Below are 72,089 nucleotides of genomic sequence, written 5' to 3' on the forward strand. Positions count from 1 at the left end.
GTGTAAGGAGCCCAGGCCAGGCCTTCCCAGTGCATGGTCAAAGCTCCCAAGTCATCGATCCGTAGTCTGGCTTTGAAGAAGTCTCACTGGGCTGAGTGCAGAGGGATAGGATGGGGGTGAGATGATGTAGAATTGAGGGTGGTGGGGGTTGTGCAGAATTTCTTTTCTTAAATGAAAAGCCCAAATAAAATAAATAAATGAAAACATAAATCACAGTGTCTTCTCCAGGCTCCTGGCTGGAGGAAAACAAATTAGAAAGGGCTTGAATGAAAGGAGTATTGAAGAAACTTGACTTGAATTAAGTGGTTATATATTTTAAAAGCACTTTGTTGGGTCCTGTAAAAATAGCAAATAAAAAGGTAGTAATATCCCCTGGTTCTGCGAGGCAAATGCCAGTAATAAAGTAAGCTTGGGGGAAAAATTTTAAGAGTATAAACTTCAGTGTAAGGGAAAGGAAAGTATTTGGTTTAGAAACACTTTCATTTCTCCCTTAATAATTAATGATGAGGTGCTACGTTTTCAAATAGGTATCATGTGTCTTTCTAACACCATCTACTTTCCTCTTAAAATGGCCCCAAATGAAATTTAAGGATGTAACTTGAAAATATTTTCTTTTGCCATCTAACCCAAAGGAGCTACTTTAGCACTATCAAATAGTTTTAATTTGGGATCCATTTTATAATCCCTTTAGTCATAGTTTGAGAAAAAATTTAATAATAAAAATTACAGACAGCATCCACCCCAGGAGCCAAAAACTGGTTTACAAGTCCTTTTTGACCTGCTGTGTTATTAATTTAAAAATAAATATTAGCTGGAGAGCTTAGTTATCTTTAAAATATAGAGAAGGTTGGGCAGTGAGTCTTAAAAAAAAAAAAAGGGTATAGGAGAAAATAACATTGGAAAAGTTACCAGGAAAAAACTAAATGAACTTTCTCCTTGTTAAGAATGTTTAGGTCCTTTTGTTTGTGGATGGCAGGTGGGTTGTACAATTCCAATGTAATTTCAGAAAGCCATCTTCTGAATGTAATAAACATGTCTGCAATAATAGGATTCAGAAAATAGCAAAATGCATTCCAGACGCCCTTTGATTGTGCATACAGAACAGAGAATTTAGCTATAATTGGCTATAACACAGTTATGGACAGCAAATGACACACTGTGGAGTTGGGTGATGTGGTGGCTCTGATTAGGGATGGTACGTTTCAGGTGAACACCAGAAATAAAACAGCGACATACACAGAGTGACACGGCAGGCACCTCCCTCCCTTCCTCCCTCCCTCCCTTCTCTCCTTGCTTGCTTCCTTCCTTCTTCTCTTTCTCCCTTCCTCCTCTTTTCCCCTTTCCTCCTTTCTGTTTAATTGAAGCATCATAAATTCGACTAGAAAACTTATTCTATTATTATTCAACGAATCAATTGTCAGCCAATACTCCAATCGCTTCAGAGGCTTACACTTGCATGAAAAGGGGAAGTCGGAGGCCTTGGAGAATTGACTTTTGGAGAACCAGATGTAATTTGAATCAAGAATTATAATAGGAAATAAACCATTACAATAAACAAGGAAACATGTACACAATTACTTTCACGGTGTAATTTTATTCACTCTAGTTGAGAAAATAAAGAGATAATACTGACCGTAGCACCTAGGTATTTAATGCAAACTGTAAAATCTATTATATTAAACAAAGTCAAAAGCAATGTGAAAGATCTTGAATCTATTCAAGGCATGCACCTCATTACAGACTTAGCAAATTAAAACACAAATAGGATTAGAAAAGAATAATGTAACAATCTCCCTCTAGGTCCCTAGAGCATTAAGTCATAAATTGGGTTTGCATTAAATTGTGCCTGCAGTATTGAATTCAGGGAAAGAGCTGTGGGCTGGAGATAAACCATGCTGGGCTACTCACCAACTTTGGCAAAGCTATGTGTTTTCTAAGACGTGTTGTAAATTTGTTAGAATATAACAGGTCCACAAAAATGGGGGGGCGCACTTCATATCTTAATTTTAAAAATGTTCAGTGTCATGCAATATGTGGCCTGCAGAGATTTAAATGCAGACAAAATCCACGTGTGAAATGAAGCTGGATCAAGTGTGACGCCACTTCACTTAATGTATTGCTTAATACCGGGCATGTTTAAAGCAAAATGATAGAAACTTCTTCAGATGGGGTCTTTAAATGAATTTTGTTTTGCTTTATTTTTTTTGAGTTTTGTTTGTTCGTTTGATTGATTCTGAAAAGGAAGGAAGAAAAGGAGAAAGCAAACCATCTTCCTTAGAGAATGCATGTGGATTTTTAGAATATCCAGAGGAATGTTCCCTTACATTCCACAGAAGATCAGCCCTTAACAATTCTTGGATCTTAACAATCCATGGAAAAATACACATATGTGATGTTACTTAATATAAATGAATTTAAAAAATGAATTAGGCTTTGAGAAACACTCCAAAATGAAGCATTCCTTCTATTACAGTTCACTGTTGTGGGTTTGTTTCCTGATCCTTGGTATAATAGAAGCTAAATCAGGTGAAGAAGAAATCGCTGGGATCCTTCCTCCTCCTCCATTTGATAAGCCTCAGTCCTTAACATTCATTTCTTGAATTTCTTGGCCTCTTTGCAAATGGGCTGTCTGAAAGCAGAAAGCTAACTGTTTCTTCAAGGCCATTTTCAAGAGAACACTATTTTCTCTTCCTTTCCCTTGACTTCCTAAGGCTGTTTTGTGAATTAAAGAAAATAATGCAGAAAACATAGGAGATACTAGGAGCTCCCAAATGCTAGTCTCCCTGCTCTGGCTTCATTACCAAGGGTGGGGTTTGAAAGTAACTTTGCAAGGAGTCCCAGCTCCCATTTACCCAGAGGAAGCCTGGGCTGCTGTGCTCAGAGGTGGGGGACCTTGGGCTCTGCCACTGAAGTGTGTGAGCCCTAAGGGAGTCCTGGCTGCTCTTCCCTGCTGCTTCTGTCCCTCCCTGGCCTCTAGGCTCCCCCTCTCAGCCCCTGCAGCTGTCTGGCCTCCTGGGGATGGGTTTCTACATCACACTTAGCAGCAGACAGTCTGTTTAAACCTGCACTCTCTATTTTCAAAAGCTTATTTGAAAGTCTAAATGGCTCCCATTTTGGCTTTAGTGAGACAAATATGGGCTAAAACACGCGGTGGCCCTTAAGTGTGATGGATACGCAGGACTGGTTGAAGTTTCCCATAACCAAAGTCTGGCTTCTCCTCATGGCAATTTTTCTGCCATGTTATTTATGTGGTGGTTTTACTTCTAATTATGGCTCATCATGGCAGTTAGTGCTGAGCAGTAAGAGAGCAAACTGCATTGTACTGCCATTTAACTCCAGCCCATAAAACGGGTGATAAAGCTGAGGGATTGGAAACAAAACAGACCAAAAAAAAAAAAATAGTGTAACTTTCTGTGACAAGCTCACACCCCTTTCTGTCATTCGGAGGCTGGGAACTTTCACTGAGGAAGTGCACAGAGGCAGGTGACTTCTGGCCTGGCTGCCTCAAATTTCCGCTCAGGCTTCACCTTTAGGTCATCCTTTAGAATAGACAAAACAACCCCAGACCTCGGGTATAATTAACACATGCCAGGTTTAATCAGAACTGGTGTACTTTGTTGTTTGGAAACTAATGAAAGCAAATAGATGTTACTTAACACCGTAAATAATGAAAGGTCTTTTGTTGGTTTCAATTTTGATTACTATTTTTTGATGCTAAGAAGAATGCTGCTCGGTGTGTGCGTAAACAAAGAAGATAAATGGCTGGGATAAGAATGAGTTGTCCATAACCTGATTAAAGCGTTAGAGCTGGCTCCTAGGAGAACCACACAGGGCTTAATGATTGGGTTGTTGTTCTTAATATGTCTAATGTTCACTCTTAAAGAAATCAAGAAAAATGTTAAGCGGTTCCTGCTATTTCACTGTGGCAGCGGGCTGTTGGAACTTCTGACAGGAAAAGAACATTCTCTGTGGCTGGAACACAATGTCCAGCCATGTAAGCTAATTTGCCCAAATGACATTAGGAGGCCTTCTAAAACTGAAATCTGCCCCAGTGTGCTCCTGCTGCTGGCCGAGCCAGGAGGGACAAGGATAGGCTTGTTTGGTTGAAATTGCAATATGGTAAACAGCTGCTAAACCCCACTATTTTTTTTTCTTTAGTTGATCCTTTTCTTCATTGACATTCACTTTTGGATTTCAGTAAAATGTCTGCTAGGGTTTGGAAGATATAAACATTGAGAACTCTAGCCTGTTAGGATAAAGGGGAGACAACTCAGACTCTCTGTGGAGCTCTGTAGGAGGTCATTGTAGCTGAAGGTAATGATTCGCCCCTCTCTGAGTGTGAGTTCTGTGGCTATGTGAATGAGCGTGGGTGTGCATGTTCATGCAGTGGTTACTCTAAGGTGGTGCTGCTAATTCAGATTAGTTTAACAAACCCTGAGGAGGTCTGACTGGGCAGTGGGCATTGCCTTCAGTGTAAGATCATCGAAAAAGCTTGCAGATGTCCTAATCTATTTTAGGGTTACCCCAAGGATATTTAGCTCTTAGTGCTATTGTTGGGGTATCCAGTTGGGGTTCAGGTCCTTAGTGTTCCAAGCAAAAAATTGAATAAGACACACAGAAATAACAGGCAAAGTACAGATTTGTTGAAGGTGAAGATGGAAGTAGCACTAAGTAAGGTAGGGTAGAGTGGGCAGAGAGAGGGAGAAAGGCTCAAGGCCTGATGTCTGGAGATTTGTGTCTTGTATCTCGACCTGTAAGGTGGTCTCTTCCTCATATGGACCTGATTTGCTCCCATTGGTTACCCTATGGTACCTGATTAGAATGCGCTCCAACTTTCCCTCATTGGTTACTTTAGAATATTTAATTGGAATACTGTCCACTTTACCTGCACTGGTCATTTTAGAATACTGAACCTGTGGTGGGAGTTGTCATGGTGATGGGTCTTGGAATATGGAACATGGTGACCCACCTCCCTATGTTGTATCCTGCCCCTACCATCTTGGCATCCCTGCACTCCTACCTAACATTAGGATCTTTGTTGCCTTTGAACTCTAAACTGAAAAATTGCATTCTAAAATGGATAGGAATTGGGTCATTCTTCTTATTTTTAAACTTGAAAACACAAATGATTTTGAATACTCTTGTTGCAATTCAACAAATAGATATCGAGAGCCAGTGCCTAGTGGCCCATTTAGCAGATGAGAGAGGTTGAATCACTTCTCCAGGACCACTAGTGGGGAGGTTAGTCTGGAGCTTGCCCCCAACTTAAAACAAAATCCATCAGATTCTCAAATCCATGCACTCGCTATCCATCCCATGTATCTCAATCAGTAGTTAAATCTCCAAGTTCCAATAAATATTAAATGTCTAAGACTGGGCTCTCTTCTTGATGGAAACCATGAATGCTAATATATTCAAACGGGCTTCAAACGGGCAATTGATATGTGCCCAAGCTAGGAGAAGCAGCAATGGGCAGGGGCTTGGTCAACTCACTCCCTGCACCATGGCGGGTGGAGTAAGGTTTCAAAATGCTTCTCTGTTCCCTGGTGTGTCTATCTCCTCTTTCTCTCATGGGTCAGCCTTTGACTTCAGTCCCTTCCCAAACCCAACAGACTGAGGGTAGATTCCCAGACACAGGGAAGACATTGGAGTGGAAAGGGAGGAGGAAGGAGAGAAAGAGAGACAGAGAAAGAAAGAGAGAGAGGGAGAGGGAGAAGTCACTGATCCTCTTCCTGTCCTTCCAGGCCTTTTCCTTCTCCTGGTGACCCATTCAGAGTCCTGTTGTCACACACTGGTTCACACCCCCCACCCCCACCTCACCCCCCAGGGTAGGGAGAGGAAATGAGGAAATGAAAAGACATGAAACAAAACCACAGCTGTGCTGTTTATTAGGCCTTTGGTTGAAAATAATAATAATAATGATAAAAATGGAGAAAGAGGTTGGAACTAAGCTGTTTTCTCTTAGAAAATGCTGGCAGTAAATTTAGTGGCAGGTTTTTGGCATGTGAATATATTAGCTAAAATAATTTAATATAATGAGCTGCGCCGCACAGTGGAGTTAAAGAGAGCCCGAGTAACTGGCACACTTGGGTTGACCTTGAGCAAGCCACTTTACCTCTGTGGAACCGTTTCCTCTACTGCACCAGGTGCACATTGAGCCAGATGATTCCTAAGATTATGCAGGACAGCAGCAAGGAGCCGGGTAGTGCATCTGTGCTGGAGGCAGTTTAGCTCAGTCATCCAGATCACACAGGACCTGTGTGACCCTGGTCATGCTATTCAACTTCTCCGAGGCTTGGTTTCCACCTGTATAATACAGGGCCTTCCTCAAAGGGTCATAGGTGGTTCCATTGGCAAAGACACAGACAACTTCTGGAGTAGGCACCTTTCGAAAACAAGGAAGACTGGTGAGTGGGATGCTTTGAATGGAAGTGAGGAAGGAAAGCTAGTCTCTGAAGAAGTACAGACTAGAGAACCTTGGCCTTGGGGCAAACCAGAAGGACTCTATGTGACCCTTTCAAGTGAATTTATATGAAGTGACTATAGATATCAGTATAGAAAACAGGACATCTCAATGCCAAGGTTCATGGGGACATTACTTTGGGGAAAGAAAAAGAAATGGTGGAAAACACTTGTCTTCTTGCCAATTGCTTTTCATTTTTCAATGTTTTATAACAAAGATGGGAAAGTGTACAACTTTGACAGTTTTATTTATTTCTACCTTTTATACCTGAAACAATGCAATGGATATCACATTATTTCTACCTGGGTTTCCATGCAGCTAGACAACATGTCCCATGTATTCTGTGTGCGTCTATCTTTATCTCTTTCTCTACCCCCTGCCATCACACCATTCCTCTCCCTTTCTTCCTTCTTATCCCAGTTCTCCAGTCTCACTGTTGGGTCCAGGTAAACACCTAAGAAGGACCCAGTTGAACTAAGAGGCTGAACCTGTGACTAGGAACCACATGCTGAGAAGCACTGATCCCCTGTGGAAGGGCACACTGTGGAGCCCCAGGAAGGAGGAAGGAAAGCTTCCGTTCCTTGGTTCACTCTCCCAGGTCTCAGAGTCCCAGAAGGCTGCCCTAGCTGCACCCCCAAGCAGGAATTTGACTTGTCCTTGTCAGTGTCAGGCAGAAGCCCTTGCACCTCAGCCAGGGAAATGAGATCCTCTCCATGGATGTTCCTCAGATGTCACTTACCCAGCTTAGCTATGAGTGGACCAAGCCCCCAAGCATGCAAAGGGAGCTGGCTTTGCATAATAATGGCCAAATATTGTTTTAGAATTTGCTTCTATAGGATTTTTTTTGTAATTGAAATGTATTTCCAAATGAAAAACTGAATCTATTTCCCAAATAAACACAATGAAAAACAGAATGATAGCAGAAGAAAGTAGAATTGAAATTATCAAATGAAAACCGAGGAATTAGATAAATCCAGACATCTGAGATGAGATCATTGGAACAACAGATCTGAGATAAGGCAAAAGGGGAAATCTGGAACACCTATGAACTATGAACATCATAATTCTTATTTTCTGACAAAACCAAGCATGCACACCTTCTGTGCTGACCACACTGCTTCCTGGGACAAACTCAAGGTGGAAATCACAACCTGGGTTGTTCTTGTTTAAGTCCATGTTGGTTGGCCAGTTGAACAAAGCCTTCAAATAGAGTCTTGCAAAAAGATAAAGAATGTGACATGGAATATTGATTTTTTTTCTTAAAAAAAGACAGAATCAAAATTATAGAGGCAAACCCAAGATTGGGTCACTGCCTTTTAAATTGGACTTAATACCTTTGAAAAAATATCTTGTTTAAAATAAATTTTCTTACATCAAAAGTATTATATACTCATTGTAAGAAATTTATAAAATATGGATCAAAAGACAGAATTCTATAATACTCACTCATTTAACTACTATTAACATTTTAGTATTGTAAGGGTAAAAGAAATTGAAATTAAAGTGTAAAAGACCGGGCATTGTATAAAGTTTCTAGGCTGCAAGGCCTGAGTTAAAATGTAAAGGATTAGGTATTGTTAACCTGAAATTCCTGTAGCTGTTAAGACAATGCTTGGAACCGCCCAGTAAATATTCCCCCTGACTGCTTGGTTGTTTAATAATTCAGGGCTCTGTGTGATCTTGCACGTAGGCATTGCAGGGTCTAAAACCAATCAGTTTGAATGTGTACCCCGCTTAGGAGTGACCAATCACTGCCGCCTGACCTGTTCCCGCCAATGAATGAACTAATCATGTCTCAGAATTATTGTTTGATTTTCCCGCGGTGTATGATGATTTGTTAAAGGAGACTGTGATGTATGTAAAATCCCCGCCCTCCCCCCAAAAAAGTGTACTTAAGCAGTGCTCAGCCCCTGCTCGGGGCTCTGGGCTGCTTTCCCTTCTTGAGTGGGCACGGAGCCCCAGCATGCTGGTTCAATAAATCCTCTTCTGCCAATTGCATGAGTAGTCACTTGGTGGTCTCTTTCTCCGACGCTTCGCCAGACCCTTACAGTATCATCTTCCCAGTTATTTTGTCTATGCATAAACATGCAAGTCTGTTTTACAAAGATAAAAATTTGTACTATATATGATTTTTAACACATTATATTTGATTATATGCCATGAATATTTCCCACTCAATTAAATATCTCTACAAAATCACTTCGAATGCTGTGTAGGATCCAGCTTGACACGACTATGGCCATCTTGGTGGTAACTGCCATTTTGCCCTCCAGGTGACCTCATTGCATATCTTGAACCCTATGGGACAAACAGAATTAACATAGTTGAGCATGTTGTGCAACTTAGCGAAACCTGTCTCAAAATAAAAAATATAAAAGGGTAAATTGCTCCTGAGTTCAATCCCCCGTATGAAACACACACACACACACACTCCTATGGATATAAAGTCCAGAGACTTTATATCCAAATATGCTTTTAAATTTAAATACCTTTTATTATCAAGGACTATATATTTGGGTTTCTCAACATTTTGTCTTTTTAACTACTCTGTGATGAACATCTTAGGTTATCTGTTCTCCAGGTATCCTCTAGGACTAGCTGTGTTTCAGAGAAGTATCCAGTCCATTCGAGACCAGTGTGTCCCAGAAGTCCATGAAGTATTTACCCAATTAATTGTAGGCCCAATCTGTTACTTTTTATAATTTTCCAGGCAGGAAGAAGGCAGTAATACTGGGATTCTACAGTTTGGGTTATAAGAGTTTTTTCTGGGCGGCTTAATGAAGGGAATAGAATCCTTTCTTTCTATCCTCCAGGTTCTTTCTGCAGCTCTGGGCTGCAATGGGATGCAGAGAAGACAGAGTGTGCAGGCCACCATGGAGGGAGATGGTGAGGGATTTGTTTGAGCTGCAGATTAGAGTGCTAGTATTCCTTTCAGGGAGCAAGTGGTAGGGAGCAGGTGCTTTTCTATCTGAGGGTCAGCCTGGTGTCAGGAGCACAGTGGCCCTGCAAGGACATGGAACATACTTGAATACTCTTGCTCATATTGAATATGTTGCTCCCAAAGTGTGTTTGGCACTTGGAAGTAGTTCTCTTCCCCCATGGTTTTTTGAAAGATTTGTGTTTTTTGATCTAACCAAGGCTGCAATTCCCTCCTAACGGCCACACAAATACATGATCTCCCTTCCATTGAGTTCTCTCCATCACAGAGCATGGCATCCATGGTGATCCTCAGACAGATAAGAATTGATTAGAGAGAGAAGATGGGAGGGGAGGGGAGGGGAGGGGGGATAGTAGAGGATAGGAAAGGCAGCAGAATACAACAGACACTAGTATGGCAGTATGTAAAAACGTGGATGTATAACCAATGTGATTCTGCAATCTGTATATGGGGTAAAATGGGAGTTCATAACCCACTTGAATCAAATGTATGAAATATGATATGTCAAGAGCTATGTAATGTTTTGAACAACTAATAATAAAAAAAAGAAATAAGAAATCTAAGGAAATAAAATCTAATTGTGAACTAAAAGAATTGATAATATTCAACTAAAAATGCATCTACACATGTCTTTATTATGTTTATGTACATCCAACAAATTCACTCTTTAGTATACACAGGTAGAATTAATATTTAATCATTAAGTACCTGAATTTATTGCAATCCTATTCTAGCCCTATTCTTTTTCCCTAAGTGCTTTTTTATATTTTAGATTGTACGTCAACCCTAAAGGACATACTTTTGGAAAATACTTCATTGAAGACGTTGTCAGAGCAACTTTTATTATTCATTAGTGTGTTTTAAAGTGGACCTCAATAGAAATGCTTTTTGTTAAAGTAAAAATACATCTGTTTCTATGATCTAATTGTACAATTGGTTAGAATTTCTATCTATCAGTTCAAAGGGAAACTTGGTTTCAGTGAATTTGTTTTTAATAAAAATGTGTTATCTATGATAAATATATTTCGCTTTGTTCAAATGGATTTGATTGGGAAAACTTATTGAGCACAAGTACTGGTAGAGCTTAATTTCATTGCTTTGAGAAAACGTATTGAATGCTGGTTTGAATTAAATTCTATTTGTTTTAATAAAAGTGTATTGGCCTGAGTGTACATATATTTGTTTTAGTGGCAGTGCATTGGATCCAATAAAACTATATTGGCTTCACTGCTTATGTCTCCTGTTCAGTGAAAATGGATTGAATGGGAAAACGAAATAGGCAGGAAGCAGCCAGCCCCAAGGTCTCTGTTTGGTGTGAGTATCCAAATAAACTGGTAGAGAGAGGACTTTCCATAGACTTTATATCCAAATATGCTTTTAAATTTAAATACCTTTTACTATCAAGGACTCAGATGTGAGACTGAATTGCCACCATAAAGAAGGCAATTTTCTGTGGCAGTCCTATCCATGGGCAAGTTATGGAGCTGCCCTGAGCACCAGAGGAAGAAATTCTATGCCAGCCAGAGTAGGCTTGTCAACATCCCTTAAGCTTTATATGGGCCTCATTGGTTACAATGAGATACTGTCCACCAAGCATTCCTAAATCCCTTCAATGAACAGAAAAGGGATCATGAGTATTCCCAGAGAGTGATGCTGGCCCATCAGCATTGAAATGGGTCTGACTTTGAACTGATTAAACAGGGGGAAGAATTGAAGTAAGTGCTACCCTGAGACACATCAGAGTTACTAGGCTTCCCAAAGATTACAGATCGTCAGAGAGGAATCAGCTTCCCGGAGGGTGCTGATGTTGGTCTGCCATTTAGAAAATGGTAGCCTGTGTGAAGTCCCACAACCAGGTTGTATAGCTGGATGAGGCTCCCAGGTGCCCAGCCCACAGAAACTCCTTTGCATAGGGCCCTGGCCCCAAAGCCAGAGTTAAAATAATTTGGATTAATAACAAGTTTGGCTGTTATTCTTATGTAACTGACTCTCTATTAAGAGAGTGTGTTTTCTGAATTGGTTTTCTCCCCAGAAGACAAACTTGATCTGACTCTTCTACCTAGTTTCATTTAGCCTTGATGAGAAATAAATGCAAACACTACTTGCATTAACACCTTTGCTCCAACTAAGTGTGCTAACAAGCTCTAGACATCAACCTTCCCACTAATAACTGTTAATTCCTAAGTACCATCATTACTAAGGTTTACATCTTTAGTGTATATTTGCTTATTTTTTGAATGCCTGAATTCTTACAAGATTCTACAAGGTTAAGAGAAGACAATTTATTCATGGATTTCTTTTTACCCTGTGGAAATATTCCTAGCTATATATTGGAAGTCAAGAAGAAAATGGAGTTGGTTGGTAATAAAGAAATTTTCTGTGCCGTCCTTGGAGATGTGGGACTGTGACTCTGAGGGACAGCGAGTGGTTTACTTGGTCAGAAGGTAGTATTGATCCACCAGATAGTATAAATATGATGTGGGGTGAGATAATTTCAGGAAATCCCAGAAGATGAGTGGGCAAAACGAGACAAAGAAGAAAGGCGCTAATAAAGTGTTTGTTGTTAAACACGTGACAGTTGTGGTATGCTAGAGCTTGATCTTTCTGTAGAAATCTAGGAGCCAATGTAGAGCCTGCATCTTAGAATTATTCCACCCAAGGGGCAAGGGAGCTGAAGTGCATGCATGCCAGTGCATATTTATATATCAATTCCCATCCTGATTGGTTGAGAGCTGCTCCTGGGAACAGTAATTCTCTGGTGCATGAGTCCTGACAGGTGAGCAGGTGCAATGCACTTTATCTGCCAGAAAAACAAACAACAACAACAACAACAAAACCTCTCAACAAACAAAAACAAAAACCTTAAGGCAAAGAATGAAGTTGGAAAGGGTAAGGCTGAAGGTAAGGACAGGGCACCAACAAGGTCTGCTCCCCAAGAAGCCCATGTTACAGAGAAGTAGCTTTTCCAGAGGCACACACCTAATGCATGGCACAGACAGAATGCAATCCAGACTCTGCATCCCTTGAAAGTCAATGGCTTAGCCCCCTAGCACTGCCCTGGCCATGCTGTCCAGCTGAGGAGGCTGGCATGCCTCCCCAGATTTCAAAACCATATTTCAAATGGGCGCAGGGGTGCACAGCTGTAATCACTGTAGCTCCAGTGGCTAGGGAGACTGAGGCAGGAGGATTGGAAGTTCAAAGTCAGCCTCAGCATCTGAGCAAGCGGAATGTGTCACCCAATCAGAGAAATCCTGTTTCTAAATTAAAAACAACAACAACAAAAAAATGTATGTATATATGGGCTAGGGATGTGGCTCAGTGGTTAAGCACTCCTGGGATCAATCCCTGGCACTAAAACAAACGAACAAAAAAACCAACACAAACCCCAACAAAACAACACACCATATGTTGTGGGGGTTTTCCATGAGTCAGAGCCAGGGACTGGGTATCATGGGTAGGAGATGGGACTGGAGGGCTGTACTACCTGAGCGGCTGTCTCTAGGAATGGCCACACGGTACGGTTGATCTCAGGCCAAACTGAATCTAAGTAATCTCGGTGTGTGTTTAGTAGATACTAAACTCAACTGGCTCTCTGGTAGATCTTTGATTAATAGTGAAATGCAAATGACCACATGATCATGGGCACCTGGGTCGCTTTCCGCCAGCCAGGGGCTCCCAGCTGTATCCCACCTCCGCCAGCCCCTCGCTGTTCAGCAGTTTGCTCTCTGTCATGTTCCTCCTTTTGCAAGCCTCGCTTCCATTTCAGCCACGCTGGCTAGAGCTAGCTGCTTTGTAAAGTAAGTTATGATGACTTTGTGCTATAAAATAAAACAGCAATCCTCACAGCTGTTTTGATTCCATTTAATGAAATGGTGGTGACATCTGAATGTCATAGTAGCAGAGAGGCGGACGGGTTTGTTGCGGCTGCTGAGAAGAGAAAGATCAGTATTATTCCCCGGGCTAATATCTCATATGACAATTCTGCGGTTATCACTGTTCTGTGTCAGTTGATGGCTGCTGCCAGGCTCCCTCTTACCAGGGAGAGACTTCAGGCGTATCAGCGGAACTCTAGGTATTTTTGTTTGTTTGTTATAAATGCAATAGGGACAGCCAGGGTGGGGAGAGTGTCTGGTATGGAGAAGATGGAGTGAAATATTTCCATAGAAAGAAGCACAAAACTAACAATTGCTGCCATTCAAAAACTCAAACAGTGTACTATCTCCAGAAAGCCACCAGTGAATGTGTCACCCCATCAGAAAGTGCTGGAAAAAAAAATCATTGGTTTCTCCTTTCTTCATCACACATAAAACAGAAAGAGCGATGCCGGGAAGGTATCAGACAGCAATGTGGAGGCAAGTCAAGAAGCCAGTCTGGTCTTCAATCAATTATGCAAGAGTATTATCAAATCAATGAATTCACAGTGTGAATGCTTGCGGCAGATGGACGAACACTTGTCGGCTATCTGGAGCCACAAGAGAGTCAGATTTATTTTCAAAGCTTGTTTGTCTCATTTCTCCTGCCTGGTGCTGGAAGGCAGAGCATGCAGCTGTGATTTTTCAAATGCAAGAGATCTCCAACTATTTTATAGCATGTTAGATTGAGCTCTGCGAGCTAAACTCTCTAGGACTTCTGTCTTTTTTCTCCTCAGAATGAGGACAAAGTGGTATGGGTTTAGCAAGGGGTCTCTCTCTCTCCTTTCTTTTTCTGTGCCTGCCTTTGTCAGCAATGGAGGAATTAAGTTGAATCATTCCATGACTAGCCTCTCAAGATGTTCCTTGTTTTATGATGGTGGGAATTTGCTCCACCATAACCTCAGGACTGGGGCTTAAAGGAAGGGAAAAAGAAGCTTCTCTCTGAGGTATAGCTTGTGTTAGGTTGATCAGTTAGTCAGCTGTTATTGTAACAAAATACCTGATAAAATCAGCTTATAAAGAGAGAAGGTTTGTTTTGACTCATAGTTTCAGAGGTTCCTGTCTGTGATTGACTGGGCCCACTGTTTTGGGCCTGTGATGAGGCAGTACATCATGGTGGGAAGTGCATGGTGGGAGAAGTCCATTCATCTCGTGGCTGGGAATGAAAGAAGAGGAAGGGCTGAGGTCATAATGTCCTCTTCAAGGGCACAACAATGACTGGAAGATCTCCCAGTAGACCCTGTCTCTTAAACAGTGCAGAGCTGGGGACCAGGCCTTCAATGCATGAGCCTGTGGGGGACATTTGAGATCCAAACCACAGCCGATGAGTTATTTAGTTCATGGTGGTGTTACCAGTGGTCACCAGGCAGTGCTATCACTCCTTCCTGTCACTCAAAATTCTGTAATTCTTAGCTGGCAGAGAACTTGAGATGAGCTGTCTGTTACCTAAGAGGATCTAGTGACACCCAGTTCAAAAGCATTTTCCAGGTTCCTTCTTGTGGGAGGGAACCATTGTTCTCATTTTGTGTTTTGAGCCAAGTGGAAGTTGGTTCATGGTTTTAAATTCCAACAAGAAGTCAAAGAACCTGAGAGCTTCCTGACCTGGTGCACGAATAAGAAGCCTTGTTAGACAAATTCTAAGTAATTCTGGAAAGTATGAGTTACAGCTCTCCAGGAATGGTGGAGTGTCAGGCTGTGGGTCTCAATGTGTTTCTCATTCTTTCATTCATTCATCTATTCAATCAGTTGGTCAGCAAACCTTGATTAGGCCTGAGATTCTCAGTGCTACCCTATCACTGATAATTAAATCAGATTTTCTGGGTCATTTTATCATGCAGTCAAGATTAAATCTTCATGCCATGAGGATCCATATCTTCGTGGCCCAGGTTGATGAAAAAGAATAAGTGCCATGATAGAAGTAAGTTCAGGCTTCTGAGAGAGGCATGAGAAGCAGCCCCCCAACCCAAATAGAGCAAGGATAGCGAGGAGTCCACAATGACTGGCTGGAGAATCGGACACTGAGCAGATTTCAAAGAAGTAACAGTGATTCTGAGTTATCTAGTTAAAGAATGGAGAGTCTACAAGACACCTACTGTAGCCTATGCCACAAGGCGGGGCAGAGGGAGACTCGGATGGGGCGAGAGGTGCATTAGGCCTAACAGAGAAAGAGTAGGTGGGCCAGCCTGGGGCGTTCAGACCTTGTTTTATAGGAAAACCTTTTGAAGGGAATTTTACTCTGATCAGATTTCAGTTTCATGAAAGGCATTCTGGCAGCTGAATAGAATAACAGGAGGATGCTACGAACAGTTACAGAATGAACAAACCAAACTCATTAAAATTGGCTATTTTTTCCCAATTAAGGTTGTGATGTAGCTCTTGGGGAAAATAGATGGTGAAATTTTCTTGAAAGAAAAATTGCCAGAAAATTCCTCTTGGGTTGTTTTAGACAAGCAGGTTTTAGAAATCAAAGAATTGGATTTGAAGTTGAAAATTAAAAGTTTGCTCCAAATGTATGTTTATGTCTGTGTGCGCACTCATGCGCACATGCATTTGATTCTCAAAAGAAATTGCTTCTTATTTGCGGTATTTTTAGAGTGACGGTGTTGGATGAGCCCTGACATCCCCCTTCCAGCTGAAAAGACAGTAGTATTTGTAGGGTTAATAAGAGCCCAGTTTCTGAGGTTAGAGAAATCTGAATTTAAATCCTAGCTCTTCCCTCAATTAGTTGCACAACTTTGATAAATTTATTTCATCTCTCTATACCTCAAATTCTCCATCTTTAAATAGGATGGCCATAGTACCTCCCTGCCCCGTTACACAACTAAACACAAATAAACACAGGTGTGTGCACGTGAACAACTGAACACAGTTGGCACATGGGAAGCATTCAACAATGGCAGAAGGAACCAAAGGACAAGAGACCAAGAACAAATGACTCAGAAAGGAAATTTGATGATCCACTAAGTGACCCCTATTTCTATTCTGTTCATTCTAGCACGATCTGGCAACTTTTATTTATTTTTTAATGGAACTCCTCGTCATTGCCTGGGTCAGAGTCTTTTCAACCAGTCGTTGTAACCTCTGTGCAGAAGAACTGTATGAATCTTGTGATTTCTACTGCAAGTTGCGGAACCAAAACCTTTCTTGCAAAATGACCCGCCTCTGCTCTGGTGCCTCTCTCTCTCTCTGTTTTGAAGGCAGGGAGAATTTGGCTCCTTCGCTTATGAAATCTACAGTAACCCATCAGCTGCTGAGCTGAAGGATGCGTTCAGCGCTCCCCTTTCCCCTTTAATGTGCCATTAAATCAAATACTCTATTAGCAGAATTAGTTCATTCAGTGTCTGCACTGAAACATCCCGTGAATTGTGTGATGTCTCTCGCAAATGGCCCTGCACTCTGGGGTCTACTTCAGCAGTTTATATCCTGCGGAGGAGGGCCAAGCTGCCCAAGGATCCGACTGCCTTCCTCTAAGTGAAATATTATGGCTTCCACAAAGGATAATTATTTGGATCATTTTGCCATGTGCAAACCTGGTGAATTTCAAACACTGTCAATCAGGCTCTGGCCCAAAGCCTGCTGTCCTCACACCTGCAGCCCAGGACCTGCCTTGGCGGTGGCCTTCCAGCCCTCTTAGCTCCTCTGCACTACGTAGGTCTACTCCAGAGGCTGGTGCCAAAATCCAGGCTTTTGCTGAGAGTTCAAATATGGAGATATTTCCCTCCTCTCAAATAATATAGGTCAGGGCTGTAGGTTGAAACTCAGTAACAATATTTATATTCTCACTTACTTATATTTGTCACCACTTACATGGGAAAGCAGACAACGATAACTGCTGTGCCTCTGTCACAGCAATCTCACGGTCTGAGAATTAGCAAGGACCTCAAGTACGCCATATTAGGTTCAGTTGGGGTGTATTGAGCATCAGAATGAGTTTTTGTCTGCTGGGTGATGGCTGCTGCTGTGGACACTTTGGCTGCATCCTTCATGCCCAGGTGCATTTAGCCAAGATGAATTTAATTTATTATGTCTTCTTATCCTACAGTAGAAATCCAAAGTGTTAGGAGAATATTTGCTCTTATACCAGGTAAACCTTAAACTGATGCACTGGTAAACATTTAACCTTTTCCAAGGGAAAAGCATGGATTATAGTGTTTTCCGATTTCCCCTGTATAAATACTGCCACTGTGTTTGATTTCAAGCTACCAACATTACATTATTGAATGCAGAGTTGGGAGAAAAAAGTTTGTAACACTTCCATTACATAGTATTTCCTTGAATGTAAATTCAACAGTAGTATTTAATAGTAAAATAAAATAAAATTATTAGAATGGGATGAGTTTTGAATAATCAGTAGTTCTTTTGAAAATATAAAGCATTTAATTATAAATGTGTATACCTTAGCTTTAGATGATGACTGTGTTTACAACTGGTTTGTGAAAGCCAGCTCTTGCACAGTGGGTTTAAGAGTATAAACTATTTCTTATTTCCAAGCCGAGTCCAATACATGCTGGCAGTGGGTACTCAGCAGTGGGTCGCCACATGTGGATTCAGGGACTCAGGAGCCCTCATCTTGAATCTACATCACCCTTTAGGAACCTCAGAGCCCTTCATTTCTGGTCAGGCAGGATCTCACATCAGTGGTTTTGATGAGTTGAACTTGGACTTTTGTTCATGGCCACAGGAGGGAATTCTGTCACCTGGTCACGTTTAACTGAAAAGGAGGCTGGGAAATATCATCTACCAGTGTGCCAAGAGGGAAAGTAAATGGGATTGGTGGGCACGTAGTCTGCTTCCTTCATAGCACATCTCATGATTGACTTCTTCACGGGCTGATGTTGGGAAACAGGTAAAACAGGGAGAAGCGTAGCTGGCTCAGTTTTTCTTTTTAAACATTCTTCAAGAGTTTAAAGGGCATAGATAGTGAAATTAATTGTTATGAAATGAAGCAATTAATAAGTAGAATTATGCCCATGTTAAGAACCAGGTTAAATATTACTTACCATTACTGAGATATAAATATGATGCCTCCTGGGACAGGTGCTATGGCAGTTGCATGAGTTGATTTTTCTAAGCTCAGTGATCCATCCATACATCCATCCATGTATCTATTCATCCATAAACTTATTCACACCTTGTGTTCACTCCTAGGGATTAAGAAGTGCTTAGGAAGTGGTCATAGTCCCATGAAGAAGAGGGAACCAGACAAGTCAAGGTCAAGGTATGTGCTCTAGCCAAGAAGAGAGCGACTACACATCTGAGAGAGACACCATTTGGGGTTCTAGATAAGTGTATGGATAGAATTTTCTAGGTTTAGAAGGGGAAAGCCATTTCAGTCAAGGAGGACAATTTGTGCCTAATCCAGGGAGTGATACAGCATGGTTTATTCCAGAAATGAGAAAAAAACTCAGTATGGCAAGCAATAGGGCTGAATAGATGGACTTAAATCAAATTGGAAAGGACTTCATATGGAGCTGAAATTTACCTGTAGGGTCTTACTTCTCAGAATGGGGGCATGTACCTCCTGGGGAACCCTGTAGCATGTCAGGAGGCATGTAAATACAAATGAAAATCTTCTCTAATCCCTCCCTGATGGTACCAACTTGAAATGATTTTGAGAAGTCCTAAAGAAGGTTCTTCCATCTGTGTGGACCAACGTCTAGTTCTGAACCAACCCTCTGGTCAGCTCAACTGGATGCTCTGACTGGCCCGTGCTGAGTCCTGTGCTCACCCTTGAGCCTGGGAGGTAGACACCCAAAGATCAAGGACTAAAAGCAAGGAAGGAGCATTTCCCTAGAGAAAAATCCAGGTATGGGACTGAAAAAAATGGGGAATGGCGGCCACATTTCCCCATCAGCAGTCACTATAGGTAGGACAGGAGTCCCCAGGGCTGCCATTTATAGCAGAATGAGCAACGTATAACAGAGGAAAAATCATTGTCTTTCAGTTTTCGATGCCTGAATTGATGAAAGGACCAACATAATAAAAAGAGAGATATTTTTACTAGATAAATCCAACTGGGAAGCTGGGGCTCAGAGGTAACTCCATCTTCAGCCTGAAATATGAATCAAGGCCCCATCCTGTTTCCCCTCAGGTTCCTGACCTGGGTGGCTTCTAGACAAAGCCAGTGGTTTCATTGTGGTTGCTGTAATTGTGCCAAGTCATGACCCCACAGGGCTGAGCCAGGAAGGCTCTGTCCCAAAGCAGATAAGCCAGGCTGGTAACACGAGTATCTCATACCTCATGTCCTGTCTGGCAAATGGTTTCAGTGAAACCACAGAGCCCAGAGCTGACCCTGCTGTGCTGCTCCTGTAAAGGGACCCGCAGACCCTGAAGTTTCAGGAGAGGGCCTAATGTGACTTATGAGGCCCCTCTGTGGCAGATATGGTAGGAAGAGCCGGATCTGGAGATCAGCCAGTCTGGAATTCCAGTTCTATACTCCACACCCATGGGTCAGGGGAAAATGGCTTTAGCCTTAAATCTAAGCTCCCTCTTATCTATCTGGGGATGACAATAACTACCCTTCAGGATTGTGAAGACTCAATGAGATAACCCAAGCAAAGCACCTATCGCAGACTGTGGCACAAAGGAGCCATTATAGTTTAGATATGAGGTGTCCCCCAGAAGCTCATGTGTGAGACAATGAAAGAAAATTTAGAGGTGAAATGACTGGGTTATGAGAACTTTAACCTAATCAGTAAGTTAATCTTCTGATAAGAATTAAGTGGGTGGTAACTCAAAGCAGGTAGGATGTGGCTTAACTCTAAGGAGGTTGTCATTGGGGACGTGCCTTTGGGATTTACATTTTGTCTGTGGTGAGGGGAGTCTTTCTCTCTGCTTCCTGGTTCTACATCCGGAGCAGCTTTCCTCCACCATGCTCTTCTGCCATGATGTTCTGCCTCACCTCAGTCCCTAGGAATGGAGTTGACCATCTATGGACTAAGACCTCTGAAACCATGAGCCCCCAAATGAAATTTTCCTTCTTTAATTGTTCTTGTCAGGTCTTTCAGTGGCAGCGGTGAAAAAGCTAACTAAAACACAGGTGCTCAGGGAAGCCAGTCTTCTCAATAATGAAAAGGTGGGTGCTTGCTATTTAATATGTAGTCACTAGGTACATCCAGTGTCCTCCCATGCATTATTTCATCTGATCCCCATAACTGTTCCAATGAGTCTTACCTCATAGATGAGGAGAGGGAGGCTGACAGAAGTGGGCTGTTGCCCAGGGTCTCACAGTTGGTGAGCAGAAAGCTGGGATTGGAACCCAGGCAGCTGGGGCCTGGGGCATTGAGGGAGGATGGGTTCTCCACAGTGGCAGAAAGAAACTGGTGATGAAGCCTGGGAAATGGGTTGACTGGGCTTCTTTGCCCAGTTCTTGGTGCCTTTGGCAGCCACCACTTGTGAGTCAATCTTGTTGCAAATCCAGCTGTGAGTTGCCTGAAGGGTTGAGCTGTCCCAGGCTGAGTGCACATGGGAGGAGTGTAAATGGTAAGAAGTACCCATTAAAAATTTACAGCTACCATCTAATTTTTAGAGCCTTCATTTTATCAGTATAAAATTGCTACTGTATATGCCACCAAGCTATGAAGCAAACAGAATAGTGCCCTCAGAAAAGGGCTCTCCTTAGGGATGATGGGGTAAAATTGTACAGTGGGGAAAATCTCAGTATTAAATTACTCTGGTACCCTCTTTCCCTCTCGTTTTGCATCAGAAGTGATCCTGAGTTCCTTCTAGAAAGAGCCGAAGGTCAAGCTACAAGAATTCTGGAGAATTCTCCTTGAAGCAGTCATTGCATTTGTAGTGAAGGTCCTCTTGTAATTTCCAGGTGGGTAAGAGTCTCGGAGGAGGCCATCCCCAGGAATAACAGATTCAACATCACCCTGGTGTTCAGCAGCCCACTCACGACACATGGAGAGGAAACCAAGGAGATAGAGCAGGGTGGCAAACCCACTGTCTCGAACCAGGCCGGCAGTTTCTTGCCATTGTAGTGATAAATTGTACACTGCTTGAACTAAAAATTGTAATAATAATAACAATTAACATTTATGTAGCATGTACGATGCTTCACTAAAATATTCTTTTAAGGTCACAATGTACCTTTATCATTATGTTGTCACAGTCTATCTATAATAATAGCAATACTAGCTAACATTTATTGAATAATTACTGTGGTTACTTTATCCACAGTATCACATTAATCTTCAAAATTTCACAACCATGCTTCCAAGTGGGAGCTTTTATTATTCCCATTGCTCAGATAATAAAGCAGGTTTACACAGTTAGTGGCTGAGCTGTGTTGCAAATTCAGTGTGTCTGCATTCACAGTTCAAGTTTTTACCTCTGCAGCTACTGCTTTTCAGAAAAGTCCAGAGCGATATCTGTTTCCCTTTTATTTTTATTAAGCACCTGATCACCCAGAAAACATGCCATGCTTCATGCATGTGCATCATGCACACTCATGTGTGTTTCTTTTATCACCTCTGCATCCATACCTGTTTATTTGCATAATGTGTTGGAGTCAAAGTTTGGTCCATTGTCTTCTCTATACACCTAGCTTCACTGTACTCTAGAAGATTGCTTAACTTCTCCAACATTGTTATAAAATCCCTGGAGACCTCAGTTTCCATTCTGGGAACTCACCAGAAGTTTGAGTTCTGATGAGAAACTTCATCCACCTAGAGCAGGGCAATGGGGAGGGGTAAATTTCTGAGACCAGTGGGATTGGTCCTGGCCTTAGATAAAGAGAGTGGAAAGGAGGATGGGAAAGGGTGGAGGACTGAGTGCACCCTAAGCTGAAATAAGAGGACTAAAATGCTTCTGCAATTGCGTAGGAATAACAAGACCAGAAAAGGACCAGGGCTGTTGTGTGCAGGGCCTGTGGGCCTGGATGGGGCCCTCCCCTGCCCTGGGGAAGAAGGCCTTTCATTGGTTCTGTTCAGATAAGATTTTCCTCTAGTCTAAGATGACCTTATAACTTATTATATTTATTACCCAAATCTAGAACCTTTTTAAAAACTTATTTTAATTGAGACATAAAAATTTTATATATTTAGCCTGGGAAACGTGTTGTTTTGAAATCTTCACAAATGTAAAGGTAACTTGAGCTAATTAGCATGCACATTACTTCATATACATAGCATTTTTTTGTGGTGATTGAAAATCTGAGTTTATTTTATAATTTTCAAGAACACAACACAACACATTGTTATTAATTAAATTGCACAAAAGTTTCTTGAACTTATTCTTCCGAACCAAAATTTTATATTTTTTGACCAACATCTCTCCAACTTCCCTAGCCAACCCTTGGCTCTCTGCTTCTCAAGGCCAACTTTCTTGGATTCCTCATACAAATGAGATCATGCAGATCATACTTGACTCTGTATTGGGCTTATTTCACTCAGCGCAGTGCACTCCAGGTTCATCCATGTGATCACAAATGACAGGTTTTCCTTTCAAAAAAGAAAAGCATTCCATTATATACAAATATCATATCTGCTTCACCCATTCAGATACCTTGGAGAGTGAAAGGGGGCACTAGGAATACTAGACAGGACAGAGGGGTGAACCAGGACTGTCCCAAGCAAACCAGACCTGATTTTGTTTTGCTCACATCTTGCAAACTGACCTGAGAAAACCAATACATTGCAAGTGAGCATTTTCTTTTTCTGAAGTCTTGCCATCCCTTGGCATGCAGGGAGCCTTATTTCTGAAGCTATGTAGAGTTACAGGTACTGTCTATAGAAACCCAGTAACAGACACCAGGCATGTAACCATTCACTGCCTTTTAAAAACAAACTTTAGAGTTAGATGCCTTATCCTGATACTATATTATTTTTTCTGTATCTACCAAATTTTGTAGATTTGCTTCCTGAAATACATGAAGGTTTTATGAGATTCCTTCCTCAATGAAATGAGAGATAATTAAGTAGCCTGCTATACATAGTCATGTCCTGCCATCTTGTTGAAATGCCTATACATCTGTGTACACAAAAAGAGAGAGAGAGAGAGAGAGAGAGAGAGAGAGAGAGAAATTTAATCATATTGAAATTATTTTGTTATCTTTAGAATACTAACTGTAAAAATGTGTTTGTATTATTGGATACCATGACTTTCTTACTTCTGCTTAAGCACCTAAAATATCTATTTCTATATAGTTTTTAAAACTCATTTTTAAATTTGAAAATAATACCCAGGGTTGGGGATGCAGCTCAGTAGGGGAGTGCTTGCCCAGCATGAGTGAGGCACTGGGATAGATCTTTAGTACTGGGAGAAAAAAGGACACAAATACAATATCATTATAAAAGATTCAAACAATACTGGTGGTATATAGAGGAAAACATGAACAATTTCCCTTTTACAACCCATATTCCAAAAGACTCTTATGCCCATTCACCTTACCCTTCAGGAATATATTATGATAGGTTGGTGTTTATCCATGTGGTCCTTTTTCTTTATTCTTTTTTGTAACACGAATTGAACACAGGGGTACTTAACCAATGAGCTGTATCCCTAGCCCATTTTTTAATATTCTATTTTGAAACAGGGCCTCACTAAGTTGCTGAGGCTGGTCTTAAACTTGTGATCCTCCCTCCTCAGCTCCCAAGCCTCTGGGATTCCTTTTTTTTTTTTTCTTATTCCTTATTTTATTTGTTCTTTTTATGTGTACGTGACAGAAGAGTGTATTTTGACATATTATACAATATATGGAGTGTAACTTATTCTAATTAGGATCCCATTCTTGTGGGTGTACATGATGTGGAGTTTAACTGGTGGTGGGATTCCTTTTTAATGTATGCATGAGCTAAGCAAAAAAAAAACAAAACAAATTTTATATTTTATTAAGAGAAAAATCTGTGTTATATTACAAAGCTGCTTCTCTGATCCCTCAGATAAGCTTTACTCCACTTCCTCTTTGACTATTGGTTGAAACAGTTTTTAAATTGCTAATGGGGTCTCAGGGTCAGCTGTGCACTGAAAGAAAGAACCCTGCTTATGAAATTCGTTGAGATCACCATTTAACTGAAGATGTTGTGCAAATTGTGCTCATCCCTTCCCAGGGATCAAAGGCCAGGATTCTGGAGCCACCTTGTTGCCCAAGTTCAAATCTCACTCCCCTCTAACTCAATAGATAGCTTTCAAAAACCACTTGGCCTTTCAGTGCCTTAGTTTCCTCATCTGTGAAATGCGGATACCATCATTTCTAACTCTTAGGGTTATTATGAAGACTCAGTAAGTTAATTCAATCCTGGCACACATACACACAGTGAGTGTTCAGCAAACACTGGCTGCTGTTGATTACACTCTTATGCATATGAATTCAGTTATAAGTCTAGATGTAGGTGATTAATTTCCTGCCAGAGGAATAATCGAAATCAAATTACTATAGCCTAAGAAGACTACACAACCTTAAAAATCCTTGCAGAAAATTTCTTCCTCAGGGTCTGTACTAAGCACATAAAGCATTCTGCTCAGACTCAAAATCACAGAAGTAACTCCATCTTTTCTTTCATCTTGTAATCCTTCAATTCATTCTTTACACTCCAAAGTCTCCCTCTTTCCTTCTATTCTGTCTCTGAAGGTCAAGGCCATGTGACCCTATACCCATTCCACTCAAACCCGTAACTGTCCTCAATATCATCAGTCTCCTCTTCCCTGTGGGCTGAGTTCAGGTCCTAAATTGATGCTTAGTACCTAGAGCACCCACCTCTGAAGCTTTATCTTTATTGACTCTTTTGTTGATTACAATGGCATTCAAAATCTTTTCTCAGGCTTATCCTCAGACACTCCTCTCAAATCAAAGTCTTCTTACTATTCTCTAAGCATGTCTTTCATAATTCCTACTCCAAGCCAACAAATTCAAGCTTCCAAGGGTCTGTGGGTGATATGCTGGAGAGGGATTGGATCAGAAGAACTTTAAAATTCTTTCCATCCCTGTAAACCATTTGTAGACAGTCTACAAATCCAGGATTAATAATTGCTTAGCCTTTATTATGTGCTAAACATCACATAAATTGCCTTTGTTTTCTGTTCATTCAGCCATTTAATTCCTCATGACAGTCTTAGGAAGGAGATAGTATTACTATCCTGTGTTAAAGATGAGAAATGTGGTCTATGAGAAGATACATTGTGGGTCTGAGTTTACCCACCCAAGATAAACAGACTTGAATCCAGAGCTTCGAGACACTGAGGCCCTGCTCTAGTTTCTATTAGAGTGTTGTCTCCTGAGCCTCGGCTAGCCTGTGTGAAAACTTTCCAAGTCATATGACCCTATACCCATATCTCCACTCCTGCTCTCATCTATGTTTTTATTTTAATACATAAAAAGACAAAAAGAAAACATTCATGGCTCCTCTCCAGAGCAGCATAGCAGAATCACCCAGAGGACTTCTACATCTGGGTTTCACCAGAACCTGGATCAGAATCTCTATAGATATGCATTTTGGAAGGTGCTGCTCAGTGATTCCAATAGGCATCCCGGGTTAGAACCCTGCCAAGCAAGTGGTTTAAGGCGTGGTCTTTCTCTGTGGCCAGTAGTACCTGGCTTTGATGAATGGCTCTTAATCCCTTTGTTTTGGTAGAATCCAGAGAATAAATAGGCAGCTGCGTGTTCACAGGAAATGTAAGTATTTGACTACACAGAACAGTGGTGCATCTGGAGGTTTGGGGGTCCAGCTATAACCAGACTGTCCTAAACAAATGGATTGACTGCTTCCGGCCCCATCACTTCACTTCTGCATGGTGACTGACATCCGGAGCTTAACTCCTGATAGCCAGGATGTAGGAAGTGAAGGAAACCTTTTAATTTATAGTAAGCAGAGATCAGTTCCTTTTTTTACCCTCCCTGGCTCATTTTTTGTTTCCACTTGAAACAAAAAAATCTTGTATAGTTTTCTCCTGTGTGAAATTTCTCAGGTATATACCAAAACCCAAGAAAAATACATACAGTTGTCAATACACCAACAATTTCTACAAGAGACATTTCCAAAATTTGTTTGGAGTAGTAAAGATACAAGGCTCTCTTTAAAAAGTATTTATCATTGAGTGAATCCTTTCTTAAGTTTTTTTTTAAAATTTAAGATCACAATACGTTTGATTAACTGCAGCAGTAGAAAAATATCTTTACTATAAACAAAATCTACCTTTTCTCTGAAAGAATAGAGTACTGAAGGTAGGAAATGAGGCTAATTTCAGTTTCATTAATAATATTTAAAATGAAGTCATGTTATAACTCTCCCTTCCAACCTCATAGCTAGACAACTGGAATATTTATTTATTTCTCCTTCCGAGAAAATAAGAGTGGCTGTTACCTTTAAGCAACATGCACAGTTAATTAATGGATGCAAGGAAAATGATTCTGTCTGCCTTTAAATCAGGCACAAGCATGTAGAATTTAAGAGATCTGACCTTAAAAATGAAGAAAATATTATTGTAATTACTCCATTTGCTAAAAACAAATGATGTGACATTTGAATTTAAGACTTCTATCAAAAGCAGTTGAGTGGCTCTAATCAGTTCACACCTTCACATTTTAATGGAGTTGAGTTTGAGCCATTGCATTCACAATTATTGAGGCTGACTTCATGCCTTTGAAATGACTTAAAAAGATTAGCATTCATGGATTATTTATTAGCTCCTTGTGAATGTATTTCCAAGAATGGAAACAACATATTGCATCAAAGTCTAGTTTCCAAGTTTAACTCTTTTAATGAACAGCGCGACTTCATGTTGTTGCAAAGGCGTCTCTGAAGTCACAGGACGTTTTGTCATGCTCTTTCCTCCATGTGCATCTTTAGTGGCACTCTTTGTTCCTTGCAAGCTCAGGGAGAATGCTAGCCCCAGCCCTGGCGGCCACCTGTGATATGTTGTAAACACCACCGTTTGCAGAAAGCAGGCTGCTTGGACAGGCTGATCCTGGCCTGCTGCAGCTATCACTGATAGGGAATGCCTGTCTTGGGCTCAGCAGAGAACCCGGTGACACGGTGACACTTGCAGTTTAACCCTACCACACTTTCTGCCTAGATAACAAAATTGTCATGCACGTGTCCCTGACAGCAACCCCAGAGGAACTGCAGGTTGGAGGCAGTGCTCGTGGCATGTGGCCGGCCTATCTGCCATCAGAAGCCCTGCGTTTCCAGCTGGGCTGCGAATTACCTCCTAATGACAGTAGAAAGCAGTCCCAGTAGAGGACTCCTGGCAGGCAGGCAAGAGACAATGAATCTTGCAGGGAGGGCCTTGTGCTAGTGGAAAGCCAGGCCTCAAGTTAAAGCTGACAAAGGCACGAAAGGGCGGCTTTTCAGGGGACCTGAGACCCTTCCAAGAAAAAGCAGAAAGGGAGCAAAACAAAAAAACTGAGGGCCTGGACTAGAACAGCGCTGGAGCCTGGAGCCTGCACGAATCTCCTCTGGAAAGGCTTGTTTTCTTGCACCCAAGGAAGGAGTGGTGGTCGCCGCAAGTCTGGGATTTGTCTTCTGAAATTCTGATTCTTGGCAGTGGTTTGATCTATACACACTTTCATACACAGGCTGTGAATGCATTTTGCTACCTTTTTTTTTTTTTTTTTAACCCAAGGGCATGATAGATAAAACCAAATGCCTTAACTTTTTAGAAAATCTGATATAGCAAAATTTGCAATGGGTACAAGTGATGGCTGGTTACTTGTTTTGTTTATTTATAGAATCCTTCTGAAAAGGTCTATCCAAACAATGATGCCTATATGACATTTATTTTATTCATTGATTTATGAAAAGTTTATTTATACAAAATGGCACCACTAATATAAAAAACAAGAACCACCTTTAACTTTTTTCCTAAATGTTGGAAACATACAAATAGGATCATTTATAATACGTGTATACTATCTTGTTATGACATGTCTGAGGTCCAAGTTAAAGCAAATTTAGTTAATGAAAATTTGCCTTTGTTGAGGTAAAAATGGATTCATATTATTTAAAATATGAAACTGAGATAGATGACGTCACAAAAATTATCTATGTTACTTGTTATAATTCTTACTAAACTCAAACAATAAAAATTGGGGTGATAAAAAATCAAATTTTGAGAATAAGGATTGCTATTTTGCGTGTGTGTGTATGTGTGTGTTATTGTCTTATTTTGTTTTGTTCTGTTTTGAGACAATGTTGACTACGTTGCCTAGGCTAGCCTCTATCACCTTAGCTCATGTGATCCTTCTGCCTCAGCCTCCCACGTAGCTGGGACTTGAGATACATGCCATTGTCCCCGGCTGGGATTGCTGAAAACAAATTGACTTAAAACTGATGAGAAAAATTTTGGTTTGGCTCACTGGATTTGCTGATTTGCTCCAGAGTTCAGCAATATGTCATTCATTCACTTCTGTGTTCATCATTAACTCAACAGCTACCTGTCCAGTGCTTGCTGAGAAGTAGACATTGTGTATGTATTAAGGAAGAGAAAATGAGTCCATGTGGAACTGTGTACAAGACAGGATATGATAAATGCACAAAGGAAAGAATGTCATGAGGGGTTGCGTTCCGCTTGAGCTATCTTCTCATGGATGGGGAAAAGTTGGACAGTAGTGGTGCTGGGACTGGTGGCAGTAAGGAAAATCCTCCAAACACTTTTGTATAGAAGGTCCAGTGCTCCCTGCCACGAAACCATCTGTGTCCATGAACATGGAGCAAGAGAATAGCACTTGTGTGCTTGTGGGCTCGCTGGGTGAGAACTGACTCAATACTCCTGGTTTCCATGCTGACTCTTTCATGTCCTTGGGAAAGACACCTATGGGCTTCAGGTTACTTTTACAAAATGTTCTTACCATGACAAAATAATTTGTAGATAGAATTTCAATATATACCATTATAGAAAAAAAAGCATAAATACAGATATATGAAAAGAAAACAGCATCCTTAATTCCATGCATTGGAAAGATTGCATGGGGTATCCCACTAGACTTTTCCTTTATATAGCTATATTTCTAGAATGGAAATAGTATATTACACATATGGTTTTATAGTAAACTTTTATCATTTATATCACAAATATCTTTCTATATCAATAAGCATATATTTACAACACCATGCTTAATATTTTATGAATCCATCTTCTTCTGTAGATTATTTCAATAGCATACTTTTATATAGATCTTTGTGTATATGTTCAATTTCAAATTGAAAACAATTTCTTAGAAGTATCATTGCAAAAAAAAAAAAAGAAGTATCATTGCAAGATAAAAAGATCTACATTTAATTCTGCAGTGTCTAAAATAAGATTTAAATTTAACTAAATTAATCATTAGTTTAAGGTTTTTATGCATTTTGATATAATGTTATTCTATAAAATGTTTATCAATTTATACTCACATCCATACAAGGTATTATCTCTCTTTTAAATTTTTGAAAAGCTGATAGTTAAAATCTTGTCAACTTACCTGTATTTCTTCCGTTATCTATGCTGATTTTTTTTTCATATTCATTTGTCACGTATCTTTTGTGTATGTGAATCATCGGAGCAAGTCCTTTATCATTGTTATGCCTGGAGTGTTTGCTTTTTGTTGTTTTGAAGGAAGCTTTTACATAGGAAGAAATTGAAGCCTTTGTCATGCATTTTACAATATTAAGATAAATTTCCAATGGTCTTTTATTTTTTTGTATTTCTCTCAGACAGGCTCCCATAAAAGCAAAGCTTTATTTTTTGGGAATTGTTTTTGAATAAAACAAGAAATTAAAGTCTTCATATTTCCACCATTTAGCATGCAACCTTCTTAACACCAATGTGTACTTTCCAGACCTTTCCTACGTTTTTGTTATAAAATTGGATTGTATTATACTTTCTTTTTGTTATGTGCTTTTTCTGTTTAGTGATCATAAATGTTTCCATTGCAATAAATATTTGTGTGTATCTTTTGAGTATATCTTGACTATTTTCCCTGGAACAAAGAGTAGACACATTTTTTAAAATTTCGATATGTGCTTCTCAGCCAGGCTTTTTCTGCCATCTGGAAGTTGCTCATAGGAATTGGCCTCGGTGCTAGGGGTCTGTAGGACTGTGCTGCCCTTTTGGCTGAGCTCCTCTACATGAGGACTGAAGCAGAACCATGGAGTGGAGAGAAGATGCTAAAATAAAAGCCCTAAGTGGCTGGGTGTGGGGCACCCTGGTGGACAGTGATCTGACCTGGGGATCCTGGGTCTCTAAGGCCTGGGAAGGTGCACCAATGTGATACAACACAGGGTGCCTCCCTTGTTTTTAGAATGGCAGTCCTACCCACTGGACAAAAGCATGGGAGGCAGGGCCATTACTGGGTTTGTCAGATGGTGTCAGGGCCACCAACAGGCAAGGGAGGCTAAAAAATTTTTGGGTGGCAAGCATGGCCAGTATCATGAATAATGGCACTTTTAGAATTTTTATTCATTTATATGATAATTTGGGGGATTTTTAAAAATGCAAAACAAAATTTACCAATCTGTTTTTAATTACATGGTTCATTAGTGCTGTACATTGTTGTGTAATCAGCCCAGAACTTTTTCATTTTGCAAATCTGGACTCTATACCTACTAAATAACTATTTCCCCTCCCCACAAACCTCTGGCAATACACACTTACATTTTGTCCCTATGATTTTTCCTAATATAAGTAAGTACCTGACATAGGTAGAATCATATAGTATTTATCTCCTTTTGTCTGGCTTATTTCACTGGCTTATAACAGCTTCAAAGTTCATTCATATTGTAGCATGTATCTGAATTTTATTCCATTTTTAAGGTTGAATAATATTCCAAGGTACATTTATACCACCATTCATCTATCCATGAACATAGGTTACTTCCACTTCTTTGCTATTGTGAAAAATTCTTCTATGAACCTAGGTGTACAAATACCTTTTTTGAGATCCTGCTCTCCATTCTTTTGAATACAGAACCAGAGTGGAATTGCTGAATTACATGTCAATTCTATTGCTGTGTGGATATACAGTAATGACTTTTGATTTTTGGAGGAAACACCATACTGTTTTTCATAGTGACTGCACCATTTTACATTTCTATCAGTGTTGTTCAAGGGTTCCCATTTCTCTACATCCTTGCCAAAACTTGTTATTTTCTGTTTTTGTTTGGTTTTGTCTTATAGTATTCATTCCTAATGGGCATGAAGTGATATCTTATTGTGGTTTTGATTTGCATTTCTCAATCTAGAAAGAATCCTACTGAGAAAGTAGAAGTATCTCTGCAAGGGAAAGCCTGGCTCACAGACCAAAATGTGAGAAGTGAGTTCCCATCATAGCTCTGAGGTTAGCCATGCCTTCACACATCCTCAGTCAACTCTCAGTTTCCTCCTTTCTCTCAGCCATACAGGTGAGAACTCCAATACCTATTCAATCTCCGTTTTCCATGTCACTACAGAGGAGCATTGAATTAGCCTCCAAGGATAACAAAGCCACTAACTTTGTTCCAAAGAAACAGAGGTGTATATAAATATGAGGTACTAGGAGCAATTTGCCAAAATCTGACTAAAGGCTCACAGAACAAGGCAGGACCCTGAAGTCACATCACAGGAAACATTATTAGTGGCTCACTCCAAATCCTGCAGTGACATCTATTTTTAAATACTGTAATCCACTCTAAACCAGGCACTTATCATTTTATCTGCGCAGTGAGCCTGACCATATGTCTCTGCTTTTCCTCCTTCATAAACTAAAACAAACTCAGAATTTTGCGTTTTCACTGCCCCACTCTTATAGCCACAGAGACAATAACAGATTAAATAGGACGAACCAAGCAGCCATACTTCTTGTAAAGTTATCCCTAGAGATAAATGTACAATGTTGTTCTGGAGGCTGTGGTGGTGTCTGCAGTGTAACTGAGGTTGACAGACTGCCTGCATGTGGGTGGCTGTCTCCTTTCCAGCTGTGACCAGCTGAATTATATCACCTGTCCTGTTTGATGTATTAGGATATGCCCAAGCTCAAGATGCATGTTGCTGCAATAGGGAAATTAATGTCCACCACTGGAGGCAATTAATAATGATTAGGAGCAAAACAGCAGGGTTAAATCTGTGCATTTAACAGAGTGTTCATACACTTTTATACTGTATTTCAGCCTAGTTGCTCAAAGGGAAAAAAAAACCTTTTGGGAGACTAGAACAATCTTATCTTAATTAATGCGTAAACTTAGATGAAATGTCAAAGTCACTTCAATGAGACATGCTTATTCATTATTTACTTAATCCTCCCTTTCTGGGGTTGTAGACAAACAAGCACAAGAAGTAGCATACTATCATAAGAAATGTTAAGATTGGATAGTGAGTACGACTCTTGGACTTCGGAATTGCTGCATTCAACCTATGAACCGAAATGATAATTTTTCACCACTTTTATTTTTATCATTCTGCAGTCAAGGCCTTTCAAAAGAGCAGAAAATGGTACAACATCGATTTGCAATGCTGTCTGGTGCAACTGCATGAACAATGCTCCGTGGTGGGCAACTAATTTTCATTTGGTGACTAAAATCTAGATACAAATTTGGACATTAGAACTTAAATGGAGAGTCGGGTACTGTGGCAGGTGTCTGTAATCCCAGCAACTTGGGACGACACTGAGGCAGGAGAATTCCAAGTTCAAGGCCAACCTTAGCAATTTAGTGAGGAGTGAGACCCTGTCTTAAAATAAAAAAATAAATAAATAGAAAGGGATGGTATTGTGGTACAGTGGTGAAGTGTTCCTGGGTTTAATTCCTGGTACCAAAAAAGAAAAAAGAAACCTAAATGAACAAAGTATCTTGCCTGCCAAATGCAGAAAACAGTGAACACTGATAGATTATAAATCTATACCACAGAAGAACCTGAACAGTGTTGATGAAGTAAACATACATGGATCTTCCTGCCTCAGCCTTCTGAGCCGCTGGGATTACAGGCGTGTGCCATGGCACCCGGCCAAGAAAACTATGTTCTTAACCTAAGAGATGATGCTGTTCTCTTCGATTGAAAACTATGAGATAAAGATCTCAGAAAACTTCAGAGCTCTATTTTATTATGATGGAATCTAAAATTAAAAACTCTGAAGTAATTCCTTCACCATGAACCTGAAAATGCTGGAGTCCTGCTAGCAAACTGAGCTCACGACGGAGGCCAAGGCCACCCAGGAGGATAGCTCTACCTCTCCCTTCCCTGTCACTGTCCTCAAGAGTGACTCAGTCTGCACAACTCCCAAAGAGATACAATTAAAAGTGAAAAATTTAGGCGATGATCAGTCATTTGGCTTACTTAATCCAGATATCTAGGTCCTTGGATATAACTGAAATACATGATTGAATTTTTAATAGCACTTATAAATATTGGGCACCATTTTCAAGTAGCTATCTAGCATCCTGTGACTCCAAATACTAGTTTAGTTTCAGTAATTCATTCATTTATTCATTCAGTTGTTCATTAGATAGTCTTTATGTCCTCATCACCATCATTTTTTCATTTGCCTTGAAATCTCAACATGGTTGAGCACAGATGAGTTAAGTTTTAAAGGCAAGATAAACCTACTGCTTATCTTTCCACGGATTGTGTCACTTTATTTATTTATTTATTTATTTATTTATTTATTTATTTTTAGGGATCTGTTCACTCAGCAGAGAATTTTTGAGTGCTTTCTATGTGTGCAGCATTCTTCTGGATGATCACACAAAGATATAAAAACCAAAACCCAGGGACTCTATTCTAACTTAGCATATTGATTAGATGCCAACTTTGTGCTGGGCATGTTCTGTTCCTTTGCTCTACCTTGTGGATTGGGCATTACACCCACTTACATTTGAGGAAATTGAGTCTTAGGAAGATGAATTTTTCCAGATGACTTTGACCTGTATAGACTCAGGATTCTAAACCTCAGATTTTTGTGTTTTTTCCCCCAGCATTTCAAGTTCTTGCCAGAACACGGCAGCCTCCCTGAGGGAGGTGGCCCATCCAACAGCAGATCTGGTAGATGTGTTCATGCAGCCCTCCCTTGACCAGAGAAAATGCTTCTGTTACATGGATCTGGTGGAATTTCATAAGTGCTGAGCCAACAGTGGTTACCTTGTACTAATCAGAAAAAAAATGTATGAATATACAAGGATTTGAAAATACAAATTAGTAGACATATAAGTACTATCCCCAATAGTAGAATAAAATTATTTTGAAGCACACAAAAATCATTTATGCAAATGTTCTACACTATAAACCAAACACAAATATTGACAGATTTTAAATTATTGGTATGACTCAAATCACATTCACTGACTACAGTGAAATTAAGTTATAAGTAAATTATTTAAAAATTTTAAAAGCCATTTGTTTTGAATATTTAAAAACTGTACTATCTAAAATAGTCCATGTTCAAGATGAAATCTTGTTGGAAATTCAAAGATGCTTAAAAGTTTTATTTATTTTATTTTAAGGGGAAACATTGTTCATTAAAATTTGCAGGATGAAGATTGGGTTGTGGCTCAGTGGTAGTGCAGTTGCCTGGCAAGTGTGAGGCACTGGGTTCAATGCTCAGCACTGCATATAAATAAATAAAGGCCTATCAAATAACTAAAAAAAACCTTGCAGAATGAAGAAATAATGTTTAGAATAGATGAAGGAGTCTCAAAACACAATTGTAATAAATAAAATAAATCAATTATAACATGGGCAAAAATATAATGAGACATTTCACCATTATATGGTAAATAAGCACGTGAAAAGATGTTCAACATCATTATCAACTGGGGAAATACAAAATTAAAACCACAATAAGATATCCTACAAGTCTCTCAGATGACTAAAAATATAGTGATAACACCAACGCTGGCCAGAATGTGGAAAGATAGGGTCATTTGTACATTGCTGACGGGGGTGTAAAAAGATATATTTGCTCTGGAAAATAAATAGTTCAGTTATTTCTTAAGAACTACCTGTGCCAGACATGGAGGCACATGCCTGTAATTCCAACAACTTTGAAGACTGAGGCTGGAGGATCGCAAGTATGAAGGCAGCTTTGGCAACTTAGTGAGAACTTGTCTCAAAATAAAAAAATAAAAAGGGATGGAAATGTAGCTCGGAGGTAGAATGTCCAGAGGTAGAGTATCCCAGCATCAAGAAAATAAAAGAACCAAGAAAAAAAAAAACTACACATGCAATTACTAAACCTTACATGGAAACAACCAGATGTCTCTCAGTGGGTGAATGGTTAAACAAATTGTGGTACATCCAGACCATGAGAGGATATTCAGCAATAGAAAGGAACTAACTATTGATACACACAACAACTCAAGTGAATCTTCAGAGAATTATGGTAAGTGAAAAAAAATTCCCAAAAGGTATGATTCCATTTATATAACATCCCGAAAGACAAACTGATAGACATACAGATTAATTGTTTCTAGGAGTTAAGGAGGGAAGTGAGAGCAGCCATCAAAAGGCAACATGGAAGCTCAAGGACGCCTGCTGATGGGACTGTTCCATCTTGGCTGTATCAGTGTCACTATCCTGGTTGAGACACTGTGTTATGTTTATGGAGGACGTTACCATGGGTAGAAACGGTAAGGGGCATGGGGGATCTTTCTGTATTATTTCTTACAATCGCATACAACTTTGCAATCATGTCACAATAAAACTTCAATTAAAAAACATGGGGTGCAACAAAAGTATGTTCAGAATTAAACATTTATGTTAGAAAAGAGGCTTAAAAGGAATGATGTAAGAAGTTAGAAAAATAGCAGCTCAATAAGCTCAAATAAAATAGAAGGAAGGAATAGTAAAGAGCAGAAATTAGAAATAAGAACAGCAAAAATACTATAGCTTGATAAAATTAAAAAGAATTTCTCTACAAAGACCCAATAACTTGGGCAAGTCTCTGGCAAGATTAGCCTCAAAAAGAAATGCAGGCCCAAATGGATAATGATAGGAACAGAAAAGGGATATCAGTACAGGTACAACAGATATAAAAAGAAGATTCTATATGATTTTGTGCTAAGAAGTTTAAAAATATAGATGAAGTGGACAGGTTTCTAGAAAAGTGGAACTGACCCAAACCACCTTAGATGAAGTACAAAATCTGGTTGAATAATCATTCAATATTTTTTAATGGTTTTCACAATGAAAGCTCTAGGCCCACCAAATTTTCAAGACATAGATGATTGCTGTCTTATATAAGCTCTTCCCAAACATTAAAATTTTAAAAAGATAGGAAGAAAGGAAAGAAGGAAGGAAGAAGAATGAAAGGAAGGAAATTGTATTAGTCTATTTTCTGTTACTACAACAAAATACATGAGGCTATTAAATTGATAAAGAGGTTTGTTTAGTTTACATTTCGGGAAACTCAGAGGAATGGTGCTGGTACCAGCCCAGGTCCAGTGGACAGCATCATAATGGGGGGGCATTTGCTCAAGAAGAAAGAGATCACACTGAAAGTCAGGAAGCCAGAAGGGGACTGGGGTCCCATAAGATCTACCTTAATCCCTTCTGAGGTTATCCTCCTAATGACCTAAGGACTTCCTACTACAAAAGTCCCCACCACAAAAAAGGTCCCACCACCTCTCAGACGGCCTCTCTGGGGACCAAGTTTCCAACATACAAAGCGCTCAGGGACAAACCACATCCAAACCATAGAGAGAGAAAGGGAGGGAAGAAGAGTGGAAGAGAAAGAAGAAATAGAGAAAAGAAGGAAGGAAGGAAATACTTTCTAACTTATGCCATGATACCAACTGTAAACAGATCAGGACCAAAACACTAAATAAAATAACAGTAAGCCAAATTCAGCCACAAATTATACAGAGATCCGATGGTGTTCATTCCAGAAATACCACATTGCTTTAATATTAGAAAATTTACCATAGTAAGAAACCAAATGAGAAAAACCTCATGATCATTTTAATATGGAATTCAGTGAAATTCTAAAACCATTTATTTTTGGAAAAGCTATTGCCTGCTAGCTACCAGAGACATGTACGAGAGTGCTCACAGGAGCTCATAGCTGGAAACGATACAGATGTCCCGGAGCAATGGATTGGACGAGTTAGTTGGGGCATGTTGGTACCAAGGAACACAGTGGCACAAATGAGCCACAGACAGCAATGAGTATGAGCCTCACAAACGAAATGTTGGACTCAAGAGCAGGACAGTGGCACACCTAAAGCCATACCCTCCAGGGAGATGCAGAAGACATTAGGTAAAGTGGGGAGGAGTCACACAACAGTGTTGCCTCAGGGGTGGGGACAGGGACTGGTGTGAGGATGGCCCTCGGGGAGGTAAAATTTCATGGAGCAGGCAGTAGGTACCCAGCTGTTCATTTTATTAGTATTCTTTAAACTGGCATAAACTTAGTAGATACTGTTTTAAATGCATGTTAACTAACTACTTCTTCTTTTTTTTTTTTTTTTTGGACTGGGGATTGAACTCAGGGGCACTCAACCACTGAGCCACATCCCCAGCCCTATTTTGTATTTTAAGCAACTCAGTTGCTTAGCACCTCGCTTTTCCTGAGGCTGGCTTTGAACTTGGAATCCTTCTTGACTCAGCTTCCCTAGCCACTTGGATTACAGGCATGTGCCACCATGCCCAGTTAAACTGTTTTTAAAAAGGAAAAGTTCTCTGCATCCTCTGCATTCTGAGAGCTTCACCAAGTTAATCGTTTGCTTTTCTGCCATAAATACGACTTCTTTCATCAATCAAACTAAAAGGGGGGAGGGTGAAAGGAAGAGCAAGTGACATTCCTTGGGCTTTTCCTACTAATTTTGGGTCTCAAATCTGTGAACTAGGGTTATTTCCATGGCTCTTCCAACATATTTTTATTGATTTTGAGAAACCTCAGCCTAAAACAAACCTTAGATGATATTAACTGCCCTTTACACTTTCTATTAGAATCCATGAAGCTCCTGTATGAGTAGCTACCATTTATTCCATCATTTTATTGGGCACTTACTATGTGCCAGGCACTAGGCTAAATACATCGCAGACATTAGCTCATTTTCCTTTCCCCTCAGAGACACCTACCATTATTACCCTCATTTCTCAGATGAGGGAACTAGTCGCATGATTAGTATACAGTAGAGCAGGGATTTGGACCCAGAGCTGTTTATCCATGTGCTATATTGTCTAAGAGTACAGGAAAAAAAAAAAAAACTGAACTGGCACTTTTAGAGACTTGATTTGGGTAAAGCAAAATGGCTTTTGAAATAGTATCCAGTGCTGAGGAATGTGGTTATAGCCCTCGCGTGGGGACAGGACCTCTAATCAGTAGAAAAACCACATTATACCAAGCTTTTATTGAATGTAGTTCCTGGCTTTGATTGGCCCACACGTGCGTCTGCAGCCAGGGAAGGTCACAGAGAGCTGTAACTCTATGCACTGCAGTATTTCTTTACAATTACCCAAAGGAAGCTACAGGACTTAAAGACCAAAGGCCTACTTTCTTTACAATCCTCACACCAGCCTAAATCAACTATAACTGTCCTGAGGGTTCCAAAGTGACCTCTTATTAAAATGATCTACAATTTTGATTAGTTTCTATGACTCTCAGCAGAGGCCTGGGCCTGTTGACTCCAAATTCATGAGTTTTCTTGCTGAACAGAGGTTGGACCACTCCTTTGTTGGTGATGGTCCTCTGAGAGAGGAAGGGGTTGGGCCTCCAAATCAAAGTTAATTTGCCTTTGCTTTTATTCTTGTTACCCCAGATTGCTTCTGCAGGTTTATGCCTAGTTCACGTCAACTCATTTTCCCAAGGTCAGTCTCGAGTGGGCTTATGATGGGGAGAGTAGTTCTGTGGCTTTTCATTCTAGCTCACAAGGAGATAGGTCTCTTCTGCAAGCCCACTGTGTGTGGTTTGGGATGCTCCATAAACATCATCTCATTTGATGATGTGTTCTTTTTCTTTCTTTTCATTTTTCTTTTCTCTTGGTGCTGAGGATTGAACTGAGGGCCTTGTGCATACTAAACATGTGCTGTACCACTGAACTACACCCCCAGTTCTGATAATGTGTTGTTTTAAATCTGTATTATAAAGATGAAGAGCCTGTAATCCTAGTGGTTCAGGAAGCTGAGGCAGGAAGATCTTGAATTCATAAGCCAGCCTCAGCAACTTAATGAGGCTCTAAGCAACAAGGTCTTAACCTTGTAACAAAATTAAAAAAAAAAAAAAAGAAGGGCTGGGGATGTTACTCAGTGGTTAAGTGATCCTGGGTTGGATCCCCAGCACCAGGAAAAACAAACAAACAAACAAACAACAAAAACAAAAACAAAAACAAAAGCAAAACAAAACAAAACAAAACATGAAGAACTGGATGGAGACTCGGAGATGTGAATTATGTTGACTGCGATCACAAAGTTAGAAGGGGGCAGAGCTTGAATTTGAGCCCCAATCGGCCAAACCCTCCTCCCTTCTAATCTCACATGATGCCTATATAAGAATTCTTGTTCTGATGATTTGAAATGAAGAATTCAGTTTCAAGAATCTCACACGGAAGTCAGAAGTTTGAGATCACTTTTCCAAGTGCCCTCTCACATGGACACATGGACAGCAAAGTGGAAGTCTCTTCCAAATACAGGCGTGTCTCTAACGCAGAATGTGCTTTTGTCTCTCATCATCACCAGGAAAGTTTGAAGGGAGTTTGTAATCCAGAGTTGATCTATGCATACTAATGTGGAAATGGTGGCTTTAAAACAATTTAACATTTTCATTTGAAAGTTGATTTGAGACATTGGATTCATTTCAATATCTTCAGAGTATCATTGGCTCTATAACTGGACAAATAAACAGATAGACCGATAATATCACCATTCAAATGATTAAAAAGAAATAAAACGATGCCAGATGTTTATTTGGAATAACCCAGAGAACACATTGAAAACAATTCCTATTTCTGCAACTGGAAATTGGAATTGATCATTACTGGGCATTAAATGTGCGTATGTTTTCCTGAAGTTCCTAAATCTATTTAATTTCTATGTTGACAGAGATATTAGACAGCTGTTTGAAAATCTGTCTCTCTTTCCTGAGCTATGCACAAGAAATCTTTATGTTAAGCCACGAAATGTCAATGAGAGCTCTTCAGCGCACTAATCAGCCGGCGAGTGGAATGTGCGCGGTTGGAAGCAATAACCTTAACTTACATTCTCAATGGTCTTGATTGCCCCACGTGCAGCCCCTTAAGACATGGCTGCGGAATGCGACGTCCCCAAGTGCTGCTGTGCCATGCCAGCTTCAGGTGATTAGAGTCAAAGACGATGAGTTACGGGATGTGTACTCTGTAAAAGGCGTCTTCAGTGACTCACTGTGCACCCCGCGGGGAACATTCTAGAATCCTCTGCTCTATTACTCTATTACCATATCCACCCTATTCACCGCCCTCCAAATGGGATCAAATGCTTCCATCTTTGAAAAGCCTGTGGCAAAGCACTGTGGGAACCAGGTGCAAGAAAAGAGAAAACCCACTTCGTTTGAAGTCCTTCAGGGAAGGGATGGGGGGAACTTGCTGATTGGCTTTATCTTAGCTTCACTTAGCATCTTTGAAATTTCCATATTTCCACAGCCACAACAATGGAAAAAAAATCCCCAACTTTTATATATAATGGTAGGTTTTTTGTTTTTTTTTTTGGTAGTGTCATTTATAAAAATTGGATGGGAGGGGGTGGGGAATTAAGCCTTGATGTTTTAAAATAGAGAAATAACTACATAAATTATGCCAAATTCACTACTGTGTGCCTGTTAAAAATAAGATCTACCAGAATCAAAAGTTCAAAAAAGAGAAAGGTCCTTGTATCCACTAGCTTGGTGACATTTTTTCATAGTAAAAGTTGGGTCTTTTTCTTCTTAAGATCAGAAACCAGACTGTTGGTATGGCTGGGAGGAGTCCTATTTCTCAGGGGTGGACACATATTAACCAAGTCTTTGAGGATCCCTTAAAGCAGAATGACAATACATCATTTTATATTGGGATACTGCGACACACCCGGAATGCTTAGACAGACACCATCAGCACATTCTCTCCCTACACAAAATTTGCATGGGAAGTAAACGTCTATTCATTACATACATTCACCTGCTGCTATTTATTGTTTACTGTGTGCTAAATACTGCACCAAGAAATTATTGATACTCATTTAATGAGATCACATTTGCAAAGCACCTTGCACAGGCCCATACAAAATGCTCCATATTTTTTAGCAGGTGTTATTACGACCACTTATCCTCATCTCATTGTGGGCTCTAGGTGACATTGTCCCCTTAATGCAAATGAGAAAACTAACATTTCAGTAACTGCTCAAACAGGTTGGCAAAATGCAGAGCCACAGTTAGAAATATCATTGTCAGAGGAACTGGAATACTCAGTTCCCATCACCAAAGTCTGCTTTGCTCAGCAGACCCTGGGGAAGCGTCATCAGAAGATTATTTTCTAAGCGTGAAATCTCAGGTAGTTAGAGGAACAGAGTACTACTTAGCCTCAGGCCAAAATAATTTGACATGCCTATCTCCTTTTAGGATGATTTTGAATTTAAGACCCATTTTCTGAAATTTCTTCTCCCCTAAATAAGAAAGAGAAACTAGCATTGACTGAGAACTTGTGTGACAAGCCCTCATATCAGCTTCAAAATGACATCATGAAGTAGTGAGAGACCTCCCTCCACCCTATTTACAGAGAACAACGCGTTTAAGAAAACATCCCCAAGGCTCAGAGGACTCAGTTGCAGAGCCTGGATTCAAGCTCTGGACAGTTCGACTCCAAAGTCCTGTCTATGACCTTGAAGCACCAGCACCTCCCCTGGGAAGGAAGCAGCTTGGTCTCTGTGACCTTCCTTCCTTGAGGCTTCTCTCCTCAGGACCACCTTCCCTCTAGAGGCAGAGGGGCCCAGTGTGTCAAATTACAGTCACATGACAAGAGCTACCATCTCTCAGGGACTCTGCAGCTCTTGGCTCTGATCCATTCTCTATTTAATGTATGTATTTTGATTGTGAAGTTTTACTCTCTGAAGATGACCTTATTTTCATAATTTACAAGTTCTTGGAGGAATTGCCTCATAATTTCTCTAACACTGAAATGGCAACCAGTTATTACCCTTTATTTTTAGTAACCCGGGGGAATGCTTATGACACAATGTAGAATAAAATAAAGCAGAATCTAAAATTGTATAGAAAACAAGATCACAGTTATGTTTAATAACTGGATGGGAGGGAATTACCAAAATGTTTATAAGTGGCTCTACTTTGGTGATGGAGCAATGCAAGCTTTTTTCTTTCGAATTGTCTATAATGAATGGCTAAATCATAGTCATTGATTTTATATGAGCTGCTGTGCTGCTTTGCATTATCTCATTTAATCCTCCCAGCAACACAGAGATATAGGTGTTACTGTCCCCCTTTTACAGACGAGAAAACTGAGAGACAAGTAACTGGCCCAGAACAGTGTGACTAAATGACAGAGAAGAAATCCTAAATTGACCTGTATGTATTACATTGTACCCATTGGGGCCACCATAATGAAGTACCACAGATTGGGTGGCTTAAACAACAGACATGCATTTTCTCACAGTCCTGAAGGCTCAAAAGTCCCAGGTTAAGGCATCTGCAGGAGTGGCTTCCTTTGAGGCCTCTCCTCCTGTCTTGCTGATGGCTGCATCTTTCTGCTTCCTCACAAAGTGCAGCACATGTCCAGCATCTCTTTCTATGGGTGTCCAAGTTTCTTCTTTTTACATGAACACTGTCCATATAAAATCAGGGACCGCACTACAGATTCTATTTTAACTTGATCATATTTTTAACTCCAAATGAATTTGGGGAGATGCAGTTCAGCCCACAATGTGTATCTTCTTAGCCATTAATAACACTGCTGTCCATAAACAACGTGTTCAATAACTTTAAATTTTTTTTTTATTTTGCAGCCATTCAAAATTAAAGGATGGTTTGCTTTCGGTGGGCCTCTCCATTCACTTGTTAGTTTAGGAATGGATTCTGAAAGAATGAACAAAGCTCCTCATCAGAGAAAATGGGGAACAGTTCTGCATATTTATAGAGCCGGGGGTGGTTTGACAGTTATGATAGTTGGCATGGGGTGCTTTCTGATTGGTAAGGATCATGTGAGTCAGCAGGGCTAGTCTGATTGGTGGGTAAGGATCATGTGAGCCAGCAGGGTTAGTCTGATTGGTGGGTAAGGATCATTGAGCCAGCAGGGCTAGTCTGATTGGTGGGTAAGGATCATGTGAGCCAGCAGGGCTCACCATTGGACGGCTCTTCTGGGGGGCATGGGGAAGATAGTCTTTGGGGCCAGGGCGACTCCCAACAGATTCCAACCAGGGACTAGAGAAGGATGAGCTGGAATCCAAGGATTTTCAAAATGGCTCCCCTAGTCCTATTGCTTTGGTCATTCTACACAAGTTATCTTGTTATCCTACCAGAGCTTAAATCAAATAGCAAATGTATTCAGATCAAGGCAGCACAAAGAATATTCAGAAGTACAAAAAAAACCAAAAAACTAAAATGTAGTTGAGGAGACAAAAACACAAAGATATGAAACCTTAATAACAATGTGGGGCAGTAATGCAAGAAATGCCCCAAGCCAGCATGGGATGGATCGTAGAAAGGGAAGCCAGAAGCTCGAGGCTGTGAGCTCAGAGCACCGTGAGTGACTGGGAGGGGTGACTTGGGGAGGCTTCCTGGAGGAGGAAGAACCTGCCCTGTCGACCAGGTGGGCAGCCCTCTTCCCCATCTCACAAGTGCTGTGAGGGTCCAGATGCTCTCAGTGAAGTCCCGGTGAAGTCCTGTGTCTAGGAGAAGCTGTTGAGATGGACAAGAACCGCAGCGAGGGAGAGAGGGTAAGTGATGGGTGCAACCCTCAGCAGGGAAGGCGAGGAGGAAGTTTCCAGGTAACAGTGTGACCGGTTGTGAATCTGGAGAGGCAGACTCATGCACAGTCTACCCAAAGTTGGGGTTAAAGGCACCACAGTGGCCCTTGGGAAAGTCAGCTGCAAGGGAAAGGGACCCAGCCTGAGTTTCAGACTGTGATGGGGGAAGAAGCTCATAAGGATTTGAGGATCCAGAAAAAGCTGGAACTGGCTGCTCTCTTTCTCATATTCCAGAGGAGATACAAGGGGAGAGACAGGAACCCCTGTGTCTTCTGCAAAAGGTGGAGGGGGAAAAAGAGGGCGGATGTATGTAAGAAGACCCCTTACCTGTGACAGAATACAGGCCCAGCCCGCCAATTTCTAGTTCTAGCTGTTCAATGGAATAAAACCAAGGGTCCTATTTTCAGCCATTCTATCCCCGAGCTTCATCAGCAGCTCAACAAATTGGTTTTATTCTGGAGACCATAAAAATGGGAAAAAAAAATGTCAGGAAAGTTGGAAGAACTTTATTACAATTCCACTTAGTGAGCCAAGGTCAAGTATCTATCCTATTCATTCTCTTTGAGGGAAGTTGTAGAGACAGCCACCCGGTGACAGGGAGAGAGACAGATGGTGACACATCACATGGAGTTAGGTGGGCTACGGTGGTTAAAGTGCTCAGGAGTCAATCTGCCTAGGCTGAAACTCCTGCCTCTCACTGACAAGCTGTATAACCTTAAGCAAGTAACTTGACCTCTCTGAGCCTTAGATTCCTCATCTACAAAATGGAGCTTGCAATTGAAGCTATTTTGCAGGTTAGAAATCCTTGCAATCACACGTCTGATATTTAGGTCACACTCAAGAAATATTAGCAATAATATTAGCCTCACTGAGAATGGCAGGTCGTCTTGGAAATGGGAACAGAACATGTGGGGGTGAATCAAAGCAGAGGTGGTGACAGTGGGGGAGAATCCCAGTAAAGCCAAATGACTCCTTAGGCCCTGCACGGACTCCTCAAACCCCTTGTCTCTGCTGAACAACAAACAAAAAGCCATCCGGATGCAATGCCTAATGGGAAAGATGCTCCAGGTATTGAGGAAGTGGATTTGGCAGAGGCTGCACTGAATCCTAGTGTGAAGGCTCCCAAACACACAAACTCCCTGGGAGACTGTCCCCAGGTCGAGGAGGTGGCCCTGGCCGGCAACGTCCACAGCCCCAAGAAGAGGCACATTTGAGCTATTGAGAGGCACAAAGGCAAGATCTCTGTTCCCGGGAGGGTGAGCAGAGGAGAGATGGAAGTTAAAGGTAAAAGGCGAAGTTCTGAGGAGGACGTGGGTGCCATGTTTGCGGGATGCTGAAGACAGGCGCTGGGCTGGCAGGACCCTTCTAGCAAGGCCGGGCAAAGAGAAAGCAAGGGAGCGTCAGGATGGGAAGAGGAGGTGGAACTGTCCCCGAACAAACAGCCACTCCCTGAGTCTGCACATAAGAAAGGGGGTTCCAGGAAGCAGGGGCTTCAGGGGACAAGATCGAGGGAGCCAGGGTGAGGATAGCGAGCCTCGGGTCTTGCCATACGTTTAATTTGTCTTCTCTTAATAAAATCCAGCCGCCGGGCCCATCTGCCGTGGTCGCCAGGCCTCTCTGCTGTCCTGCTTTCTCTGTGATGCTGCTCAGATCCTCCTCGCTGCCTCCTGGTCGCCTCTCATCCATTGGCTGTCTCCATTCCTGTGGGGTCTCAGCTCACACAAGACCCTGGAGACATCTCCAGCTGATTCTGTTTCTTAGTTTAAAGTTCCATGAAAAAAAAAAAATCTCATGTATGCTGGTCTTTTTCAGACTAGGAGTCACTGTAAAGGTTGAATTAGCTGTTGGCTACCCACGGGTCAGGGAGTGGCCCTGGACTCACTCAGCTGTGACTGGGAACCCAGAGAGGCCTGGGATGATCCAAATGGCCTACAACAGCTAACTCTAATCCTTCAGGGGCTGGGCAAGATAGTTGCTCTTGGAGGCAGGGCTTAGAGGACCACCAGCTCAGCCAATCTCAAAAATATGCATAAAACCAACGACAAATGAAGACTGGTGAACCCCAAAGGTACAAAATGAAGCCCAGGAGACATTCTAATGCCATTTCAATGCATTGAAAACGTGAGACCTTTATCCTATAAAAGAAGATTTTAAGAGTTTTTTCCTGTTGTTCTACAGGGGAGACAGGAAATTAAACACAGGATGTGGATATCTGGGAAGATCGGTGACTCCATTCATTTATCCAGGAAATACTAATTGAAAATCTTCCCCTGTGTGAAAAAAGATGCAGTGATTGAAATTCCCAAATGGAAATGCCCAACTTGTGAAGGATTGAACTTCTTGAAGAAACACAGGGAGACAGCTATTTTAGAATTTGGACCTTATATGGACTTACTAGTGTGCATAAAATGTGGCAGAGCTTGAGAAAAAGGAAAAGTGGGGGTGAGTAAAAGGGAACCCAAGAGCCAAGTGCCTACAATCCATCTGTAAGAACCAAGAGCTTATCTTATAGTTGGAGTTGGATAAGTAAGATAAACAGAATTTCTGTGTGAATGGAATAAAAAAATATTAGCTCAGTTTGATTAAATCAAGAAAATATTAAATGTATGATAAGACTTGTAAGTGATAGCTGGTCTTCTGACCATATTTCTGGGCATTTATCTTCTACTCTAGAGATGAGGAAGTCAGAGGCTCCTGCGCAGTTGCAACAACTGAGAAAATTTGCCAAATGGGTCATTATATCTTGAGAAGGAAGAGAAATAGGAACAAAGTCCCACAGAGCATCAGAGCCAAGCCCTGCCAACAGACCTGTAACCTGTTTGTTTGCAGTGTGTGTGTGTGTGCACAAATGGGAAAGAACCCCATTCAAACTTTGGCAAAAAAGCCAAATTCTTGGATCTCAATATACTTTGGAAGGGCTGTTTGCTCCTGTGGGCTAATTTGCCACCTTAAGGTGCCCAGATGGAAATGGAGGAAACCTTGCTGGACAGACAGAAACCTGAAATCCCAGAGCCATGGGCTTCCTAACCACCGGGTTGTGGCAAGATGCACAGATATGTGTACAGAGATGCTGGGGCGGCCCTCACAGGGGTCATTTGTTAATTATTTTTTCTATCCACTCTTAACGCAGACAAGATATTGTGCACTGCCTGTTTCCAAGAAAGAGAGGGGGGATTCATTGGCTGCAGGATTTGTGTCTCCACTGCTGTCCTACGAAATTCTGTTTAGTCGTTGAATGTTCACCACAATTTTTTCAGCAGGATCAGGCAGGACAGGTACTGCTTTTCTAGAAGAGAGTTCTCCTGAGAAAGAGCTGTGATTGTTTCATTTCAGTCCCCACCATGGCTGAACATCCCTGACCTTTAAGAACTTCTGAAGAGCTGGTACCCTAGGTGCTTTTTTTGTTGCTGAAACCAAAAAACCTCACAAGAACAATTTTAGAGGAAGAAAAGATTATTTGGGGCTCACAGTTTTTAAAGATCGCAGTCCATAGATGGCTGGATCCATTGCTCAGGCAGGAAAGCAGCTCAGGAAGTAGTACCAGGAAGCAGAGAGCCCAAGGTTTGCTCATGCCTTTGTATACCCCATGATCACCCTTTCTAGCCATACCCTGCCTGCCTGCATTACCACCCAATAAATCCTTATCAGGAGATCAATGCACTGAATGGGGTTCTTTCCTGGGGTTTGCTTTCCTTGTGTTTGAAAGAGGTCCCACAGATAAGGGATTATAATAGAATCATGACTGATTCAAAAAATACTCTGAAGCAGTAGCTTTCCCTCTGTATTTTAGAGGGTCTGGCAGATCTGCAGAGGTCCACAAATTCCTCCTGGAGAGAGCAAGGGGAGAATCCTAGAAATGGAGCCCTGGTCAACCACCCCCTCTGTAATCCCAACTGGACAGCTAAGTCTTTTACTGGCAAAAGAACATTTCAAAGAACCCAGTGTCCACAAAACACTTGAGTTATCAGTTTGGGAATTCAGAAGTAACCACATTGTGATTTAGAAGGAGAATGAACTCCTTGATCTGAAAGATTCTGTTTCATTTCTTTCTATCACAAGCTATAGAAGATGGACTGGTAGTAACATCTTTAAGGCTCATCTGTGAAAACGGGATCTCAGTGCCTACTTCCTGAGGACATTATGAAGATTAAATGAGATAAATTCATAAAGTAGGGGCTCAATAAATGCAAGATGAGATACATTACAGAAACTTAAGAAATATGAGTTCCCTTCATTCTACCTCTTCTTTGTGGATATGAAGGTTACAATTACCTGACTTATCCTGAGTAAGAGACAAAGTTGTCTCTTTTATACCCATAAAAGGGGCCTACTCTACCCCTAACTTGTGCCATGATTGTGGGAAGGTCACTTGACCTCATCAATAAAATGGGTAGACTGTCCCAGAGAAATCCCAAGATTGTTGTGTGGAGTAAATAATGTATGTGAAAATGTTTTGTCCAATGTTAATGTCACAATATATATGTAATGTCAAAAAACTCTCCAGTAATAAGATGTCCTCTCAATAAGTGTTCATTTTCCCTTGTAAAATGTCAGCGATCTTTAGGCAGACTCCCAAGGTTATTTAATTATTAAATAATGTACTGGTGACAGAAATTAATTTCATAGTGCAGAGGAATATCCTGCTTTGTTAATGACGACACCCAATGGAACAGAGAACATGGGTGAGCCTGGACAACCCTGGTAACTGTGAGAGGGGCAACAGCTGTAGAGCCATGAAGCTTCTTCCACACAGGTCTGTAATTAGCTCATGCCACCAAGGAGCTATAAACAGAAGCTCCTATACATCATATGGGCCCTGAGATAAAAAGGTAAATAGAGGGCAGTTGTTCAATTTCTCTAGCACGAGAGAGCAGAGCGCATGGCAAATAGGTTTGTAAATACACTTTAAACCATTTCAGTCCAGTAGGGTTTTCCCTAAGGATGGGTGAGCCCTGAGCTGTGGCTGTGCCTCTTTTGATGCTACCCAAAGGCATGATCTAGGAGTCTCCAGGCACCTTCCCCAACATGGCAGATGTAAATGACTTAGAAATTGGTGTTGAAAACGTGTTGTGTTCTCTGACTTTGGCCTGAACTTCATTATATCTTGTGTCTGAAAAATTTTCAGTATCTAGGGTCTAGTTTAGTTCTTTTCACATTTAAAACAAAGCTGTATGATGAAAGCAACAGATTTACACAGCTTGGAATTATAGAGATCAGAAATGGACAGCTTCCTGCCTTATTTTGCAGACCTAGTCCTGGGCACTTCTTATTTTCCTTAGCTAACCGCAGCCTGCTCTGCAGTGCTCAGGAATAAGCCGACCTCCTCCCCAGTGGCACTGGGACCACCTTCTGCATTGTGCTTTAGAAAGAGAATGAATTCTTAAATCAGATGGATTTTATTTGATTCCTTGCTCTATCACAAGCTGTAGAACACGGACCAATAACACCTTGGAGGCTCATCTATAAAAATGGGGTCTGAGTATTTTACAGTGCTCAGAAATAAGCAGGCCACCTCCTCCCAAATGGCACTGGGGCTGCCTTTTCAGAGTTAAAATCAGAGGACTATTGACATGTGGGTGGATAAACAAAATGTGGTGGGTACATAACTGTACAGTATTACTCAGCCTTAGAAAGGAATGGAATACTTCACGTACCACAACCTGGATAAACCTTCAAAACATTATGATAGCGGAATAAGCCAGACACCCAAGGACAAATATTGTATGATTCCACTGATGGTCCCGAGAAGAGGCAAATTCATGTCGACAGAAAGTGGAGTAGTCATTGCTTTCATTGGTGCAGAGTTTCAGTTTGAGATGAAAAAGTCCTGCAGATGGATTGTGGTGACAATTGTACAACAATGTAAATGCGCCTAATGTTGTTGAATTGTGCATTTAGAAGTCGCTAACGAAGTCAATTTCATGCTATGTATATTTCATCATGACAAAAGAGACAGTTTCGAAACAAGAAAAATAAATAAATAAATACACAAGTGAAATACCCAAGGAGCCTCCACATATCATAAGGAACTGGCTCTGAGGATCTTGATGCGTAAATCTCTCGTTGGTGCCTTGTTTCTTGGTACTTTAGTTGATATTTTATTTCTAAAACATGACATCTGTCACAATTTCTTAGGATCTGAGAAGGTTGGATACAATAAGAAGAGAGGGGTTTGGATGGGTTGTGCTTTTGTGTTTGGACATGTGAAAGCATTTTTGTACAGGTTGACTGTTCCAATGTTTTAAGCAATTTACAAGTAGTGTTAAATACCTGGTTAAAATCCCTCTAATGTGTCTGCTAATCATTTTAGCTGTTAAAGCATAATGCGAATTCAGACATACAGTTATACTACAATCTTTCCCACTTGCCTACCTCTCATGCAGATTACAGAGGGAATGCGTTATAGACAATAAAATCTAAGGGGAAAAAAATTGCCACCCTGCTTCAGTTCTGCCATTAAACCCAAACGATGGCGGCCATTGCCGTGTAAAAGGAAAAACAACAAGTTTACAGTTCCTCATTTCCCATGGTAAACAGATTGCTTATTTTAATTTTGAAAATAAAGCGATGGAGGCTATGTAGGTCTGTAAATAAGAGTGTGCATCTCAATTTTCTGCAAATGCTTAAGTGGTTTACATCTGTTTCCTCCCAGTTGTATTTCTCAAACATGAATTTCCATTTTAAAAAGAGTCGTAAAATCACTACTGTTTCTCTGTGGATCTATTAGCAATAAAATAGCCTACAGAGGTTTGCACAGCCATGGAAAATGTACAGTGATAATAGGTTGTCCTGCTGTTACATGGCTTATGCAAACTTTACATTTATCACGGCAGAACCATCTATCCGCAGGGTTGTAGCACAGCAAACAACTGAATAAAAAGGACCAAGAGAAGGAAGATGAAACTGAAATCTCTATGTACACATCGTTAATCAGACAAGATGAATTCTCAAACTTGGAAGCGCATTTCCTCAAAGCCAACTGCGAGAAGGAGCAGGAGGAAGAGAATGTGTCAGGCTGATCTCAATCTGCAATGTACAACTTTTCATAAAAATTAATCTCCAACAAACAGAAGCATTGGCTCCTCTCATTTGCATGCAGTGTGGTTCACTCCACTTGTGATTTTTTTTTTTTTTTAAGGAACCAAGCTGGTCATCTGTTGAAAACTTTTAGTCTAGCAGACAGCGCAATTATTCTTTCATTGCTCCAAGTAAAAGCGCTCAGAATAGCCCATTACCTTCTCACACACCGGTGAAGCCTCCTTAGTCCTCCTTCACAGACCGGGTAGCATAGCCCAGGTCCAGCAGGTCCCTAGAACCCTCATTGTAAGTGGGACTGAAGGTTCATGCACCTCTGTCCCCAATTTACATCCCATGAAATTCTACCATATACACAGAAAATGGTGGCGGTTGGTTTTCTGAGTCTAAATTCACTAAAGGTCTGGAAAGAAGGTGGGAAGCAATTTCAAAATGGCCTCCTTCTAAAACACGTGGGCATGAGGTATGCCAGATTCTTTGTCCAGAAGCCCATGTGTCCCTCAGTACTCGAAGTGGCCTTGATTTTCTGAAATAGAAAAGAATCAATATAATATTCTAGTAGTCTAAATTGCTTTGCATATCACCACCTGTTCTATCGAGTGGGGTATTTATATTTTTTTAAAGTATATTTTTTAAAAAGTGTGTTAACCACAATAAGGCGGGAAAGGGAAGAATAGAAGTTCAGAGGATTAGACAAAGGGGCATGAGGGAAGGGAGGGGGCATAAGAATAGGAAACAATCTGGCATAACTTTCTTTGTACATATATGAATACACCACAGTGAATCCCACTATCATAGACATCCACAAGACTGGGACCCTAATTAGAATAAGATATATTGTGTGCATGTATAATTTTATCAAAATGGCTCTTCTTGTCATATAACTAAAAAGAAGCAATAAAAAATAAAATTATTTTATGTTTTGTTTTAATAGTTCAATGGACACAGGAGTTTGAGAAATAGTTCTGGGGGCTTTCAGAGGAAAGATGGAAATGGGACCCTTTGGTTGATGCCCCCGTGAGTGACTACTTACTAGGCTTATCCCTGGATGCTCCCCTGTTGTGAGAACTGACCACAGGAGGGACCACAAAAGGTAAACAGGTAAGTGAGGGGAGCCCAGGGAGGGCAGCTAGCACGTCCAGCAGCCCAGCAGTTCCTGCTGTTCAGTGTGGGTTTTAGTCGGGGTGGATTCATTCATATTACTCAATTCCTGATAAGGCCTTTAGCCATGTGTCGCCTACTTCTGAAGCCTCAGAGAGGACAGTATGCAGCATTGCTTTCCAAAATCATAGTTTAAACTATTGGTGGAAAAGAATCCAACAATAGACGCAGGAGGATCTGAGTTCAAAGCCAGCCTCAGCAAAAGCGAGGTGCTAAGCAACTCAGTGAGACCCTGTCTCTAAATAAAATATAAACTAGGGCTGAAGATGTGGCCCAGTGGTTGAGTGCCCCTGAGTTCAATCTCTGGTGCCAAAAAAAAAAAATCCAACAATAAACCTCAACCCATTTGTGGGTCAGACAACTAGTTATTAAGACTTATCATTTTTTTCTTGGTTTGACATCTTATGCACATCACTAAAGTATATTGTTCTGGGGGTTGCGGGAAGTATATTTGCATTCTAGATCAGAGGTTCTCTTGTTGAGTTGCCCCGGACTGCCCTAGGAAGGGGTCTCAACATTCTCTGATCAATAAACCTGAAAGGGCTCACTGAATCTAAGCCCTAGTTTCACTTTCTATCCTCTTCTGACATTTCTTCCCTGGTGCTGAGTCATCTTTCCCTGGGATGCTTAGGTCTTCTCTCATTCATTCTCTGTGAGCAGCATCATGTTTGATACCTCTTCTAGTGAGCTCTGGTAGGCCCTGCAAAGCTTGCAACATGACTATATAACACATGAATCGTCCCAGCCTTGTGTGGTTTGCCAGAAGCAGAGATATAATAGGTTCAGTAAAGACCACTCAGCCCCATGCTTCAGAGAGGAACTGGAGGACAGTATGCAGCATTGCTTTCCAAAATCATCTCAGGATTTCTTGTTGGAAAGATGGACATGGGCCTCAATGATTAATCATATGCCACACTGGTACCTCTTCCATAAACGGAAACCCAGAGTTTATTAGCAAGACTGCCACCTCTCAATAACTGTTTTTAGGTTAAATCAAGGACCCCATAGGGAGGTCTTTGGCAATATTGGGACATGTTCATTTGACCCCTTTCCATGGTTCCGCAGTGGTTGCAGATTCTCATTTCTCCTGTATCTGTTCGGTGACACCTCCTACCCCAAGAGATCCTAACTGTTGAAAAGCCATATTGATTATGTACCAAGTCCTTCTGCAAATTACTGACAATGGGACCAACTTTTAATGATAACAGTAGAATTGTAGAGATAATAATCACTACAATTATTTAGAGCTTTTTATATGCCAGGTAACATAAACTGAAGCCCAGGCAGGCTCCCAAGCTTGCTGAAGGCACACAGTTAATAACTGCTAGGGATTGTGATTTAGGGCCCTGTTGGGATTTAGGGCCCTGTTGGGATTTAGGGCCCTTCTTCTAAGCCCCATGCTGGGCTTCTTCTCCCATTTTAGCATCCTAACTGTACTTTATGTTTGCTTAGTGGGGGTAAAAAAAAAACATTTCTGGACTCCAGCTATAAGAATGTGCCAGTGGAGGCCCCCATGCACCAGGTGCTCTGGGTCCCTGTCCCTCTTTAACAGATTTCATTCTGCTTCCCCCTGCCGTCTCCATGCCGCTCCTCCCTCCACACCTCCCCATCCCACTATACATCTTTTACACAGCAGGGCAGGGTAATTCGCTGCATGCTAGGCAGTAACTACGTAGTAATAACAATAATTCTTGGTACTTAGAGCTCCTCATCCGAGGATGTCACCCAAGCTTAAAGAAATTTAAATATATCTGTTCCCAGCAGCAGGGTAGGGGTGGTTTGGGTCTCATTTTCAGGCCTGGAAAGAGGCAAGCACATATAAAAGAAGGAAGCACCTGGCCCTTTCTAATGAGGCCCCCTTAACCACAGCATGGAACTAAGAAAGAGAACTGAATAGGGGAAGGCCACACAAAGAGTAATGGTCTCTCATTTCCCTAAGTTCCTGGCAGGGTGCAGGTGAAGCTTGGCAAACTTCCTGTTTCCAAGAGCCCTCTGGTTCCATGGCATTGAGGAGAAAGGGCTGCTCACCAGATGAATCTCTGTTAGGAAATTAGCCACCAGTGTCTGAGAATTCTCAACTGAAATTGTCCCCAAGAGGAGCACCACTGGGATCTGATGGGAAGGAGCTCTGATGGGTGCCTGAGTCTGAGGGCTTATGTGCCTGTTACCTTCCATCCTCAGGGCTCCCCACTCCTCTGCCCCTGTGGGGTGTTCCCTATCTCTCCTCTGAGGGTGGATTCACCTGCAATCACCCATATCTGAAGCCCTCCCCAAGGGAGGCTGGGAAGATGGGGTGGGTGAAGGAACTTTGACCCTCGATAGCCAAGGATAAAAGTCCCAGACCCTCATTTTCTATTCCTACCCACTGACCAGCCTTTCTGACCAGAGCTGGGCTTCTGGGCTTGTTCCTCGCCTGCCTGGACCTGTAGGACCTTGCCCCTCTCCTCTTCAGTCTAATCCATGCACCTTTTGGCCAAACCTATCTGTCAACATCTGCACCCCACATGACACACTGGAGAGGTGGATGCACTTGAAGGACACAGTTAAAACTATGGAAGGAGAGAGTCAACTATGGAACTACCCTGGGATCATGGATTAAGAGTAAATCACTACTCTGAGTCTCAGAAAAAAAGAAGCAGCAGGTGTCTTGTTCCCTATACACCATATCCCCACTTGAGCAGCACAACAGGTGATGATGTCCCCTGCTGAGTGCAGGCCTTTATCCTGAAGGCTGAATGGTTTGCAGAGAAGGAGCAGACATTGCCCTACCTCTCAAGGAGCACACAGTCTTAAGGAGATGAGGGAGTAACATGGAAACAAAGACACACTGAATTTCCCAACAAATCCTTGTTCCCAGCATGCACCGAGCTTAGAGACCAAAAGGTGTTTCCCATTTCAGACTCAGTCACAGTGAGAAATTCAGAAGAAAGAAGAGCAATTTAGTCAAGGTAGATGAGAAACATTTCAACGGTAAAATCACTGGAGCTTTTCCCTTTGACTCAAAGCAAATGCATTTGTCAAATACACCATAAATATACATTTGCACTATTTATTACCTCTGCCTATAAAAGAAAATTGTATTAGGTGATTGTGCTGAAAATGTGTCAAAAATATAATTTGCATCTCTTTTATGTGGGTGTTTTTGTGTGTATTTGCTATATTTCAATTTGCTAATATACATATATATCTCTGTAGAGACATATATAAATGCTGTTTAGTTCTTCTGATCTTTGTTTTTATTTTCTTGGTATAAAAATTTCAATATAATTTGTGATTCTAAAAATATTGCTTTTGAAAAATACGATATGGATCCTTCGTTCCCCTAATTCCCATAATCCAATACAATAAAACATTTACTAAAAGTATATTAAAGAGAATGTCCTGAAGGATTTGCTTTTCTTTGACAAACTGCCACAGGAGGATTATGCAGAATGTTTTGTGTGTTGTACTGAGTTTCACAGAATCCATCTCTCTTCAGTTAGGCGAATTTCCCCAAGCTTCCCCTGAACCCCTTAGATGGGAAGACTCATTTTCCCTCTTAGCAATCCTAAGAACTATAGGGAACCGAGATTTCAGTTATTAGAGCTCAGGGTTTATTCTAGAGATGTCATGGATTTTGAAGAGGTATATTTCTTCTGCGTTACTTTTATTTATAGTAGCTAATAGCATTTTGATATTTGCAAAAAGGACTTTTACAATTATGTCTTTGCCATTTTCTCTCAACCACCTTAGGAAACAGTCAACAGCCCCCTGCATTAAGGAAGAAGGGATAAAGCCCAAGAGGAGATTGCCACTTTAGGGTCACACAGAAAATCATTAAAAGATTAAAACTTAGGTCTCCCAAGTCTCAAGCGTTCTGCTTTGCTGTTAGAAATGCCATCTTGGTTTCTTTTCCTCATCTACAAGCCACATACATATCATTTCTTCTGAACTAGACAACACCTGGGGGCAAGAGAGACCAGTGTCCCCTCTACCCTATTTTGAACTCTGGAACAAAATCCCCTCTCAAATTTCTCCAGGGAACTTGGCCTCATAGGGTGGTCATGTGGACAGGCAGAGAGACTGCTGCAGACTGAATTGTGCCCCTCCCCTGCAAAATTCAGATGTTGAAGCCCCAACCTTTATCGTGACTATATTTGAAGATAGAGATTTTAGGAGGTAATTAAAACTCAGTCAAGACTTAAGGGAAGGGTCCTAGTCCAATAGAATCGGTGAATTTATGAGAGAGACATCTACACACACACACACACACACACACACACAGGAAAGGCCATGTGAGGACACAGTGAGAAGGTGCCTGAGAGCAAGCCCTTACCAAAACCCACCCTGCTAGATGTTGATCTGGGACTTCAGAACTGTGACAAATACATTTCTATTTTAAGCCATCAGTCTGTGGCATCTCGCTGTGGCAGTCTGAGCAGATTAAGACAGAGATCTTGCGGTTTGGCTTTCATCTCTTGGGGTCCATGTGACATGGACAAGACTTAGAAGCTGCTCATAGCATGACTGAAGAATCACTTGCCAGAGGGGGTCCCTACAAAGAGGGGTGAGGCAGCCCTATAGCAAGGACTGCAAAGTGGACCCTGAGACCAGGTGAGGTGAGGCAGAATTGGAAGCCAGGGGGCACTAGAGAGCCTTCTGGAGCAGGAAACCCCTGCGGAGGAGTTCAGCAGGCACCATTGCCACAGGACAAGCAGCTCCTAGGTGGCCTTGGGTATCACCCTGGGAACAGCATTCAAGGACTCCAATCTGCCCTGCTTGGCGTGACCCCAGTCCTCATCCCACCCTCCACACAACTGAACATCATCAGAGGAAAAGAGGGACAGAAAGGAGTCCCTGAAAGATGGGATGTGACTACCAAAGAGTCTCGACTCCAACTAAGGGAGCTGTAAGTCATCTGGACTGGATGTCACCAGGATTGGAAGTTGGTGCACTTTTTCCTTTCTGCTGATGGAGGCTCAAGAGAAAGCCCTTCTTAGTCGCAGGCAAATAAGGGATTCCTCTTTTCTTAGCCTTGTACAAGTTGTAAATTTAAGTTGAATTTGTCATCTGCTATGCGGGAACCTGGCTTCTCTTGCCCTGAAGAGGTGGGGTTGCACCCAAACTACTACTACTGTATCCCGTGAAACTAACCATCTCAGGAGGTAGTAAGATGGTGTCTTGATTCTGTCTCCCACATGCTTAGTGTAACGAGGTTATACTGTTACTTAATGCAATAGGTGATCTTTGCCTTCATTGTCATATATTTTTAACCTCCCAACCATGTTCTAAACTCTTCTTGAGCAGAAACATAAAAGGGTTCCAAGTACAGAGCTTTGCTAACTATTTGTCAATAAGGCAATGGTGTTGCTGTCCTAGTGGAACTTGAGTTTCTGTAGGTTTTTGGAGCATGTTTCAAAATCCCAGCCGAAGACCCCTGAGGTGGGTAGAAACCTTGACATTAATTATGGGACCTTGAAATAGTCAGTTTCCATTTCAGGACTTCCATATATGTAAAAGTAAAGTTGAACGAGTGGACTATTAAGATTCCCTGTCAAGTCTCCAGTTGTGTGAGGGTGTGAGCCATCTTATTTCATCTTTTATTGTCTTTCCAATGGACCATTGGAGAACTGAAGCAGACTCATTACTACAAACCATCCAGAGATGGCTCCATGTGCTTTATGTAACTTATTCTATGAAAAAGGCCTTATTACTGCCATAGCATTTTACTCACAAGAAAATCGAGACACAGGGAATAACTAACCCCCAGAAAGAAGGTTAGCAAGTATTAGCAGGGATTCCAAGGCAGACAAATGGGCTCTGCAGTTCTGCCAGGGCCACCATACTGTGCTGTCTTCACGATTGGGAGTTCAAAGCCAACAGTTTGGCTTTGGGGAGTGCCGCAGTCTGGCTGGGCACAAATCACCAGCCACTGAAGCAGGAACAAACTTTATTTTTAAACTGCAGGAAAACACTTCACACAGCTCCCGGGGAATCCTCCCGAACGCCACGAGGCTTGTCCAGGAACCCCCAGCCGGAAATATCTCTCCCGGAAATCCCTCCTCCTGCACTTCCCCAACCAATGGGAACTCTCAGGGAATCCCCAGAAATCCCCACGAGAACTCCAAAATAGTGCGAGAACTCAAAAGTTGCGGCAGAGGCAGATAGTAATGCCTCGCCTGTCAATCAATACTGTTGGCAAAATGCCAGGGGCCATACAGACTCGGCCGTGGCTCTCAGCAGGGGAGAAGGTGGCCCCTTACATCCTGAGCCTCTGCAGAGATCCCTACTGCCAGAGTTCATTTTCACTCCAAGACGCTTTTATTCCCCCAAAAGGTGATTCTGTAACTTATTCCACAAACATTTATTGAATGTCTGCTGTGTGCCAGGCTGCCCTGGGTTTGTACAGGAATCTGAATTAAGAGCCATTGAAAGGGTCTGGAGTGGGGAGGAAGGCTATGCCAGTCTCTCTGCAGAAAGTCATTTTTCTGAGATGTTTTTTGGAACTTCAAATTTATCACCCTTATTTCAGTAAACCTAATTCTGTCATCTCATAGGACGCTGAAGGACATCTCCAAGGTGCTCTCAGATGATCGCCAAAAGAACTCCAAGTAGGTCTTCTTACCCTGCAATTTGAAATTTTTCTAATCCTTAAATGACTTATTTGGTTTTTGCAGAGAGGTAGTAGGGAAGAAAAGGGAGAAGTAGGAATAATTGGCCCTATGAATAAATAGCTTGCAATTCACTTTTATTCCCTGCTATGAAAAAAATGTGCATTTCTTCTTTAGAGAACAGTGACTTTTTCATGCATTCCTCAAATGACTGATAGGAGCTGAACTAGAAGCAATATCCTACATTGAGGAAACAATGGTAGTAGTTACTTTTTTTTTTTTTGAAGAGAGAGAGAGAATTTTTAATCTTTATTATTATTATTTTTTTATTTCTTGGAGGACACAACATCTTTGTTTGTATGTGGTGCTGAGGATCGGGCCGCATGCATGCCAGGCGAGCACGCTACCGCTTGAGCCACATCCCCAGCCCTAGTAGTTACTTTTCTAAATAATGCCACCAGCATGTCTGAGGAGCCTTGCTGTCATTCCCACAGAACTTTACACATTTCAGCAACCTTCCCCTTTCCGGTGGACCTCATCTGCTGCCCCACAGCTGAAGGGACGAGGGCCAGTACTCATCCTCCTCAGACTGAATGCAGACTGGGCTGGGTCCCCCAGGAAGCTGCCCAGGTACCTGCATAAATGACTTAGACCTTGCTGAAGTTCCTCCAGTCAGACCTTTCTTATCCAGGTCGGCCATCCTACTCCAACCCACAATTCATGCATGTTTGCTAGGATGGCAGCCACTTGTCCTGTCAATGCTCAGGGCCAAGGACACATGCCTCCCATGCCCAGGGCTGACAAGAGAGCTTGGATGACAGCACAGGAGTATGTTTCAAGGCCACAACAGGCTGAAACCCAAGGCACGGGAGCTGCATCTGTGACTGGGGCAAATGACAGGAGGGTGTGGCCTTTTGTCATCACAGTAATAGGTGGTGTGACTTGGATAAGAAGGGACTAAGGACCATACAGTGGCCTAATTAGGACTTGAGGTTTACTTGGAGTTGTGAGGTCCAGCCTGACCAGAATAGGCAGATTTGGGAAGTGAGCAGAGTCTCCAGAGCAAAAGCAGCTGTGCCCACTTGTCCCTGAGCCACAGCCATTGGGGTGTACTAGCCTGGGCGGCTCAGCTCTTTCCTCAGTTCAGGGAAGACATGTGGCTGTCTTCTCCCTGAGTTTCTTGACACAGCTCCCAAGGGAATGTTAGCCTGGAAGACATCTCTGGCCTGCCTGACTCCCTGAAGCTGGCAGTGGCAGTGACCAGGAGCCAGCAGCCACTTAGCCTCTCCTTCAAAAGCAGGATTTTGTCTGCCTGGTGCTACATCAGCCAGCCATGGTGCCTGTGGGCTAATGAGATGCCTTCAGGGACATGGTCCTCAGGCCATAGCTGACTCTCTAGAGTCAACAACACTCTCTTTGTCTCCAGGAGAAGCCAAAGTCTTCCCTCAGCTACAAAAACCACCTTTTCCTTCTAGAATAGGGCTAAATGCAGCCAGAGGGAGAAAAAGAAATACACACACACAAGACACCAAGTGCAGAATAATGTCAACGCTAAACTCACTCTGGGTTTTTCATATTGTTTCCTATTTTCAATAGCTACTGGGTGCCAGAGAGAAAAGGAACAACTTTAAAAAACAATTAGCGGGACATGTGGTATTCATTCTTGGCTGAAACTACGCAGCCTCATCTGCCGACAAATACTCTGCAGTCTTTCATGAAAAATGTTTTAGAACTAATGAGCTATATTTGCATTCCCTGTAGAATGGATTCAGAATTTTTCATCTATGCTGCACCATGAAAAATGGATGTGTTTGGCACAGAAGTCATTTGAACATAAAGCCCAGCCTCAGTGGAAAGACAACCTTCAGAAAAACTTTCCAAGTAACTTAGCTCTTTCACACTAGTTTCCACCGGGGAAGGTCAGGCTCATGTGAAAGATGGAAATTTCCTGCACAAACCTAGATGCTGATGAGATTTGTTTTTGTAGATAATCTGCAGTGGCGAAATTTTTCATAATGTCACTGCAAAATAAATTAAAATGTTCATCTTCATATGGCTGGTTCCATTGCATTAAAATAAATGTTGCAAGCTCATTTAATTAGTATAGTTAGGAATGTCTCTTCCCTGCTTCACTGACTCTCCAAATCACAAGTTAATTTGTCAAAATCAGACCATTGTTTTTCCTTCATTCTTCATTACTAGAGACAGCCCCATTTAAATAAATGTTTATGCTACAGAGAGCAGAGCAGTGAACAACCCCAAATATTTTCATAAGCCAGTGCTGGAAAAGTTTAAAACGCAGGGAGTGAAGATGTGGGGTTTTTTTTTCCTCCCTTTTTGGTTATTGGATATTTGACTGGCTGAAAAGATACAAAATTGAGCAGTCTGCTGTAACTGATGGTGTTCCGTCCGCCATTGCTCATGTTGGCGGGCTACATCCTCTTGAAAGCAGTTTTCTTCTATGTTTTCAAAGACAAATGATGACAAAAGATACCATCTCTATAAATTACCCTCCTCAAATCATTCTCTTCAGAACCCTTAGTTAATCAATTAGTCTGTGTGGAAAGGAGTCTGAATGGGGGTGGGGGGGTGCATATCTTAGTTTTCACAACCACTTGCTCATTATTATTGGCTGTGAACATCCAGGCATTCCTGCTGAAATTTCAAAATAGTAATAATAATAATAATAATAATAATAACAACCAGACTCTAGGAGCTTACGTCTTTCCCTCTCACTTTCTGACCTTCCCAAACTCCAAGAAAAATCAGAACTATGCAAACATGGTAGCCATTAATAAAGCAGGAATTTCTGGTGGTGGAAGTGTGTTGGGGTTAATGATGAAGATGGGGGGATGTCATGTAATTGGCTGAGGAGCTACGAGTGTGGAGGTCTTCTGGAAGGCATCCATCAGTAATGGATGAGAGGGCTTATCAGATCATTATCAGCACCCCATACTAATGAGATGCTGAGCTCCGGCTCAGGAGACTCCTCCATTGGAAAATGCCACAGGGCTTGGCTCTGGATTCAGCCCCAACCAGGCAAAGGTTGACTTTCCTCCCTGAAATTTTCTCTTTCCATGTGATGGAGTGATTGGACTTCCCCTATCTGTAAGGAAGTTGCAAGATAGGTTAGCTTTTTTGTTTTTACTGGATAGAATTTTCTTGCCCTGGTACCTATTTTCCTCGCTAAACCTGCTTTGCTTGGCTTTCCCCCTTGGGGCAAATAGGAGTAAGGAGAATGGATGTGGCTCTTCAGATTTCTTGTAATGCAGTAAAAAAGGCTTTCAGAGTTGCTCTTTGTATGATTCAGATGAGGTCTGGTGGGTAGAATCAATCTCTCTCTCTCTCTCTCTCTCTCTCTCTCCTTTCTTTTCCTTTTTTCCTGAACAAATCCTTGGGAGCAACTTTGCTTCATTAATAAATTATTTGATTAACCAGAAGATTTAATTACTGTACATTGTACAAATGTGCCACCTAATGACTGTATATTGTACAAATGAACTTGACTTTCTGAAGTCAGAACTCTTGCAAGGACTCAGGGAGGCAGGAGGCAGTAGATTTCCTACCCAGCCCCATTGACAGTCGGGAGCTATTGAGAGTAACAGTTGCTCATGAAGCTGAGCATACATTCATTCACTCCCTCCCTCCTTCATTCACTTGATAAACATTGGTTGGTAGTCACTGAACTGGATCCTCACATTAAAAAAAAAAAGCCTCTGAATTGGACAGCATGTACCCTGCCACCTTATCTGCTGATGGTGCAATTTATGACAAGTACCCCTTGGATCTCTGCATGGCTATGGAGCAGTCTTTGTGAACCAAGGAAACTGGAGAGCAGAACCAGGCATACACAAAAGACAAGTGAACTGAGTTGAAGCAGGGCAAGCATTGGCCTGGGTGGAAGTCTAAAGAAAATATAATATGTCACTCAGAGTCTCTTCTCCTTGGGTCAGTTCATTCTACAATGTGTTTTTCAAGGAGCACAAGAAGGGCTGACAATATTCTGGTGTTGAAAAGACCAGAAACAGATGAATTCCAGCTCAGAAAGGCAAACCAGGGAGTAGAGGAAAAGTTTTCTTGATTAAAAAAAACAAAAAACAAAAACAAACAAACAAAAAAAACGCCACCACATAATGTCAGCCTGGTCCTCTCTGTTCACAGATCAAATGCCAGACTGGAAACAGGAAGCTGGATTAACCACCCACGGCAAGGACAGCAGGCCACTGCAGGTAAACCTAACCAGCTCTGGGAGGCCTCTGCCCTGGGAGACCTGGGTTCAAATCCCACACTCCACTCACCAGCTGTGACATTAGGCAAATGATGACTCCTTGGGGGCCACTTCTCGCACATGAAATGGGTATAGTAAGAACAGTACATATTTTTGCATTGTTCCTGTGAGAATTAAATGAGATACCCTGTGTAAAAGTGACCTGGCACATACCAAGTACTTGACAAATGTTAGCACTCTTCTGGGGACTTTTAGAAGAGACAAAGCAGCAAAGGGGAGGACAGACAGCAGGATCAGAAGGAGAGTGAGGTAAACAGAGTGTCCTTTGAGAAAAATTAATGTTTCATGCAAGTGACTTTTAAAGTCTATCTGCTGAACTCTTCTCAAATGGGACACCACCCAGAGATGGAAACACATCTGCCTCTGTTTTATAAAAAATTCCTATCTTTCTGATTTTAGTAATCATCTGGTCAAAACCTACTCACAACTTGCAAAAAGATGAGATGCCTCCTGAGGTCATGTGCTAGTTAGCTGCCCCTCTTTGCTCCCCACTCACCTCCCTTCAGATGGGGGAAAAACACAGACCACCCCTACCCAAGGCTGCCCAGACCTTCTAACTTTTTCTCACATGATGAGGTTTCCCAATTGCTTATCACCCTTTCCCCACTTGTTTAGCCCTCTCCCATTTTACCATTTCCCTTTTAAAATTTGATGCCCAAATAAAATATACCAAGCACTTCTGATTATAGGCAGAATAAATGGAAAAGTGACTTTTTTTTTGTTTTAGAAAAGTCTCCCATTCAAGTGGCCTGTTGGCAGCCTCTCTGTGTTGCCTTGACCATTAGCTGAAATGCCTAGAATTTTTTATACCGGAGTGAATGTTAGTCAGCCCCTCTCATCCTGTAGGTGTGTCACCTGTTATTTATCCTGAAAGCAGAACCTTATGTTTATCACCATTAAATTCATTGAGTTTAGGGCCATTATTTCAGACTGTCAAGATCTTTTTGCATCATAATTCTGTCACCTGGTGGGTTAGCTTTACTTCCCAGCTCAATTCAGGTTGTTATCCTGCCAGTCACTCATACACCTCTCCTTCTGACCCTCAAGGATAACATGGCAGGCTTTGGTGTAAGTTGCCAAAGTCTGAGCCTCCTGTTCTCACCTATGCTGGACTCATGTTCATACCATCTCAAACCCCAGTGTCTCCTGAGGATGAAGGACTTTTGAGAGCTCCCCTGGAGGGAAGTAGCCACTGATTACTTCTGAACACATCCACTATCAGTTAACACTTGGGGATGAAAGGCGAGCAATGGAAGCTAGGAAAGAGCAATGGTTTAAGTCTCCTAAAGATCATGTGCTGAAAATGTAACCCCCAAGACAATGTTGAGAGGTGAGGTTTTAACGAGGGGATGGGTTAATTTTTTATCACAAGAGTGGCTTGTCATAAAGGGGGGCCTGGCCTCTCTTGGTTCCCTTATTCCCTTTCACACACTGACCATGAGATACTTGCTGCTGCAGGCTGACACAGAAGGAAGATTCTGGCCAGAGACCAGCAGCTGGATATTGGACTTCCAGCTTCCAGAACAGTAGGAAATAAATTTCTTTCTTCATAAATTACCCACTCTGGGGTATCTAGGATAGCAACACAAAAAGGGCTGCAACAGAAAGGGTCCTTGAGAAAAAAAGAAAAAGATGAAAGGTAGATGGAAATGGAAGAAATGCTCAGAAATCAAGCAGTATAATGAGAAAATATGGAAACACAAGAAAGTGTGAGAATTTTTTAGAATCCAGTTTAGTCAGAAGTGAAAACAGGGATTGCAATTCTCTCTTAGATTAGTTCAGTCTTTGCCAGTTAGAATCCAAAAATTGAATATCAGGCAAATTCTTATAAGACTGAAAATTTTGCTTTGATCTATATTTTGAAATATGAATGAATATATATAGTGCAATACCCATTATGCAAAATTAAAAAACTGGGAAAAACTCACCTATGATGTTAGAAATCAGGACAGAGGTCACCTTTGGAGATGATGGTTGAGTAGTGTCCAAGAGGTTTCAGGGGAGGGTGACAAGTGGCCTTAAGTGGACTCACTCTGAACATTCTTCTAATCAGACAAGACTGAATCATACCTCTTTATATGTGAATGGTAAACAGAATGCCTTTCATAGTTCTCTCCTTTTTTTTGTCCCCTTTTTCTTCATGGAGGAGAAAGGGTAGAGGAAAATAATTTAATTAATTCATTAAGTTTCTGTGTTTCGAGTGGCTTTTATGGGGAAGCATTATTGCATTGATGTTCTGGAGATGAAATAAAGATGAAGCAGATGCCTGCAAGTAGCTTAAACCCTAGTGATGGATAAATTTGTGTCAAATGTGGCTCCACTCCAAGGGAAAATGTCCTGAGTCCTAACAGGGCTCAGACAGCTGGTCTGTAAGAAAGGCCATCTGAACTGCATTTCATGTATTCAGGAATTGCATGTCATTTTTAAGTGCAAATTCCTGTTTAATGACTTGTCATTTTATTACCTCACTTACACAACAAAGACTTCCTTAAATTCTACATTTCTCCTGTGTTTTGGTAAGAGCTATAAGAAATTTAAACACAATCAGTAAATGATATGTGATTGCTATTGCAGATGTAAAAATATCATGCATTATCTTATTTTTTTTCAAGGATCTAACTTTTTAAAATATTCCAAACAGGAGGATATGCCTAGGGAATTTTGTATGTCAGCTTTTGAACCTGTCAATGAATTTTTTAAAAAATAAAAACCCTATCTGTAAACTGATGAATGGATAAGCAAAGGTGGTATATCCATACTATGGAGTATTGTTCAATCACACACACAAAAAAAGAGTGAACTACAACACAGATGGACTTGAGAAATGTTAAATTTCAAATGGGAAGAACCAGATACACCTGGCCACCCACTTTGTTTCCATGTATATTAAATGTCTAGAATAGGCAAATAAATAGGGACAGAAAGTAGATTACTGGTTATCAGGGGCTGCGGGAAGAGAGGAATGAGAAGTAACTGCTAATAAGTATAGAGTTTCTTTTTTTTTTTTTGGATTATGAAGATGTTCTGAAATTAGAATGTGATAAAGTTGCACAAACTCTGACTAGACTAAAAACCACTGAATTGTTCACTCTAAAATGGTGAATTTTATGGTATGTGAATTATATCTCCATAAAAAGTATAAGGTAATTTTCGAATATATAGACAGAAAATTTTAAGTCATAAAACTTTAAACAGAAATTCTCAATACAAATTTATGATACATCTAATGAATGAATACTAAAAACAAATCCATGTACATTTAAGATAAAAATGGAGAAATGGGTTTCCACTTTTGTGGAAATGAAATCAAGAGCGAAAGCACCCCCTTTTCACGGGACTTTGGAGTGATCAGCCATCACTGCGTGCACCTACATCTCTACGTGTCTTGACGACGGAACTCACTCAGGGCTAGATTACCTGCATCAGTGAACATTTTATAGACTCCTGCTTTGCTTAACCTAATTGGCAACAAAACCACTTTGGTTTGCCTCCTTGATAAGCAGCCCTTTCTCTGATCCCTGTTTGCAGAAATTCGAGAACACTTTGTACAAATCAGCCTTTACAAGTAAGGTGAACCTTCCACTAGAAAGAGGGAAAGAATTCAAAGCAGCCAGGCAAAGGCTGGGTTAGGAAACCCAGGTAGTAGGCCCCCAGTAATAAATACATTTATTGCGTGGACAGTAAAAAGTACTGGAGAGTTTAAAATAAATTCAGAGTTATTTAAACTTAATTTATGACCAGGAAAATAAACCCTCTCTTCCACCATTAATGTTTTTTATCTGGGCCATCAAATGTCACACGCTACTGATTTTGGATGTAAGGTCACTGGAAACAACATATCAAAGGTGTCAGCACTACAAATCAAGTGAAATTCCCTTAAAAATAAAAACGTCAGGAGTAAAATAATAGGCAATGGTTATTTCATGCTATGAAAGACTTGTAATATATCAAAGGCTTCACCTTTTTCTACCTTTATGATGTATCACTCTGAACACTAAATATACTTCTGCTTAACAGATAAAGTAAAGAAAACAGGCATTGGAATGTTGATGGTAATAAGAACAATGACACGTAATAAGACTATCTGGAGGCACATAAACATTAAAAGGCAGACCGCTGAATACATCAAAAGACAAACGATGACCCTGCATATATGGGGATATTTTAAGAGGGCATCTTAAAGGTCACCTAAAAAGGCATCTTTGAATACAAATTATGTTGTGTTTTGGATAAGGAAGAAAAAAATAAAAAAGGATGTCTTAGGGCTTGCAAAGCTAGCTACTGTAGTTCTATACAGAAGTCCAGATCCAGAAGCAACCCTCTGTCTTTTATCCCAGGATTGAATAAAACAGAAGCAAGTGCCAATCTTCAGGGAGAAGATGAAAGATAAGGGAGACTCGGTGCAATCGGGTTCTTTATGATCTTCGTGTTATGCAGCTGACAGGCAGTGGCATTTGCCATAATGCATGGTTGCTAAATGCATTAACTCCTGGCAGGGTAAATTCACCCAGGATTATACTTTATGCAAAGGCATCTGACTAAAAGGGTTATCAAAGCCTCAGGTAGAGATGACTTTGTTTCATCCTTGTGACATATCTTACAGTGATTTTTCTAGGACATTAAAGGTAAAATCTTGCTTCCTGATTCAAGGACTCATAATCTGGTGGATGAAATGGCTCTGGGGAAGGATAAAAGAGGATGGAGCCATTCACGTATAAGTATAAATTTTGCCCAAGATGCTAGTAAGCAGTTAGAGAAAAGCCATAACACTTTAAGCCTCCCAAAGTCCTTTTATCATGGGGCAGGGAGAGGGAGAGGTCGTGTTTCTCAACCAGCAGGTAATGCAGGGCAGTAGATGACCAGCACCATCACTGTAAGTTTTCCACAGGGGTCATAGTAGTTTCCCTGCCTTCCAGACAGGTGAAGTATGGCTGACTTCATAATGAAGTTTTCCTCTTGGCTGTGAAGCCTGTAGAATTTTAATGATTAAATTGTAACACAAAAGACCTGGAAATCTAACTCTCTTCACTTGTCAGGTGAGGAAATGAGACCCAACCTCCATAGGGAAGACGGTGCCTCACTCACGGTGCTCCCTGACCCTGGTCAGGTCACCTCTGTAAATGCTACATGCATACCCCTTGTGCATGAAGGAGCTGCTCAGACTGGAAAGCGGGTTCCCTGAAACTGTTTCCAACCACCCTTGACTTGATGTGTGCCACTGAATTCTCCACACATCAGTTTTGCCAAGAAGTTACTTAATATCTGCACCTACTGACTTTTCTGATCACCTCCGTTGGGTATCTAGAAGAACACTCCCTAGGAATATGCCTGCATTGCCTGCATAATCTAGTGGTGAAGAAATTAGTTGTTTAGATTCAAATCTAAATCTTAGGACTTCTTACAAAATGCTAAATCTTTCTAAATTCTGGTTTCCTTATCCTCAAGGTGTGAGTGGTGGTAATAATAATTACCTGGTGTGGTGCTGCAGGGATTAAATGGAAAGTTTTCAGTGGTGTCTGGCCTGGAATGAGGGACCATGGAATGTGGTATTTATAAAACAGAGACTCCCAAAGTCCTTCAAAGAACAAACCTGGAAGCCTCAGAGGTTTTCCTGCCCCCTATTTTCCTGCCTCCCAGAACATCAGCTTTCACCGGCAGGCAGGGACCTGCATTTACAAGGAGTGCAGGACTGAGGAGGGTGATATGTGGAGGGCAGACCTGTGATGGCCCAGGGTCTCTTACCCCAGTCTGTCAACCTCCTTGAACGATGGATGGATCCTCTGGTCAAGACAGAGTGTGATTCAGGGTCAGGTAATGAGAGACAAGAGCCTTCATGCTAGCCAGCATCCTATTTATTTGTGAATTTGGCTTATTAGAGACAAATAATGCTGAGGCAGTTCTGCAGGCATCAAATGAATTATTTATGCATCGGATAAAATTGTTTTATTGGCGATTTCCAACCTATTTAACTCTTGAGTTTTTCTGCCTGGCATGTAGAAGTCCACCAAGCACTTCTTAATCACTTTCTAAATTGTATTTTGGGTCCCACCTTGAAAATTCATGAGCATTAGGATGACATGCAAGGTGTCCATACTTAAGGATCTCTAAAGAAAAAATAATCAAAACTAAAAAGTCTTGAGGAAGATCACTGGTTTCTACAAAATACTTAAAGAAGAATCTGTGTTATTGAACTAATGAGACCTTTCAACATCTACAGTGAGAGAGATTTAAAATCAAGTGTAAAGATTCAGCACTTTCCTTTATTTTCCCAAAGTTCAAGGGAAACTTTCACTTTCTTTTGGCATGCAATTTCACTCAAAAGTAATTACTAGCTCTGCCTTATCCTATTATTTGAAAATTCAATATAATTAGAGACATATTCTTTACTAGCTTGAATTTTTGCCCGGCTTTTTTCAGCCTGTTGCCTTTTCAAAACACTTTATTAAAAACTTGTTTTAGTGTCACATTCTTTAAAAGAAAAATAATAACTCCCAAGCACATTTTATGGGACTTGCTCAAAATACAGGCCGCAATGCCAGAAACTAATAAACTCAAATCGCACGGCTTCCATCAGAAGCCTGCCATAAACTCTTGCAGAGAGACATGGGCACGTTTGACCTGAAAATTGAAATTCGTGTGCTATAATACATAGTTTTACTGGAGAAACTGTCACCGGGCCCTGCAATTTTAAAATCGTGTTCTTATTCTATTGGCTGTAATGCAAGTGAGCTCCTAAATATCCTTTTTGCCTCTAAAGAACTCTACTCTCCCCATCCTATTACCTTGAAGCATCAGCCTTATGGGCTGGTATTTATTAGTCCTTCTTTATGGAGTGAGACTTGGTGGGCAGTGGTTTTCAGGCCAGATCCTTGAGATGAGGCGTTGTGACCTTGAGGTTGCTTTGGTTGTGGGCAGAGGGAATTTGGGGTGAGAACACCTGGGTGAGAGGCCTTTGGATGAGTCCAAGTGGATGCCTGAAACCCAGAGGTGGGTCATCAGGCTTCATGATCCATGGGTTAAATGGCCTTCAAGGAGCCCATGGGTACACATGAAGCACAGTGACAGTGATTCTCCAAGGCAAGTTCCTCAGAGAGCTCAATAGCAAGGCAACCCTTCTGGAATAAACAGCCTGGGCAGGAGGTTGGCCCCATAGAGAAGAGACATCCATAGTAGTGACAGAAAAGATAGTGGCTCTAGGGTACCTTGTTGCCTGAGGCTCTGAGTCCCTGCCAGGTGGAAGAGCACAGTTGACATCACAGTTCAGACAGGGCCATTCGGGGGACTCATTTCTTAAATCTGCTTTTATTTCAAATGTACACTGTGGAAAGAAGTGGTTTAAATACCTTATTAACTACCCATAATGGATCAAAGCAGGAAAATTTGCTCCCTGGAATCTGGTAAGTGTGTCTCTGATGCTGAGCATTAAGATGTCATGCAGATGAAGAGATCTTACCTCCTAGCTTCCCAGGTCAATAGCATTTAAAAACTTGGGTCTAGTCTCTGGGGAGAGAAATTGAGGCTGAAATGTGTCTTAAGTTCAAATAAAATACAAAAATTTAAGTTGCATAGCCTACTTCTAATATCCAAGGCTTTTCCTGAGCCAGGAAGGGAAGGGCCCATCAAGAAGAAATAAGCATTTTCTTACTCTTCTGAATTCTGTCAGTGGAAGGGATGGAACCCAATACCCAATGAAATATTCTGACCTGAACAATGCATTTTATTTTTATAATAAATTCAAATTCTAACACATTCAATTTTAGGGCCCTCTAACCTAATAAGTATGCAAATAACCAAAAGTAAAGTCTGGTGGATAATTTTCCTATATGACCAGAACCATTCAGTATAAATAAGAGTTGTAAACTTGAGTGTATTTTCACTTCTGCAAACCAATTTGGTTTAATTTGCAAAATTGGTAGAAGATAGAAGATAAAATTAAGTTATTTAACAACTCAGTTTAAATTATTTTTAAATTGATTTAGTTTACATTAGCACAAAAATTGAATCACGTAGGTATAAACTTAGTAAAGTGAGTACAAGATCTATATGAAGAAAACTAACTACAAGACTGATGAAAGAAATCAAAACTCTGAAAAAATGGAAATACATTACATTTTCATGGGTAGAAAAACTCAATGTTATCAAGACTGAAGTTCTTCCACACTTAGTCTTTAAACTCAATTCCAATAAAATTTTAGCAGGTTACTTTGTGGATATCAACAGTCTGATTCTAAAGTTTATATGGCCGGAAAAAGACCTAGAATAGCCCACATGATATGGAAATAAAAAGAATGAGTCAGACATACCCTGTTTAGGACTAGGTATAAAGCCATAGAAACAAAGAGTGGTCCATGTAAAGAAGAGATAAGTAAATCAAAAGAACAAAATAGAGTCCAGAAATAGACCCATACATATAAAGTCAATTGCAAAGGCAAAACAGTGGAGCAAAGATGATTTTCACAACAAATGGTGGTGGAAGAACTAAATGTACACAAGCAAAAAAAAAGTCTAGACATGGACTTTACACCCTTTGTAAAAATTAATTCATAAACTTAAATGAATCAGAGACCTAAATGTAAGATGGGAAACTATCAAACTCCTAGAAGATAACATAGCAAAAAAAAAAAAAAAAAAAAATCAAAGTGACCTTGGGTTTGGCAATGAGTTCTTTGACACGACACTAAAAGCATGATCCATGAAAGAAAAACTTGATGAGTTGAACTTCATTAAAAATTTAAAACTTCTGCTCTGTGTAAGACACTGTAAAAAGAATGAAAAGATGAGTGAGAGAAAATCCTTGCAAAATACTATCTGACAAAGGACTTGCATTCAAATATATAAAGAACCCTTATAGCTCAACAATAAGAAAACAAAAATCCAATTAAAAAGTGGACAAAGGATC

At 41.1% G+C, this 72,089-nt stretch overlaps 1 long non-coding RNA gene across 1 annotated transcript; it reads left to right on the plus strand.

Annotated features, from left to right (window-relative positions):
* The first annotated feature begins 18,385 nt into the window (after window positions 1–18,385).
* Window positions 18,386–29,446, plus strand: LOC125611505. Its single transcript, XR_007341664.1, has 4 exons — window positions 18,386–18,530; window positions 20,311–20,387; window positions 21,018–21,131; window positions 28,682–29,446. It is a non-coding gene; the product is annotated as an uncharacterized LOC125611505 (long non-coding RNA).
* Window positions 29,447–72,089: the final 42,643 nt, after the last annotated feature.

This window comes from Marmota marmota, unplaced genomic scaffold, assembly GCF_001458135.2.
Source record: "Marmota marmota marmota unplaced genomic scaffold, marMar, whole genome shotgun sequence".
Taxonomy (NCBI): Eukaryota; Metazoa; Chordata; class Mammalia; order Rodentia; family Sciuridae; genus Marmota; species Marmota marmota.